The sequence below is a fragment of the Lactuca sativa genome, chromosome 4 (genome assembly GCF_002870075.4).
Source record: "Lactuca sativa cultivar Salinas chromosome 4, Lsat_Salinas_v11, whole genome shotgun sequence".
In the NCBI taxonomy this organism is placed as follows: domain Eukaryota; kingdom Viridiplantae; phylum Streptophyta; class Magnoliopsida; order Asterales; family Asteraceae; genus Lactuca; species Lactuca sativa.
The window spans coordinates 155,678,138-155,750,226 of record NC_056626.2 but is presented as its reverse complement, the minus strand read 5'-3'; the positions used below and the strand labels follow the sequence as shown (position 1 = coordinate 155,750,226).

General features: G+C 37.1%; 3 protein-coding genes across 4 annotated transcripts in view; all 3 read right to left on the bottom strand.

Annotated features, from left to right (window-relative positions):
- Positions 1 to 1,984, bottom strand: part of LOC111907436 (uncharacterized) — a 4,277-nt gene extending 2,293 nt beyond the window's left edge. Inside the window, exon 1 of the mRNA XM_023903201.3 lies at positions 1,573 to 1,984. Within this exon, the coding sequence (XP_023758969.1) occupies positions 1,591 to 1,863 (273 nt within the window). The 5' untranslated portion in view covers positions 1,864 to 1,984 and the 3' untranslated portion in view covers positions 1,573 to 1,590. The remainder of the gene's footprint in view (positions 1 to 1,572) is intronic.
- A 687-nt stretch (positions 1,985 to 2,671) lies between these two features.
- On the bottom strand, positions 2,672 to 4,958 carry LOC111907437 (uncharacterized). Of its 2 annotated transcripts, none has more exons than XM_023903204.3 (5): positions 4,266 to 4,958; positions 3,722 to 4,157; positions 3,460 to 3,611; positions 3,186 to 3,322; positions 2,672 to 2,992 (listed from the first exon to the last, which is right to left on the bottom strand). In XM_023903204.3, the coding sequence occupies exons 2-5, from the start codon at positions 3,973 to 3,975 to the stop codon at positions 2,822 to 2,824; spliced, it is 714 nt and encodes a 237-aa protein (XP_023758972.1). In that variant the 5' UTR covers positions 3,976 to 4,157; positions 4,266 to 4,958; the 3' UTR covers positions 2,672 to 2,821. The 2 variants fall into 2 exon arrangements, with proteins under 2 accessions (XP_023758972.1, XP_023758971.1); XM_023903203.3 differs by having other exon boundaries at positions 3,722 to 3,979; positions 4,266 to 4,954.
- A 29,914-nt stretch (positions 4,959 to 34,872) lies between these two features.
- On the bottom strand, positions 34,873 to 40,582 carry LOC111907438 (V-type proton ATPase catalytic subunit A). Its single transcript, XM_023903205.2, has 20 exons — positions 40,167 to 40,582; positions 38,963 to 39,089; positions 38,806 to 38,861; positions 38,668 to 38,724; positions 38,437 to 38,548; positions 38,308 to 38,345; positions 38,101 to 38,202; positions 37,938 to 37,994; positions 37,761 to 37,832; positions 37,550 to 37,651; positions 37,373 to 37,435; positions 37,138 to 37,270; positions 36,964 to 37,070; positions 36,694 to 36,888; positions 36,526 to 36,612; positions 36,333 to 36,437; positions 36,143 to 36,240; positions 35,465 to 35,543; positions 35,300 to 35,388; positions 34,873 to 35,192 (listed from the first exon to the last, which is right to left on the bottom strand). Exons 1-20 carry the CDS (start codon positions 40,242 to 40,244, stop codon positions 35,078 to 35,080), a joined length of 1,872 nt encoding a protein of 623 aa, XP_023758973.1. The 5' UTR covers positions 40,245 to 40,582; the 3' UTR covers positions 34,873 to 35,077.
- Positions 40,583 to 72,089: the final 31,507 nt, after the last annotated feature.

Here is a 72,089-nt window from a genome sequence, read left to right as displayed (position 1 = left end):
TAAGGAATAGAAAATAGCTTAATCCAAGTTCCTTTGAATCAACAATCCTTGTCCAACATAGTGAAGTCATCTCAGAGAACGCAAGGAGTAGAAAATATTTGGATATTGTGGTTATGACTTATGAGTTATGACCAGTGACTACCTTATGAATGACTTACATATTTTGAAGGGGCCAATGAAGGAACATTACTTATGGATTTCGACTACAAGTAAAAGGTTAGTCCAGTTGGGCCAGAAGACTCAAAATCCATTGCTTGATTCTTTGAATTTTGAATGTTGTGTTTTTCTGGCTAGTTTTGATTTAAGAAAATTCAACCTGTTTTAATATTGTTGTATCAAACCACGATGATGTAACGAAAGATAATCTGAGCTATAGAACTTTCTAGTTTGTATATGGGTAGCAAGACACTGAAGATGAATGCGGATGGGGTGTTACAATATGTATGTATGCATACATTACATACACACACAAAGCCTAATCCAACAAAAGAACTACACAATGAATAAACTAAGTACTAAAAGAACACATGCTCAAGCTTAAATCTATTCATGTTTTTTTTGTTTATTTGGCATTCTTGTATCAGTTGTATACATAAAACAACAAAAACTTGTTGCTTCACCTCCACCACAAAAGCATAACATCTATATTTGATTTTTATAATTCTTTAGTTAATCTCAAGTTTCATAATTTGTGAAATTCAAATCTCTCCATTTAAAGGGGCAAATTTGTCCGATTTGTATGCTTGTATTTATGACCTAGCAACTCAGGAATAAGGTCAACACCACATCCAGTGTGCAAAGCAAACTTCCTATACGTTAGCAGCAATAACTCAAACCAACTATAAATACTGACACCATATATGCAGGTACAACCTCGATAATTATAGTAAATTTATTCTTTTGTCCTCCAGCCTTATTTTGGTCCCCTCTTCCAGTAATATGTGTCATTCCAGGAAGAATATGCTTTAATCTTATTAAGGTATCGCACACTCTATTATCTTAGTACATTTACATTAATCACCACATAAAGCACAACACATACTCACATATCAAGTAAGTAGTCATCTTTCACAAGTATTGAATCTAAATCTGCTTGGGAATTTTTCAAGCATCTCATTCTATTTTTTTTAGTATCCTATATACAGCTATTGATCTTCCCATATTACATTTGGGAGGAAAAGCGCATGCTTCAAAAGCCTACCATAAGGATGTATGATAAGGAACATCTATCACTAATTTCCACAAGAACGGAACCAAACGGCATTTCATGGCAATGAATTGATGATGGCCAATCAGGGTCGTGACATGAATCAGATAAAAATCATATTTTTAAACATAATATGTAAACGGGGATCAAAGTCAACATTTGCTAGAATGTAAAGTGATCTAGACTCATTGCTACGCATCAGCAACTACCAATCCCAAACATATTTTCGGATTGAAAAAGACAAACAACAAATAGAAGTAACCTTTAATCGTTCATGTCAACATGTGTTAACCGATTTCAAAAGTGTGGTAGATCTTATTCGCGACAATTTTATAATAAAAAGCGAGCAAAGTAAAGGAATTTACCTCGACCGGATAAACAAATTAGTGGCCGCCGTGCTCTTTGGCATGTTGCTGATGCTCAAGGTGACGTCGCTCCTCAGGAAGGGCGACGAGGTAAGAGAAGATCATGCCACCAAAGCAGATATGATAGAGAGGTGCGATCGAGTCGGTCAGGATGTATTTGGCATGGTAATTATCCAATGATCTCTGAATAAAATTTCTCGCGTTGCTCGTTGTCACCATCGGCTTCACATGCGCCGGCACGTCTTTCACTTTCATTCCCTTGATCTCGCTGAAAAACTTCCTCATCGCCATTTCCAGATAGAGAGAGAGAGAGAGAAAGATAGATCGAATCTGCGAAACCCTAACCCTTAGTTTGGTTGATTGAAGAGATAATTGGGCGAGCGACTTTGTGGTACTATTGACAAATCCCCGTTTCCTTTTTTATTTTTAAGTTTTGGCATTTCCTAGTATAGGCAATTGGGTCGGGTAATACCCATTTTAGATGAAATACAGATCAGACCCAAAAGAATCAAGGGGGGTGTCCAGCATTGGTTATATTAAACAAACTTATGTTTTTTATATAAAATTAGCTTAATCGGTATTATAATATATTAAAAAACGTTTGAATTAATTTATATGATAATAAAACGCAATAAATTGATAAATCGTTACTTAGTGATTGATAAATTCTGTTTGTATATTTAAAATGACCAAAAGATACAATGGTAAAAGGGTAAAATGGCATGCATGTCGTTGGTGATAAACAAAGGAAAACGAGGTTGCGATCCATAAAGGTTTTCTAGGATTAAACAATCGAAAACGGTAAACTGATTTCCACATATACTAAACATTTTTAGTTAAGTTATAAGGCTTTAAAATAACAGATTGTTCAATAAACATCTTATGTATCCAACACTCAAAAAATAGTAATTAATAGCATCAAACTGTAAATGAAGTAATAATCTCAAACACCCTTGGGTGCCTCCTTAACCATATTCCTCTTATGTTCTTTTAGACATTTCATGTTTAAATACAACTTTTATTGAGATAATAACTAATGAACAATAATGGAAGCCCTTTGTCACAAAAAGATCATGTTTTATATGCAATAACATAAGGATTAACCACTAAATTTTGAGTTAAATTAAGAAAAATATATTACATTACATATAAATTCATACACGACTTGCAACTCTATTTACACCATGAAAACTTAATTCTTCTTACCTATTCATATATTACAACATATGATATCATCAACATTGACACATTAATACCCCAACCAGGTGGATGGTATTGGCTGGAACTTCTGCTTTGCACAACCAAGCACATCATAATATTCCTCCATTCGGCTAAAACAATCCCTAAAATCCGTAAACAGCTTCTCAAACACCTTCCACAGGACTTCATATGATCTTGAATATGGGAATGGAAGAAATGTCTGTAGATACAACCAACATCAACATAATCATATTCATAACTTGTAACTTCAATCTAATTAAAACCTTCTCCATCATGACTGCCCCATCTGGATAAGACAGGGCATGACATGAACTGACAGGACAGGACAGGACAGAACAGAACAGAACAGAAACAGGTTATAATGTGAAAGATATGTTGAGAAGACAACTTACATCTCCCTCGAGCGCAAGGCGCTTGAGCAACAGAAATGTTTTCTCACTTTCTTCCAAATTTTCAATGACTGCCAACCAAATTTTAGAAGCAAGGTCATGAGCCTTCTCCCTTGACATGCCACAAGCTATAAATTGATCTAAAGAAACAACACCAGTATAATACCATAAGCATCAACAAGTAGCTAGGAAAAGACACTGGTCAACAATTTTAATCTGAGGGGTAAATTTGGTATAAATTAATTCATCAAGTAAGTACACAAAAATGCAAGCTCACCTATTATGGTTCCATGAAGTATTCCAGATGAACACGGCATTTTTGTAATCTCAAGTTGATCTTTCAGAAACAGATAAGTATGACCTACAAGCTCATCCATTTCACCATCCAGTGAAAATAAATGTTTGCTCACATATAATGCAGCATACCTCCTGAGAAAGTAGGGTTGTTGACTTGTTGTTGAAGATGTATAGTAAAGAATCCATGTTGTTCATAATAATTCTGTTTCTATCAACTATAAGAACTTGGTTATGGCATGTACCTTTTGCTTGATCCTTGAGGAATTGGACCAGGCCACCTTTTAGCCTGGGAAACTAAAGGAAAACTTCTGATAAGAGCAGCATGCCACAGGCATTCTTCTTGAAAGAGATGGGCCCATTGCCTTGATACACAAGATACTACTCCCCACTCCATGATGGGAACTCGGATAAAGATTTCAACGAGTAGATGATCAGGGAGTTTACCAAAAGGATCATCTGAATTAGGTAAACAGACACTTCTGTTCTTATCCGCCATTACCCTGAAGAAGCATATGATCAGCCAAGCAAAGCAAGGATCGTATAAGTATCTAGTTCGGAGAGGAGATACTATCAATTTTTTTCTAGATAAAAGTTTCAAATTCGTCACAGTCAGTTAGCGCCCCTTGTTCTTCTACTTGCTTAAGATGGATTATTCTGCTTATTAAGAAAGCTAAATTTCTGGAAGGGCAAAGGAAAATATTCAAATTGTAGTATCTATTCGGCTTGTGGTTAAAAATTAAAGCACAAACATGAGGGATCGTATAATATGGAGCATAAATTCCTTACTTAGTGGCTGAAAGGAGACAGGGGAAGCATCTACAGCAGATATTCAACTGATTGTTGAAGATTCCGCATTCATCAAGGATAAAAGTCACAGAGGAGGATCGAGAAGCATATGATGAGATCAACAAACAACAGCAGCAGCAAAGGAGATGATGGATGAAGAAGATGGATCAGTAAAGGAGGAAGCGATTGATACGTGAGAGATGGAGAAGAGGAGACGGTGGTGGCTGGGATGTCATGTCTTACTTCTTACATCATTAAAGTCGGAATATATGATTTTTAAGTAAAAGTGAAAATAAAAGTCATTAGATGAGCACCATGTTTTGTTTAAGGTGTTCATTTATAACCTTTTAACCGGTTTTCAGGTAGGTTATCGGTTACTTCATACCAGTAAAGCTCTTGATTATTTAAAAAAATTTATATTTACTTGTAAGTTTTCAAAATTGTTCGAATTTATTCTTATTTTGATTAGACAAAACTACAAGATTGGTACTTGTGGTATTCAAAAACTTTGGATATGGTCCAAAAAGGTTTTCACTTGCATAGAAGGTCCAAAATCAAGGTTTTCTGTGTTTTTGGTCCAAAAAAACTTGAAAAGACGGTTATACCTTTTTACTTTTTTTTTATATTTTTTTAATACTTATTTTTATATTTTATTAATTAAAAATCAAAAAAGGTCTCTCTCTCTCTCTCTCTCTCTCTCTCTCTCTCTCTCTCTCTCTCTCTCTCTCTCTCTCTCTCTCTCTCTCTCTCTCTCTCTCTCTCTCTCTCTCTCTCTCTCTCTCTCTCTCCCGGATTCATGCTTGTCTTCTTCACCACTACATCTTTAATACACAGAGTAAAACTTTTTTATAAATCCAGTCGAGAAATATTTTATGCTTCTAAACCCAGAAAATCAAGAACCGGGCATAGCTCTCAATCGATTAACAACATCGGGTCTTCTTCTTCTTTCCGTCAAAGTGTACACGGAGAGAAAAAAAAAACAGATATATTCCTAACCTCATTTTTTTTTTTCAATCGATGCAAAATTTGGTCAACTCTGATGAATCAAAAAGAGGGAAGCAGGTGAAGCTATACGAAAATAATAATAAAAAAGAGCCCCGTTCTTGCTGCACCGCATATTGATCAAGGAGATGGGGCGGAGAAAACCTGCACGAGGGAGGGGTCTCCCATAAATCCAATTTGGGTTTGCACGAAGAACACACTGGTGATGGTGATTGAAGAGCCACCAATTCGATCGGTTTGCATCGAATTCACTGAAGCACCTCGTCTCTGAAACGATTTCTAAAAAACATTCAAGCTCTCGTATATGAAAACCGATCTATGTGTCTATGTTCATCTCGGTAAACCCATATTCTCCTCCCCATCAAAATTGATATTGATGTGTTTGTGTTCATCCTTGTAAACCCTTTGTGTGTGTATGTGTGTTCTTTCATGTAAATTGATATGTGTTCATCCCTGTAATGGGTTTTCAAATCAAACCTACAAAAAAAACCTAAATGAATCGGGTATATCTGGTGAAAGAAATGAAGGTCGATTGGCTGTTTTAGATGGAGTGATGTGTTCTTTAACCTCAGAAGTCTCATCACACGAAAAATTCCAGTAGTTTGCTGTTTTAAACATGTCGATGGGTTCAATTTCTCCAAAAAGGAATAAGATTCTTGTTTGAAAAGAAGAACTTGAACTCACCAAAAGAGACAAAAAGAGAGAGAGAGAGAGAGAGACGTGGGGTTGGGAGATAATTATTTTATTTCCTTTTTATTTTTAAATTAAAATAGTATTTGAAATTTTTTAAAAAATATATATAAAAAAGAAAGTAAAAGGGCATAACCGTCATTTCAATTTTACGGACCAAAAACGTAGAAAACCTTGATTTTTGACCTTCTATACAAGTGAGAAACTTTTTGTACCATATCCAAAGTGTTTTGAATACCATAGGGACCAATCTTTTAGTTTTGCCTTTTGATTATTATTATTATTATTATTATTATTATTATTATTATTATTATTATTATTATTATTATTGTATGTTAAATACGTTTTAGAATGTATAAAAAATATTTTTATAGATTTAAAAATATGTTTACTTGTATTTAGTATTTAAAAATATATTTACTTATATTTAGTATTTATATACATTTGAAAACCAATGTATGCCTTTAAAAACGTATTTATATATTAAAAATATATTTATTTGTATTTAGTAGGTATAAATATATATATATATATATATATATATATATATATATATATATGTATTTCGTATAAAAATATATTGTATACATATAAATATAAAAATATCTATTTATAAGGTTTATATTATATAAAGGATATAATTATATGTATATATACATATTACTAAGTATAAATATGTATTTATTATATGCATACATACATACATACATAAATATATATATATATATATATATATATATATATATGTGTGTGTGTGTGTGTGTATGTGTATATGATATGTATTTATACATATTTATATGGTAAAATACATATAAACAAAATATTTTTTAATTATTTAGGTGATTCATCAACCAAAATAAAAAAAATGGTGTTTGCTTGCTAAGTATAAATATGTATTTATTTCATATTTATATGTATATGATAGTTTTTATACAAAATAAATACATATTTATATCTATTAAATACAATCAAATAAATATATTTGTTAATGTAACATCCATAAAATTTAAGAAAAATTTAAACTTTTAAAACAATCCACAAGTCATCATTGTTTACAAAATAGCTTTCAAAACATGTTTAATATCAAAGTTTTCCCAAAAATCATAAAGCAAAGCACGAGGAGGTGTACGATCATACCTTCGCCTTCCTACGATCATCTGAGGTATCTAAAACATAACCCAAAATTGTAAGCTTAAAGCGTAGCGAGTTCCCCCCAAAGTACTAACACACAAAACAAATAACATATATACAATAACAAACAACATCCATACAGAGCCTTCAGCATGACTGGACCGCCTTACAGGCCTTCAGTCTATCTGGACCGCTTATAGGGCCTTTAGCATGACTGGTCCGCCGCATCGGGCTTTCAGCCTATCAGGACCGCCCTTTGGGCCTTTTATCTTCCTGATTAGACCGCCTTGCAGGGCCTACAGTCTATCCGGTCCGCACTAGGTGTCTTGACCTTTAGCACAAAGCAGGACCGCCTTAACTCAACCAACCATGACATGTCGACATACACATAACCAATAAACATATAACCAGACATTAGACAAACAGGCAGATTTACAGATGACTACCGCATGCTAACATCCTATCTACCAGGATAAAGATCTAACAGATCACTACAGTACACAATCATATGAAAACCTGGATAACAATCCAAAGGGTCGGCCTTGGTGCCTTCGACCCATAAGTGTAGTGAGGAAAACTCACCTCGCAAACTGAACAGAACTGATAAGCTCTAACTCCAAATCTTAGTTCTCTAACCAATACTTATTTCCATTAAATGACCAATTCCATCATAACCCAAGATACCCTCAAGGTAAAACTTGGTCAAAGTCAAAGTCCACTGGTCAAACCCACTAAGTCAAATGAGTCAACCCAACCGAGTCAACTCACAAGGCTAACCCACGCGAGTATGTGGGGTATACTCCGAGGTACGCTTAGTGTACGCGAAGCCTCGTATAAGACCATCATCGGGGTGGTTGACCGAGTACGCGAGGCATAACCTCGCAACCCCAACAACTTCATTAAGTGCTTAATGACTTAAGCACTCAAGCCCATACTTAAGATCTACGGTCCAAATGCACCTTGGAGTCATAAAGTTTCCAACTTTATGACTTTACAAGTCCACAAAGTGCTCAACACAAGGTCTTAATCCATTAATACCTTCTACAAGATGCATGAAACAATTCTAGCAATTGGGACCTCATTTTTGTTGCTTATGACCCCTCTTGGGGTCTGGAAGGACAACTCAAAACGACAATAACCAACCATGTACTGTAACGTCCAAGTCACCATGTATTTCCCTTCGATTTATTTAAGTGTTTAATACATTGTGATTTTGAGAAAAGGTCATACACGAGGCGTACATAGTGTACGCTTGGCGTACATGATTGAGGCGCAAAGCGGGGGGAAGCCTTGCATATGTTGGGCGTAACCAATCCAGTTGCAAACCCTAAATTTTAGGGTTTACACCCTATATAAAGACATTAAATCCATCCCAAACCTCATTCCCTCAGCCTCCATTGCCCCTAAAGAGTAGAAATAGAACCCTAAACCTCTTGCATGTGTTGTGAGCTAACTTGGTGCACTTTTGGGTAATTTTTGGTGGTTTTGAAGGAGAAGAAGTTAGAAGAAAGAGCAAGAACGTGAAAGGGGCTTGTAGATATAGGAGTTTGGCACCTTTTTCTGACTCATTTTAGGTATCAAGCTTCAAACTTGACCATTGCATGCTTAGTTGTAGATTTGGGGTGCTTTATGTGGCATTTTGACTCCATGGTTGAGATTTCTTGTGTTCTAGTAGTTTCAGTCCATAAGAGCTGTCCTTTTGAGTTCTTAGAAGCATTTAGAACCATAAAAATCGAGCCTTGATGGTTAAGCCACAACCATGCAAGTGTTAGATGGTCACAAAGTGTGTTTAAGGACTTAAATCATGTCTTGACCCCCATCCATGCATGTAAAGACATAAAGTTTGTAACTTTATAGTTTAGGACGTCTTAAAGGAACTAGATCTATGTTTTGGACGTTAGGACTTAATGGATTAAGTCACAAAGGAGCTCTAAGGAAATTGGCCAATACTTTGGGCGTACCCTTGGTACACTGCACGTACTGGGTCAATCTCTCCGAACTGGTCAAGACCAACGTACGTGCCAGGTACACTGCGTGTACACATGCAGAGTGGTCAAACGTGTATTTAGGCCTTGATATGTGTCAATGAGGGAACCCTCCATGTCCTCACTAGGTCTATAAAACAAAGACTCCCCTCCATGCTACAAAGACCATGTTCTCGGTAGGTCTGTAGAACAAGTATCCAAAGGACTTCTGTAGATAGCCGATGAAAATACATCGCTCACTTCGAGGTTCAAGTTTGTCGTGACTCTCTCTTCTAACGAAAGCTTGACAACCCCAAACCTTGATATCTGCCAATGAGGGAACCTTCTATGTCCATATCTCGTGAGGTTTTTTGGCAACCTTCTTCGTTGGAACTAGATTAAGAATATATGTGGCAGTCTCCAAGGCATAACCCCAAAACGATATCAGAAGCGAAGCTCGACTCATCATGGAACGAACCATGTCCAACAAGGTTCGATTATGCCTCTCAACCACACCATTAAGTTGTGGTGTCATAGGAGGTGTCAATTGTGAAACAATTCCACATTCCTTGAGGTATTCGTGGAACTCGATACTAAGATATTCACCACCCCTATTGGATCTAAGCATCTTGATTTTCCTGCCCAATTGATTTTCAACTTCATGTTTAAATTCTTTGAACTTTTCAAAGGTTTCTGACTTATGCTTGATTAAGTATATATATCCATATCTGCTATAAACATCGGTAAAAGTCACATAAAATTGATTTGCATCCCTTGTGGTGGATCTGAAGGGCCCACACACATCCGTCTGTATGAGATCCAACAATCCCTCACCTCTTTCACATGAACCCATGAAAGGTGATTTAGTCATCTTTCCAAGCAAACAAGACTCACGTATCATCTGACCTCAAGTCAAGTGATTCCAACACTTCATCCTTTTGGACTTGGGCAATGCGCTTCTTGTTGACATGTCCAAGACGACAATGCCACAAGCATCCTTTGTCTAAACCATTAAACGCATCAATTTGTAACACACTATTTCCTAAATTGTCTACTACCATCATAGTTTCATATACACCATCACAAGGTAATGCTTCAAAAAATACACCATTATAATAAGCATTAATAGAATCATTCCTTGTCATTTCTGACGAGTAGCAACAATTAGTTAAGTCTAAACTTAAACCACTACTAAGCACTAAAGAATAAATCTCAATCTTGGTAACAGGTGACGATCTCCTATTGCCCATAATCAGGTTCATCTTCCCATGCTCCACGTCCTCACTTCTTCTTAGTCCCTGCAAGTCAGAGCAAATGTGCAAACCACATCATGTATCAAGGACCAAAGAATTAGAATGTGATGAGTTTTTAGATTGAATAGTGTAAATAACTGCCGAGGTTGGCTTGATCTTGCCATCCTTTATATCTTGCAAGTACTTGGGACAGCTTCTCTTCCAATGCCCTTTTTCATGGGCTTAAAAGCAGGTAGCCTCTTTGGGATCGGAGGCGTGAGGAGCTTCAGAACTAGACTTTCCTTTAGGGCATTGCTGGATGACCCGACTTGAGACTTTCCCTTCAAGTTATGTTTAGAGGGAGCTTTCCTATTCCTCCCCTTCCCTTGCCTAATGGACAAGATGGGAGTAGCAATAACAGGAGTGGATTCAAAACCTTTTCCTTTCAATCCACTTTCAGTGGTTCTCAGCAAGCTTTAAAGTTGACTCAACGTGACTTCCTCTTTGTTTAAATGATAAGTCATTTTGAACTTATCATAACAAGAAGGCAATGAGTGCAAGACTATGTCAATATCCAATTTCTCATCAAAGCTCACATTAAGCTTCAAGAGATGATCCATATAGCGGTACATAAGTTGCAGGTGGGTCATACTCTCCGTCTGTAACGCCCGTAGATCCGAGCTAGTCAATTTAGAGACGATAAGCATCAAAAATGACTTTTTGATGGAAGATTATTTAGAAGGATTAATCTTAACCAAGTTTTAGTATATGTCACAAGGTTTCCGTGCATATAAAGAACGCCAAAATCCAAGTTATAACGAAGAAGTTATGACCTGTCGAAATTTCGCGACAGAATCGGCATGACCCAGCGCGACGTAAATAGTGAATATAAGGTAGATAGATATCTATCCTTAGTGATATAAACGAGAGTCAAAGATGTCTTTGATAGTAGTCCAACGATAAAAAGACAGACGAAAACGGAGTTCAAATGAAGGAGTTATGAATTTCGAACGGAGTTTCCTATCCCGACCTACTAAAGATAATATATAAGTAATATATTTTAAAAATAAAGCCAAAATTATCCAATGGAGTCTAAACTAGAGTTTTAGAGCATAATCTCACCTACGCGTCGATATAAAGAACGTCGAAAACAGAGTTCGTATGCGAAAGTTATGAATTTCTGAAGTTCGGGGCGCCAAACCCCAAAACTGTCAGATACCACGACGTGGCAAGCAGTGCCACGACGTGGCAAGTCTTCTGACACCTCCAGGAGTCCCCCAGATGCAACTTGAGATGACGCATGCAGTGACGACCAAGCCCACGACGTGGAGAAAGGTGTCACGACGTGGCAAGGGCAGATTTTGCCCTATAAATAGATTTGAAGGGCCAGCCGAGTTTGGTTGCTCATTCTCTCATCTCTCCCATATTACATCGTTTTACGTGCAATTTTAACCCCCCGAAGCCCCGGTATCACCCCGAGACCCGAAGCAAGTCCCGAAGCCCGAAGATCCCGAGAAGAAAAGAGTTTCCGAGCCGAAGCATCAAAAATGACTAAATTGCTTAATCATTTTAGTCATATCAATTTCTAGACCTTTTTCCCTTCTTCATGCCCCAGGCATTTGGAAAAACTTAGAAAGAGTGAATATAACACATGTAATCGATCCTATATTCGAAGCATATGGGACACGATTCATGATGTCTCACATAAAGACTAAACCAGTCTTTTGCTATAATATTTCCATTTCTATTTGCCAAGTTCTCATAATTCAGATTATGAAAAGGGATGTCGTAATCATAATCGAATTTTAGAACGCAAATAATGAACCCCTATATAGAATTTCCTTATGTTGAGCCATCCCAACATGAAATTCATATATATTCTTGACTAAATACAATTAAGACCTCAATCTAAGCTTTTAGATTTGAGATGAAGTATAATTTCCTCTCCCTTAATTATAGCAAAACAACTTTTTCAACCCCTGCAACCTCATGAATTGAAACTTTTGTTTTCTATATTTAACATTGCTAACTTGCAATACTTATCATAATTATCATGCTCCCACTAACATGATGATTATTAGCATAACACTTATGCTCCCACTAGCTTTGACATGTACCCAGAAATCAACTGAACTTGTAGAAATCAATACTTTATTGACTTTCTTACCAAAGTTCAGATTTCTGATACTAGATTGCCTTGATAAGACTTTATCAATATCATACACCTCTCTTAGATAACCCACATGTGTGTCTAAACAATTATGAAGAGGGATGTCGTAATCATAATGTTTAGACCTTTTGTCATTCCCACAATTGCTATCTACTCAAAATCTACTTAGTGAAAGAGTTTCCTTACCATCATTTTCATGAATCGAAGAGAAACCTTATGACACTTAGATTTAATGGTGTATGTGTTCTTATCCATGTGAATTGTCAAAACCATAGTCACAAGACAAGGATAATAACAAATCCAAACTCATATGGATTGAACTTGTGCAATCTTAACTTCTTGCCACCTGGCAGCTCAAGGGCCTACCATTGCTTCCAAGTAGTTATGCAAACAATTGAGAGCATGTAGAACTCAAATGTATAGCCAACTTAACTGGAATGGGCACAGAAATGTCAGCACGATAGGTTATAAACCTCTACTTGTGTGCTAGCGATGAAATACAAGTTTTATTCTTGATTACTTCTTGAAACCTTTTTCAGGATCTTTTAGACTCCCACTGTCTCCTTGACCTATACGACTTTCTTGCCAAATATTCAAGAGATAGTGTGGATTCTAATCAAGACAAACACTTAACACAATTAGCCTTAGTTGGTCTTTGTTTTATCCAAAACATCACAACTTACCAATTTCAAATGTACAAGAGTAGAAAACTTTTACTCTTACATTTGACAAGTGTTTTAAACCTTCTTTAAGACATGTCACTCAATTTACAATCTTAGAGTATAACTCTATGAATTGTTTTGGAATGAAGTATGAATCATCTTCTTGATTTAACCACTTCAACAATTCATAACTCCTCTTCTTAACTATCAGAATGTACTTAGAGGATGAATTGTGATAAGGTCTCAAAATCATTAAGATGACCTTAAAACATGATACTAAAGTACTCTCCCATCTTTTCAGATTTGAGAAACTTTTATCCTTCTGTCTAATTTGATTCTTCTTATTCGTTCTGTCATACATTGAAAATTTTCCAATGTTTCAGAATTATACTTAAGCTTGTAAGTATAATCATATTTACTAAACCTTAGTAAATCATGACGAATAGTCTTATCCATCTTTTGTGGTGGACATTGACAAGTGCACAAGAAAGTGTACTTGATCCCTTAGTCCTTCTCTTGACTCACACATCCATGTGAACAATTAGTTAGTCTTAATTTCCAATGCTCGAAAGTTCTCATTCATCATACTATACAACTTGCATGATTCCAAGTTTCGGTCCAATTGAAACTTGGGTGATGAGAATCTTTCCTTATTTAGTAAATTTAGACACTACCACAAATGAACGAATCAAATTCATATTTCCAATATTGCTATAAACATACAAACATCAAGTTTTCATGAATGCCATTGTAAGGAGATAAAAATAAAGTAAACAAATTTTTATTTATTTTAAAATGCGGAAGAAAATTTATCCTTACAATGTAACTTGAAATGAAAACTATGTTATTACTTGTTTCCTAGCAATCTATCATAACTACTAAGAGTAGCTCAAGAATCCGATCTTCAATCAAGCGATAGAAATCCATCTTCGCGATCAGATTCAACATACTCTTTCTTTAAGTTTCCTTCACTTTTCCTTTGATTCTTAAACATCAACATGTGACCCAGTCACATCTTGTAATAAGAATCTCAAAATAGAAACTTAACCGAGTTAGATAGTGGACCTTACCTGAAATAGAGTCAAACTTATTGACTTTACTAGCCTTATGATCTTTCAGGTAAAATTGACAGCTTCGCAACCAAAGCCCTCTCCTTTTGGCAATAGGACCATATGAACCCTTAGGTAATAGTACATGGGACTATCTCAGACTTAGCCTTTCTCTTTACCATTTGGTCAACCAAGTTGACTATGACTGATCCCTTTCCATTAGGAAGAGAATGCTTTTCTGGATTTCCTGTGTCACTATTGTTCCTGTCCATAAAGTTTTGAGAAGTTGATCTCCTAATCAAATTTGCTTTACTAGTACACTAAATCATTTCTGATTTAGCAGCACCAAGCAAATAGATAAGATCATTAAGGGTCTTGTCATAGTCTGTTTCATAGGAGTCCCAAGGAACTCACTATGTGACTTAGAAAGTGATTGAACCACTAACTTTCTTAAGACTTTGACACCCAACTCTCCCGGCTTGTCAGTATGTGACTTCATCTCCAAGATGTGATCACACCTAAACCTTGCCTTGCCAATAGGGCTTGAGTGACCTTGAACTTGTGGGTTAGGGAGAATAATTGGAGGAGGTGGAGGAAGTGAAGTTCCAAGATATTTGGGAAGATCATAGATGTCTGAACTAGACATCTTTTGGGAGATATTCAAGATAGTTAATTTAAAGTCCTTAATATAACACCCAATATGAAATATTAAGGCTAGGACCCAACAAACTATTTTATAACTTGGAAGAGGGATGTCGTAATCCAAGCTATAGAATATTTGAAGGTAGGTGAATGACGATTCACCAATTTCCACCATGAAAAACGAAATAATTTATTAGGTTTTAATTGGATTTGAAACTCCCAGATCTTTTGAGATTCATTGAACTTTGTTTCAATCTCGAGTGTGCCCTTCAGGTTTTGTGACTGGGATGCCGAGGATCATAAAACAAGGTGTGAAGTAACCATGCAAATTACTTGGTACCCTTAAGTGTTTACCCCTCAATCGATGTGCCGGTTAACCACACACGCTCCATCGATACTATGATAAACATTAAGTTACCCTTTGACTACCTTGTTAAATACGAGTTAGTATGCCGGTTAACCACACACGCTCCACTAACCGACTTAAACAAAGTGCAAAGTGTAATTTCATGGATTAACACCTTATTCACATTTTCCTAAGTAATTAAGATTGGGTATTTATAAAAGGTTTAGTTACTTAGTATTTATCATTAATACTTTTAATGAAGGGAGAACTATAGTCCTTGTCCTACACGTTCGGCTAACGACCCTCCACCGGTCAAGGAAGCGGTGGGTGAGAGTGGACACCCATTAAACTGCCATTTTATAGGCAGTAATCTTATATCCCCTTATAGATTGGCTTCATGAATGAGGCCTACTAACGGTAAGACTGACTTTACTCTTATATATATATATATATATATATATATATATATATATATATATATATATATATAAATATAAATATTATTAACTTATAATATTATAAAGTATAAGTGTTGAATTTTAACTTTTAAAATTCTAAGGTCTAGTTTGGAATTAAAGTATACATGGGGGGTAACTTTACAAATTCCAAAACTTGAGGACAAGTTTTGAAACCTTTCAAAACTCTTGGTTTTTTCATAACTTATGAGTTTAATTAAGGTTTAATGGAAAACAAAAAATTCAAGTTCCATAACTTGAGGACAAGTTATGGAAGACATTAAATCGTTTAATGATGACATTAAAAATAGAGACTCTTCTATTTTCATAACTTATGAGACTTAATGACACTTTAAAATGAAAAACTATTCACTTTCCATAACTTGAGGACAAGTTATGGAGTTCATAAAAACCATTAAGATCAAATATTCCAATTAACACAATAATCAAATAATTTTTCTATGATCTAGATTAAACTCATAAGTAAAGATAATTCACATCAACAATTTTCAAGAAATTAGATAATCATATAAACTAATACAAATCTTGAAACTTTGACAATTATCCTTTGAAGATTCTTGGACTTCATAACCTAAAGAGTTAATAAATGAGACATTTCACATCCATACCTTATGGAAGTTTCAAAACTCTTAAGATCATAATTTTAAAAAAAAACTTTTGAGTTCCAAAATTTTATGACAAAATTTGTAACTCCTTAAAACCACTTAGATCAAACTTTTAAAACAAATAAAATAATCATATCATTCTATCTTTTAATAAAATGACCTAATTCAACTCTTGTAGTAAGGTGACTCAAATTTTACAAATAATTAGTTTTTCATAAAATCAAGTAATTATCATAAAATTTGACAAACTTCATGTTTTTTTTTCTTTTTTTTTCCATCAACTTGAAAAAAAAATACATTTGCATCAAATATAGTAGAAAACAATCAGTATCTGATACCACTGTTAGGTTTTGGTATAATACAACATCCTATGGTGCACATACAACCCTAAATACCTTGGATCTATGTTTTCACTAATTATACATGCAAATGGTTTCCAAGGCATTAAACCTATAACTAGCATGCATTTGACATAAACCATATAATATACTAGTTAGGGAAACATACCTGTTATGTGGCTTGAAGTCTTGATGTATTTGGCCTTAAGAGCTTAACACCAATAGTATGAAATGCCTCAAATGGAATCACAACACACCTAGGACAAAGGTGGCTCTTGAGAGAGAATTCCATGCACCAAAACACCTCCATATTTCTCTAAGAAAAGAAGTGGTGATTTTGGCTATGGAGTAACCTATTTATATGTAGGATTCCAAGGGTCATGGGTATAAACCATAATCCATACCCATGGGTTTTATGATCCATGGTTCATGTGGACCAAATCTTTATGTATCCATACATAAACTTGGTCCAACATGGATCATAAGCCCAACACATATAAATATAACTAATTATCATAATTAGTCCCCATAGATTTAATTAGTCTCTTTTGATCACTAAATTAATTCCAAATTAATTCTTGATCGATACTAATTAAAACATATGATTTCATATTAATATATTATAACTAATAATATATTAATAAACCATAAATAACCTTCTCTCAAAAGTCCATCCTAACAAAGTGTCCTGATGATATGCAACCCAAATGGACCATGCTACTCTCGGGTCAAGTACATACCAATAATAGTTATGGACTTAGACATCTAATCCAACAGTAGCATCCTTCAATATGCTCATTATCCTGAACACCTTTCATTTTTTCCCCAATATTATCAATATTTGAAGTACTTGGCTTGTAGCATCCTTGAACACCTTCATTATCCATAACACATGTTGTAGCATCCTGATCAACAATCTTTTCCTTTAATTCATCAATATCATCTAAATTAAGCCTTTTGCTACAAGAACCTTCACTATTTTTGGAGTTCCTAATTCTACCCCTTCTATACTCTGGTGACAAATCATCAATTTTACTCCCAAAAAGTATCAAAGACATGTACTCACCAATAGGCTCATCATTAAATGGCTCATATTTCTCAATGGAGATTCCACATGAACTTCAGCCTCTTGATCATTATTTTCAGGTAATTCCTCAATCAAAACTTTACCTTTTGCATTTGGAGACATGAAGTAAGTCGGTAAATTTGTCTTCCCATGTTGTGTGTACATGTAACGCCCGCAGGTTCGGGCTAGTCAATTAAAAATAGAATAAGTTTTAAAAATGACATTTTATAGAAGATTATTTGAGATAAATAATCTTAACCAAAGTTATAGTCTATGTGACAAGGATTCTACACATATAAAAAACTCTAAAATCCGACTTCGTATGAAGAAGTTATGCTTCTTCGAAGTTTCACAATTAAACCGACACGGCTCTACGTATCATAAAAAGTGGATTTTTGATATATTGCTTATTAGCCTAAGTAATACAAAAAAAAGTCATAGTAGTCACAAAATCATGAAAGGGAATATAGGGAACGTCCAAATCTAACTTTGTGAGAGGAAATTTTGATTTTTCAAAGTTTCAGCGAAGTAGTATGGACATAGAAATCGAAATTCTAATCAGTTGATTGTTAGCCGAAACAATCTAAACGTGAATTAAAGATCTCGTAAATATGAACCCGTCGATATAAAAACAGCTGAGAACAGAGTTTGTATGAAGAAGTTACGAATTTCGCATGAACTTTAACAATCTAAATCGATCTAAATATGTGATTAAAATAATTAAGTGTTATGTGTGCCTATTATCTGTGATTAAGATCTTTTATGTTAGATAAAATTATATGAGTTGATTTTATTTAACCATATATGTATTTTTATACTTATAATATATGGGGTAGTAAAGGGTAAAGAGAGATGGAAATAATAATGAGAGGCCGAGACTTTTATAGTACTATCGGACTAGTAATATAGTTCCCTAGTAGGGTATTGATGATGACCATAAACTATTCTAGATAAGTCAGGTCAAACATAGACAGGCTTGCAACCTGTAGATGTTTATAAGCCATACACGAACATGTAGGTTTATACATGTATGTATCAGTCTATCATACACAGGCATGTTTACAACCTGTAGATGTTAATAAATCGTTTTGCAGGCAGGTCTACGACTTGCAGGCATTAATGAATTATATGCGGACACGTCTACGACCTGTAGGTGTTACTAAACTATACATGGGCAAGTACTCGACCTGTAAATGTTAAAGAACCACATATGGACAAGATTACGACCTGTAGGTATGAATAAAATATTCATGTGGGGATTATGTTCACCCCATGGCTATCTTATTAGCCTATATTGTTAAGGAATCCCCAAGGAAGTATTGTTCACATAGATATCCTTTAGGATAGATCCCTTGAGATCATCAGTCTAGGATCAGGGAGTGAGAATAACGGGAATGATTAACTGGGTTAATTGTTTGATGTGAATTATATAATTATAGCAAATTAATTATAATATTGTGGGTTGAAAACCTTATGTATTCACCATGTTTCCCAACCTGACACACTCAACTTCTTTGTATCACAGGTAGCGATACGAAGATATAATTCGTTGAGAGATCCGAGGAGTTTTAGGTCATTAGTTTAATTACTGTAAGGCCTGTCTGCTTATGTTTTCCGTGCCGATGATGACATACCAAGTTTTTAATAATCAATTAAAAAACATTTCTTCGAAAATACTTTTATGGAAAAATTCTGCATTTATAAATAAACCATGTTTTAAAATAAGCATAAAATAAAATAGTCTTTTCTGGCCGAGAAAATTGGGGATGTCACAATACGCCTCAATCAACTTGTTATGTGGAATACATTTAGATAGATTAATAACATTTTGATCATTTCCTAACCTCTAAGACCAAATTGAAAGTCACAATTGGTATCTTAAAATGGTAGTATATGATTAGGGAGTCTGAGACATCAACTTCATTTGTCCGTAGGTTTGGGTAACCTAAGTTAAGCATTACGGCATCAAGTTCATGTACATAGAACTCATCTATATCAACATAATCAACATAACACACTTCACCTCCAATGTACTTTATATCAGGTAACTTAGTAAACTTCCTACCTGATGTAGCTTAATAACCATGTGGGTGCACCCGCTATAACAAACAATACATGATAACAAAGTCAAAAATTTGCATTTTTTAGTCTGAAAATCGAGTTTTTAACCAAAATGGGGTTGTTGAAAAAAATATTTACCGATTTAGTATAGTTTGAAAAATATTTACCAAACTAGTGTTTTTCTTCATTTTTTATTTATTTTTTAATATTTCTTATTGTTTTTCTATTTATTTAAAATATCGGCTTTTTTACTTTTTTTAATTTCACTTTTTTTACTATTTATTGTTTTTAAATATCAGTTTATTTTTTATTTTATTTTAATTTTAATTTTATTTCAAGTTTTTTTTATTTATTTAATATACATTTAACATAAATATCTAGACAAAATTGCAAGAATGGTCCCTGTGGTTAGGTGGAAATTGCCACTTTGGGCCAAAAAGGTTTGGGCTATCATTGATGGTCCATAGGTTTGCATTTTGTTGCCACTTTGGTCCAAAACCTTAACTGTCGTCACTTTTCCCCCGTTACCATCCATTTGACTTGTCAAATGGAGGGTATTTTCATCATTCCCTATTTTACTCCCTATATTTAATTAATAAATTCCTTTTACGTATCCATCCCTTACCGCCATACGGATAAAAGCGTCGATCATACTCACATTTATAGTCTTAATTGATGGGTTTTAGCCATAAGAACTTTCCTATGTGCGCATGCAAAACCCTAATGCTCGGATCTAGGCTTTCTAATTGAACATGCTTTGAATCCAAGACTTCTAATGACTAATAAGGAATATGAACAATACTAAATCAGATCTAGAATCATACCTTTGAATCTCTTGTTTGATCTTGTTGTCTTGGAGCTCTAGAGTCACAATTGTCACTCCTCTAATGGCTTACAAACACCAAATATCAAGGAGGATGATTTGAGAGAGAGGAGAGGGGAGGAATTCGGCCAGGGGTTCTCTACTTTTGATCAAGTGTCGATTTCCCTTTGCCATAGGGTCTATTTATAGACTCCTTAAGGGTTACAGCTTAAACCCTAATTGGATAATCTTCTCTTAAAGCAATCCAAATCCATTCCTTAGATAGACTTGGACGATTTTAAGCTATCTCTAGCTTCTAGAATCCGTCCACCCCTATCCAATATGGATTTACAGTCTAAAGTTTAACTATCAAACAATTGACAGTTTATACCCTCTTATTTAATTAATCTCTTTAAGTCACCAAATCAATTCTAATTAATTCTATGACTTATATTAATCAAATAACAATATTATTATTCTTTATATTATTCCCATAATATATTAATAATATTTATTCTCTCTTAATAAATCATCCTATCAAGTTGCTATGGTGAAGGCAACCCAAAAGGACCATGCACAACCGGGTCAAATACTTGTCTAATATAGTTGCAGCCTTAGACACTATTCCAACAGTCTCCCACTTGGATAAGTCTAGTAACTATATGCACAAGTACAATTCGGTTTGCAATCGTAGCTCTCAAAGACGCCGTCAAACTCTGATCTAATCAACCTTGTCCTTTCGATAAGGGATCGTACAGTCCTCTGTTAGATATCATGCTGACAATTCTATGGAATGATTAGTCAAGCATTTAGGTTTCTCGATCTCTGATTTATTTGACATAGAACTTAATCGAACACATCAATTCAGTTCTGACCGGGCCCGGCACATAAGTCAAATCAAATCATCGAGCGGCCGAAATATCGCTTTTACCTTCTTAGATAAAAGTTACAGATAAACTTCGACTTATATGCATTTACTTATTCATTAACCAACTATACACAACAATGCGTTTTATAACACCAAGTTACTGATGCGTTTTTGCATTATCAATGTACAACCAATTAACAAATAACAAACCATATATCTAGGTTTTAAGACTATATGATATTATCGTCTTGCGATCACCCTTTTATATCATATTCCATAAGGTGATTCCAGCAAGCGCGGGTTTGTTCCAATGCTCAAAACTAGTTCATAAGCACTCATGAATGTTGCAGCAACCCTTTGCTATGTCTAACACCATTTAGACATTCTACACACCAATTCATGACAATCTTCATTCATATCTACTTCCAACATATGAACGATTGTGGACAATTTGAACAATTCTATTGTTCCTAATAATTTCAATTATTCTGGAAGTCAAAACATGCAAAGTGAAACAATAGTTAAACAATTAACATAAGACAGTAACATTACTCATAAATAAAACTCCTTTATTTAATCATCAAATGTTAATTACATTTATCTATTACACGTTTGTAATACTATCTAATCTATGCTAATATCATCCTTCAGCCCAATACTCCTAGCATGCTGCAAGTGCTTAACCCTACTCAGTCCCTTCGTAAGCGGATCTGCTGGGTTATCTTCTGATGATATCCTCTTCACTACGATGTCTAATGAAGTGATATTTTCTGTCGATATGTCTTGATCTACCATGATCCCTCGGTTCCTTGGTCAAGGCAACCGCTCCTTCGTTATCACAGAAAATCTCCATGGGCTCCTTTATGGCAGGTACTACTCCAAGATCACCGATGAAGTTCTTTAGCCATATTGCCTCCTTCGACGCTTCGCTCGCTGCAATGTACTCTGATTCGCACGTTGAATCAGCTATGGTTTCCTGCTTGGAACTTTTCCAAGTCACTGCTCCTCCATTTAGGGTAAAGACCCAGCCCGACTGCGAACGGTAGTTGTCTCTGTCGGTCTGAAAGCTGGCGTCACTATACCCTCGCACCTTCAAGTCATCACTCCCCCCGAGGACTAAGAACCATTCCTTCGTCCTCCGAAGGTACTTAAGGATATTCTTCACCGCAATCCAATGGGCTCTGTCAGGGTTCCCTTGATATCTACTAACCATGCTCAAAGCAAAGGCTACATCAGGGCGAGTACAAGTCATAGCGTACATGATTGAGCCAACTGCGGAAGCGTATGGTACTCGGCTCATTTCTGCTATTTCAGCTTCGGTAGTCGGACTTTGAGTCTTACTCAACTTGGAATTACTTTGTATCGCTAATTCTCCCTTCTTCGAGTTTTCCATACTAAAACGTTTTAGTACCTTCTCTAAGTGTAACGCCCGCAAATCTGGGCTAGTCAAATTAGAGGCAATAGGGGTCGAAAACGACTTTTCGACAAAAGATTATTTAGAATAAATAATCTTAATCAAGTTGTAGAGTATGTTACAAGGTTTTCGTACATATAAAGAACGCCGAAAACCGAGTTATAACGAAGAAGTTATGACCCGTTGAAGTTTCGCGACGGAACCGGCACGATACCGGGAAGCGTAAATAGTGAATTTACGATAGAGCGAGATTTAGCCTTAGCAATCTAAACGAAAGTCGTAGAATATGTTAAACTAAGAACATCGATAAAAAGAACGCCCAAATCTGACTTCGTATGAGGAAGTTATGATTTTTCTAAGATTTAGCATAGCAGTGCACAGCCTGAAATCTGAATTTTAGATCGGTCGATTTTTAGCCGACGGGATCTAAATGAAAGTTGTAGTACTCATAAATACCAACGCGTGGATATAAAGAACGTCGATAATAGAGCTCGTATGCAAAAGTTATGGACGAAGCTTAGTCCCTACTTTTCGAGCGCGGCGAATTCGATACAGTTTTGTAAATCCAAGATAGAATGAGAATTAGCCAACGAGGTCTAAATGAGAGTTGAAGATCTCATTAATAGGAACTCAACGGTAAAAAGACAGACAAAAACGGAACTCGTATGCGAAAGTTATGGACGAAGCTTAGTCCCTACTTTTCGAGCGCGGCGAATTTGATACAGTTTTGTAAATCCGAGATAGAATGAGAATTAGCCAACGAGGTCTAAATGAAAGTTGAAGATCTCATTAATACGAACTCAACAGTAAAAAGACAGACAAAAACGGAGCTCGTATGCAAAAGTTACGGACGAAGCTTGGAGACTACTTTACTATACACTTCCTATAAATACAAGGGTGAACTCCTCATATTTTCTTCACACCATAAGCCTTTCTTTCTCTCTCTAACTTCTCTCTAGCCTCCCTAAACCCCTCCCAAGTCTACGGAACCTCCCTAGCACGAGAAGAAAGCCCCGGAGCGCCCGACGGCTCCGAGAAGAAAAGCTTTCGGCTCGGACGCTGCTCCAGCGAAGCCTGGTTTTTAATAAAAACCCGCTGTAAGTGAGCTACGCCTATAGTATATTTAATATAGATTTTATTTAATTATAGTAACATTGTTAGGACCTTAAAATAATTATTTAGGCTATTATTATGAGTTATATTTAGTGTTATTTAACGCTTATATAATAGTAATAATAGCTAGACTATTAAATTAGTCTCGTCAAGCGTTAGACTAAACTCTAGTGGTAATGATACTAGGTTTCGTCAAGGGATAATTGTTTTAAGAGTAACGAAGTGCTGTCCGAGTGCCGACTCACCACCTTTCAGGTGAGTGCATAGTCCCTTTCATCTTACACATAGATATGAAGTATTTTATATAAACTGCGTGCTATGTGTGCACATTATCTGAATACTTGCTGTCTATGTTGGTTGAACGTTTTATACATGTTTTAAAGGACTTAAACTGTATACGTATTTTATATATACGGAAATGTTGGGTATGAGATGGGTAGATGAATGATGAGAGATAGAAGATGACGTGAGTATACATTGGCAGCTATAGACTTAGTGCCTATGGGACAAACACCGGTAGCTATGGACTTAGTACCTTTTAGACGTTGGTAGCTATGGATTTAGTGCCTATTGAGAATTGGTAGCTATGGACTTAGTACCTATTAGTTAGACGCTGGTAGCTAAGGATTTAGTACCTGTTGAACATTGGTAGCTATGGACTTAGTACCTATTAGATAAAGACTGGTAGCTATGGATTTAGTACCCGATGAATAGACTATAGCAGCTATGGAATTAGTGCTTTATGAACGAACATTGGCAGCTATGGATTTAGTGCCAGTCCTATAACCCTGGAAGTAAGGGACTTCGGAATAAACGAATGCAGGATAGACGACTCTTAGGTTAAATCCTTAAGAGTAAAGAAGATAACGGGGATGGGTAATGGGGTTAATTGTTTGATGATTAAACATAACAATTATATTATTGTGGGTTGAAAACCCTATGTACTCACCAGGTTTCCCAACCTGACCCACTCAGTTTATGTATATCACAGGTGACGAAGTGAAGTGACATTACACTGAGAGATTTAAAGAGATGTAGATCACTAGTGTAAATCATTGTAAGTTCTATTTATGCTTATGTTTCGGTATTAACGATGACATCCCAAACATTTTAAAATGAAATAAATACGTTTTCTCGAAAATGTTTTAATAACGTATTTACCATGTTTTTCTGGGAACACATTCCGCAACCTTTTTATAAAACGAAGTACTCTGATTTTCATAAAGCATAAACAAAATCGGTCTTTTCTGGCCGTGATTTTGGGGATGTCACACTAAGTAAGTGTTCTGACTAAGTCCTATTAGTCTCTTACTTCTCTCTCTTACTATCCTTATTCCCAAAATGTAAGAAGCCTCTCCAAGGTCCTTCATAGCGAAGCACTTCCCGAGCCAGGACTTAACTTCCTGCAGAGTCGGGATGTCGTTTCCTATGAGTAATATGTCATCAACATATAGAACGAGGAAGCTAACTATACTCCCACTGGCTTTGACATATACACATGATTCATCTTCGCTTCGTACAAATCCAAACTCTTTGACTTTCTCATCGAAACAAAGATTTCATCTGCGAGACGCTTGCTTAAGTCCATAAATGGACTTCTCAAGCTTACACACTCTATTCGGATGCTTCGGATCTACAAACCCCTCTGGCTGAGCCATGTAAACATCCTCAACCAACTTTCCGTTAAGGAAAGCGGTCTTGACATCCATTTGCCAAATCTCATAATCATGAAATGCGGCAATTGCTAGCATCACTCTAATAGATTTTATCTTTGCAACTGGTGAGAAGGTCTCATCATAGTCAACTTCGGGAGTTTGAGTAAAGCCCTTCGCGAACAATCGTGTTTTATATGTGTGTACGTTTCCATCCACGTCGGTCTTCTTCTTGAAGATCCATTTGCACCCAACGGTCTTACGTCTGGGCACATTATCAACCAAATTCCAAACTTGGTTATCATACATGGATTGGATCTCGCTATCCATTGCCTCTTTCCATTTTGCAGACTCCGGGCCTGCCATGGCTTCCTTATAGCTATTAGGTTCATCAAGATTTATTAGTGTACCATCACTAATATACGTATCCCCTTCGGTAGTAATATGAAAACTGTAAAACTGGGGTTGAACTCTAACTCTATCGGAACGTCTAAGCGGTAAGGACTCGTCAATCTGTTCAACCGGAGTTTCCTCCTCAGGTTGAGTGCCAACGGTAGAGGTTCCTTCATCTATTGACTCTTGAATCTCTTCAAGCTCGATTTACCTCCCACTGTCTCCTTGGCCTATGAGTTCTCGCTCTCGGAAAACTCCTCTTCTCGCAACAAAGACAACATTGTCCTTCGGTCTATAGAAGAGATATCCAAAGGATTTCTGCGGGTAGCCGATGAAAATACATCGCTCACTTCGAGGTTCGAGCTTGTCGTGAGTATCTCGTCTTACAAAAGCCTCGCAACCCCAAACCTTGATATGTGCTAACGAGGGAGCTTTCCCTGTCCACATCTCGTGAGGTGTTTTGGCAACCTTCTTAGTAGGGACTCGGTTAAGGATATGGGCGGCAGTCTCTAAGGCATACCCCCAAAAAGAGATAGGTAGTGAAGCACGACTCATCATAGAGCGAACCATATCCAATAAGGTTCGATTACGCCTTTCTGCCACACCATTCAACTGCAGTGTCCTAGGAGGCGTCAATTGTGAAACTATTCCACACTCCTTGAGATAATCGTGGAATTCAAGACTTAGGTACTCTCCTCCTCGATCAGATTGAAGCATCTTGATTTTCCTGCCCAATTGATTCTCCACTTCATTCTTGAATTCTTTGAACTTTTCAAAGGTTTCTGACTTTTGCTTGATCAAATAGATATTCCCATATCTACTATAATCATCGATGAAAGTCACGTAGAAGCGGTTCCCATCCTTTGTGGTTGATCTAAACGGTCCACATACATCGGTATGTATTAGGTCCAATAGACCTTCTCCCATTTCACACGTGCTCGTGAAGGGTGATTTAGTCATCTTTCCAAGAAAACAAGACTCGCACGTGTCATCTTCCCTAAGGTCGAATGACTCCAACACTCTATCCTTTTGGAGTTGGGCTATGTGTTTCTTGTTGACATGTCCAAGACGACAATGCCAAAAGGATGCTTTATCCATACTAGTGGAAGAATCTATGTTTAAAACATCATTTCCTAAGTTATCAACAATCATAACAGTCTCATAAATTCCATTACATGATATAGCTTCAAAGTAAAAGACACCATTTAGATAAGCCAAAATAGAACCATTCTCATTATTAAAAGAAAATCTAAAACCTTGTCTAAACAAACCATGAAATGAAATGATGTTTCTAGCCATTTCTGGCGAGTAGCAACAATTGTTCAAATCTAAACACAAATTATTCCTAAGCACTAAAGAATACACTCCAATCTTGGTCACAGGCGACGATCTTCTGTTCCCCATGATTAGATTGATCCTTCCTTGCTCCACATCCCTAATTCTTCTTAGTCCCTGCACATTAGAACAAATGTGATAACCACAACCGGTATCAAGAACCCAAGAAGTAGCATGATTAGAATCGTTAGATTTAATTGTGTATATACCTGCGAAAGATGGCTTGATCTTTCCTTCCTTGATGGCTTGCAGGTATTCTGGGCAACTTCTCTTCCAATGTCCTATCTTGTGGCAGTGGTGGCACTCTGCCTCCTTAAGGTTAGGGCAGGGCTTAGCGGGATCAACTTTGGTCCCATTTGAAGAGGCACCATCTCGGGCTTTAACCTTGCGATAGTTCTTAAACGAAGCCTTCCTCTTCTTTCCCTTTCCTTGACCAATAGCCAAGACAGAAGCAGCGGGTGGATTGGGAGTTGGTGCAACAGACTTGTCTTTGAAGTTGCTCTCAGCGACCCTCAAGAGACCTTGGAGTTTGCTTAGGGTGACCTCCTCTTTGTTCATGTGGTAGGTCATCCTAAATTGATTGTACATCGGAGGCAAAGAGTGAAGCACCATGTCGATCGCCAAGTCTTCCCCAAAGTCAACATTTAACTTGCAAAGGCGGTCGACATACCTTTGCATCTTTTGCAGGTGCACGGTAAGAGACTCTCCATGACCCATCTTAGCGGAAATCATGTTAGTGAAAATCTCATAATGCTCTTGTCTCGCGTTCTGGTGGTATCTCTCCAATAAGTCTTGATGCATCTCGTACGGGTACATGTCCTCGTAGGACTTTTGGAATTCGGAGTTCATGGTGGCTATCATGATGCAATGTACTTTCGTTGCATCGCGCTCATGAGTTTCAAAAGCGGTAATTTCAGCCGGAGTAGCGATTTCAGGGTTGATTTTCTCGAGCTTCTCATCGAGGACATACTCCTTATCCTCATAGCGAGCAATGGTGCGAATGTATCTTATCCATTCGCTAAAGTTCGTTCCATCGAAAGTGACCTTTTGGCAAAGGCTCATCAATGTGAAAGAACTAGCAACAACGTTGTTTGCGTTCGACATCTACAAATAGAAAGGACAAATATAGATTAGAATATGAATCCCTAATTATCACCCAATAAGAAAAATTAGGGCTAGGATCCAACAACAATATTTACATATTAGAAAAGGGATGCCGTAATCTAACATGCAAATAAATTGAAGGTAAGTGAATGACGATTCACTAATTCTCCACCATAAAAAAAAACTAACTATAAGTCCTAAATGTATTGAGAATTCCTAGGTTCAGAAGAGATTCATTCAAACTATTCAATGGCATGTTTAAATCTCGATATGCCCCTCTAGTTTGTGACTGGGATACCGAGGATCACAAAGCGGGTGTGAATTACCATGCAAATTCACATGGTGCCTTCATTGTAACGATCACCTATTCGATGTGCCGGTAAACCACACACGCTCCATCAAACCATGATAAACAATGAATCACCCTTTGCCACCTTTGCTTAGAACCAATTAGTGTGCCGGTAAACCACACACGCTCCACTAACTTCTTAGCAAGGGTGCAAAGTGTAATTTCATGGGATTGCATCAATTCACTTTTCCTAAAGTAACTAAGATTGGGAAATTTTAAAAAATGTGTAGTTACTTTGTATTACTTATTATACTTTTAATGAGAGGATGAGGTTGCCCTATCCTACCCGTTCGGCTAACGACCCTCCACCGATCAAGCAAGCGGTGGGTGTGAGTGTACACCCATTAAGCGCCATTTTATAGGCCGCAACCTTATACTCACCTTATAGATCGGCTTCGTGAATGAGGCCTACTAACGGTAAGACTAGCATTTTAGTTATACATACATACATATATATATATATATATATATATATATATATTATTCTTGTAATATTATATTAGTATAGGGTTGTATTTTAAACCTTTTAAAATCTTGGGTTTGAAATTTAAATTGTCTAAATTAAAACTTTTAATCACAAAATATAAATTTCAAAACTTGAGGACGAGTTTTAAACATTTAAAACATGGAGGATCAAATAACAAATAATTTTAATTAACAATTAATTTCCTAATTATCTATATTTGATTTATTCAAGATTTCTTGTAAGATAATTACCAAATTAATCAAAATAATTAATCAATTATCATATAAGGAAATTAAATATTTTATTAGTTTGATAAATATCTTTAATTAGATCAAGATTATAGTCATATATATCAAAAAATCGGATTAGGGTTGATCTAATATGATTAAGGTAAGTTTCCATAAGATAATCATGAAGAAATCCCGAATTTGGCCATTCCTGACGCTTGGACTCGTCGAGTGCACCAAGGGACTCGCCGAGTCCACTATGGAACTCGCCGAGTCCATGACTCAGAAACACAAAAATCGAATTTTGTAGTTAAGTTTCAAACAAATAAGCAACAATTTAATGAAAACCAAGCTAGGCTCTGATACCACTGATGGGTTTTAGCCATAAGAACTTTCCTATGTGCGCATGCAAAACCCTAATGCTCGGATCTAGGCTTTCTAATTAAACATGCTTTGAATCCAAGACTTCTAATGACTAATAAGGAATATGAACAATACTAAATCAGATCTAGAATCATACCTTTGAATCTCTTGTTTGATCTTGTTGTCTTGGAGCTCTAGAGTCACAATTGTCACTCCTCTAATGGATTATAAACACCAAATAGCAAGGAGGATAATTTTAGAGAGAGGAGAGGGGAGGAATTCGACCAGGGGTTCTCTACTTTTGATCAAGTGCCGATTTCCCTTTGCCATAGGGTCTATTTGTACTTGTAGACTCCTTAAGGGTTACAGCTTAAACCCTAATTGGATAATCTTCTCTTAAAGCAATCCAAATCCATTCCTTAGATAGACTTGGACGATTTTAAGCTATCTCTAGCTTCTAGAATCCGTCCACCCCTATCCAATATGGATTTACAGTCTAAAGTTTAACTATCAAACAATTGACAGTTTATACCCTCTTATTTAATTAATCTCTTTAAGTCACCAAATTAATTCTAATTAATTCTATGACTTATATTAATCAAATAACAATATTATTATTCTTTATATTATTCCCATAATATATTAATAATATTTATTCTCTCTTAATAAATCATCCTATCAAGTTGCTATGGTGAAGGCAACCCAAAAGGACCATGCACAACCGGGTCAAATACTTGCCTAATATAGTTGCAGCCTTAGACACTATTCCAACATTAATTACATAGATAGTCGTTTCCACTTCGATTTTCATTAACTGAGGATCAAGAACCCTAATCCCATTTCCAGCTTGTGTGCTTCGATCAAGTGAGTTGATCAGTTAATGCAAGTTCCAATGTGGAATGTAAGGTTGTATGAGAAAGCATTCAACGCAAGGGTGGTTTATGGTACGTAATTTTTATTTTGCTCACTAAGTTGCCTTTTTATGTGAAATCTTCTCATCTGAAACTTCTTTTTTGTTCTTGTTTTGAAGATGGATACCCTACTCTGTTTACCATCAAGCTACATCATGGGGGAGAGTTCACAAAGTTTCCAGATGTGAACTACATTGATAGAACTGTGACATATGTTGACATGGTCGATATAGAAGAGTTTTCTGTTCATGAAATGGATGTCATCATGAAAGGGTTAGGATACTCAGTTCCCCCAGTTATCTATTATCATTTTCGGTTGCCCAAAGAAGACATGCATTTTGGACTACGTGCCCTAGGAAACGATGATGATGTTCGTAATCTTGCCCAATATGTGAAGGAACATAAAGTCATAAGGATGTACACTGAACATGGTTTTACAAAATTGCTTACTTACTTTATGGCTCCTAAACTTATTAAAAAGGTCACTATTGAGCAATTAGATGAAATTAAGGAACATGAAACCACCACAACTGATAACCAAGCTAGTGATAGGAAAAGGAGTTGGACCAAGGACAAATCTTTGTCATTATCCCCTGTTTTACATAATGAAGGTGCTTTGTCAATATCCCATGTTTTACATAATAAAGGTGATTTCTCATTATCCCCTGAGTATAATAGGAAAAGGAGTTGGACCAAGGACAAATCTTTGTCATCATGCAATAAGAAATTGGCCATGGGTGATGTTAGTGAAGCTAATGTATATGGGGATAAGGATCATGCACCTAATGATTTTGATGAGGCAACTAATGAATTTGATCTTGGATTGTACCAACATATTTTAGAATCTAATTCTGAATTTGATAATGGATTCAATGAAGAGAAGGAATGGGATGAAGGGGAGGAGGTAGTTAATGAAGTTAGTGCTAATGTAGATATGAGGAATTATGAGAAAAACATATCAGAAATTTAATGGTATGGTTTATGGTATGTTTAATTTGATGTTAATTGCATACTTTACAATGTTTAAATCATACAATTGGATGTTATGGTTTATGGTATGTTTAATTTGTTGTTAATTGCATATTTTACAATGTTTAAATTTGTTGTTAATTGCATACATAAATGGAATGGTCAACATATAGATACCAAATATAATTTCCATTGACATTTTGTTGCAAAACATGTCTTACATGGATTACATTGCTTACATCTTGAACAAAATACTACTTTCATACAACTTACCAAAATATTACACTGCTTACTGCTCACAGCTTACATCTTCAACAAAAAACTACATACCCAAACTATTAAATTCTTAAGCTACTTGTAAAATAGAACATACACAAAGAAAATCCAACTGCATAACAGGTAAATTTTGAGTCTTGTGGTCTGAGCCTTCACTTTGTTTATTGTCCTCAGCAATCCAGGTATGATGGCTTTTGAACGTTCACACATTGGACCATCATACCACCCAATAAAGCGACACTTCGATCCCTTCAAAAAAAAGACAACACATGTTCTTAACATGTAATGCGACAACAATGATGCAAATACAAAATCCATTTGCTTACCTCAGTCGGGCATCCCCAGAAACGGCGACCTGGGTTTTTGTCGGTCCACGAAGTGCGAACAAGAGCCATTTTACCACAGAAACACAACACCATTGTTAATTTCTTCAGAGGGAAATTGTGAATAGTGATGTGTTAGGGCTTGTGAAGAAGACGAGAACGAGGGGATTAAAGCTTGAGGACAGCAGTATCATCGATCGATCTTATAGGAAGAGGAATTTATTAATTAAATATAGGGAGTAAAATAGGGAATGACGAAAATACCCTCCATTTGACAAGTCAAATGGATGGTAACGGGGGGAAAAGTGACGGCAGTTAAGGTTTTGGACCAAAGTGGCAACAAAATGCAAACCTATGGACCATCAATGCTAGCCCAAACCTTTTTGGCCCAAAGTGGCAATTTCCACCTAACCACAGGGACCATTCTTGCAATTTTTTCTAAATATCTAACACACAAAATAGTTTTATTATTTTGGTTCATTATATGCCTATTTGATTAATTTTTTTCTACCATTTATTATTTTATAACTTGCAGGTTTCTTACCCAACTATTCACTTTTACAACTTTGCACAAAGTAATAGTTGTGTTATCAAATTTTGTCCGTATATTTTTTTTACAATTTTGTTTTCACATGTTTTAAAATAAAAGTTCTTATTGATTTGGAAATTTGTTTTCTAAATGTTTTTTATATATTTAGTTTTATGCATGTATTTTATGATTTCTTTCGTTTTACAAATTAGATTTTTTTAAAATTTTGTTTTTTATGTTTTTACATATTTGTTTTTATGTAAAGACGTAGAAATATGTAAACTTTTGCTTTTTATATTTTATTTTCAATGTAAAGAAACTCAATTAAAAAGCATGCAAATGTTGTATAAATAAAGACACGAGAAAAAACTTCTTTCTATAAAGGATTAAGTTTTAAAAATATATGTATAAATAAACGGTAAGGAAATTAAAATAAACTCATAATCACTATATAAACAGTGGAAAAAAATTACTCAAATAGGCATATAATGAACGGAAATAATAAAGCTCTTTTGTGTGTTAGATGTTTATGTTAAAAGTATATTAAAAAAATCTGAAACGAAAATAAAATAAAAAATAAAGTGGTATTTAATAACAAAAAATAGTAAAAAACTGAAATAAAAAAAGTAAAAAATGTGATATTTTAGATAAATAGAAAAACAATAAGAAATAATGAAAAATAAATAAAAAATGAAGAAAAACATTAATTTGGTAAATATTTTTCAAATAGATTGGTAAATATTTTTTTCAACAACCTCATTTTAGTTAAAAACTCCTGAAAATCAAAGGGAAAATGATTTATAGAAAAGTTAAAGAAAACAGAGCAACTTACCATTTATGGATGATACATCCAAAGCTTCATTTTTTAGGCTGACATGCCACGTTACATACACCATTTCGACTTGAAACATATGAAAACATTTTCTCTTTGTTGCTTCGATTAGGCTTTTTGGATAAGAAATGAGGGTTTTTGCAGGTTTTAATGGAGTAGAAGAAAGAGCGAGGGAGTGAGGAGTTGACGTGTGTTTGGGATTGTAATGAGGGTTAAAATATTAAATTAGGCATTGACATTCCATCTGTGAAAATGGTCCCTAAAAGGTGAAAGACAGATATACCCTCACGTGGGAGGCACATGAGGAGTTACAGCAACAATTTAACGGGAGTTAAGTTGTGGGACCTTTTCCACATACAAACTAGGGCCAAAAGGACCACGACGCCAAAAAAAATCGGGGTTTGGACTAAAACCCGGAAAAAATACGTACTATAGGGACCATTTTTGCAATTTTGTCCTTATAAATATTTAAGAAAAAATAGACTAAAACTGCAACAAAATAAAAATTTTGGATCTATGGTGTTAATCCAAACCTATTTGGACCAAAGTGACAATTTCTAGCTAACCACAGGGACCATTCTTGGAGTTTTATCTTTTTAAAAAGCTATTTAGACTAGTTTTTTTATGAGTTTTCAATTTTTTTTTCCAAACATACCCCTTAATTAGTTATAGAAACACATTCTTTTAAATGTCATGCTATATCACTTTATATCTTTCTGCTAGCTCGACCAAACACCATTTTTTATCGGTTATTTTTTTATTTAATAGTTAGCTTTTTAGCTATTAGCTAGCTTTTGAGCTAATAGCTAGTATACAAAACATAGTCTTAACGATTTGTACCATTGATAGCATTACAAGTTAGGATTTTAGCTTTGATTAAACTCTATTCTGCCACAAGGATTAGAAGTTTGGTCGCAACGACTGTTTTCCACGTAATGAGCCATCTAATACTTTTATTCGATTCGGAAGGTGAAATGGGTAATGACGACTATTGTTGGTTATAAAGATATTTTTGAACACAAATCAAAGAGTTAAATGGCAAATGATTTACAACAAAAAAGAACAAAAATGATGGTGGATTATCTAATTGGTAAGAAAAATTATGGACCTTAAAAACTCTATATTGGATGCTTAAAGTGTTTAAAAACATAAAATGATGGGTCTTGGCTCTTGATCGTTTATTGACGATAACCCTAAGCAAAACCAATAAGTTGAAACTGATGTGGAAATCTCATATTCCCATCCCATCCAACAAAAAGCCTCGATTCTTATTCCATCAACATAAAATACAAAATAAAAATAATAATAATACTAGCAAAAGTAGTAGTAATTATACAATCGTATTCAAATTTCTACAGGTGCTCTATGCTTATTTCAACACAACTCCACTCCCATGCCGCTTTACTCTTCACATAACTTAAATTTTGTGTGTGTGTGTGTGTATGTGTCGATTTACCGGGTCTCATCCTCCAAGTTGCGGAAACCAGCAGTCAAATCCTCATATAGCTTCTTAAATTTCCCGACTAGCACATCCTCTCCTTCAGCCGGATCCTCAAACTTCTGAGACCTGTTTATTTAATATGATTAAACCCACCCACCATTAAGTTTAACAAACAAAATACTTATATTATTAAATAAACCCATTAGGAAGAGGAGGAGAAGGAGGAGACTTACACTAAACGATAAAACAAATCACCCAACCGATGCTTAATCAATGTATATGTGATCTTCTGCCCATCCATACCAGCTCCTCTCTCCACCGACTGTATTGTATATTTGTATAATATCATATATATTATGTGAAATATTTAGATATGTATTATAACACTAGTAGCATACCTGATTGGCCAGATTATAGAAATGGATTATGTTGCGCATCATCCACACAGATTTGTAGAACGGGCAGAATTTATCATATCTGTCATCACCAAAACAATCTCATTCTATAACACTTACTTTACTGTTTCATATCCAGTAACCAGAAAAAAAAAAACTATGTTTGCTTGCCACATAGGATTAGGAATCAAATCATGCATTCCTTAATCCTTCTCCAGGGCTGATTTTCATTCATTCCTTCATGGAATGGAATCATATATCATAATAAATAATAACTAGTTATTCCATTCCATGGATGTTTTTCAATTGATTTAAACCTTCAATTAAATAGTTATTTTTTTTATATATTATACTACCTCAGTTTTAAGATTTCAAAGTGTTTGCCTTTTTTTTAATAGACAACTTTTTAAAGTAGTGAATAAACTTTCTTAGGCTATTTAAAATACAGGGTATATATTTCCAACAGCATGAAATATGGCTATACAGGTATATCTTTATTTTATCAAAAGCTTATTTTTAAACAATACCAATATTTTTCTTTATTTATTAAACTAATGTCATTTTGTTTTATAACAAACAACATGTTTGAATGACTAATTACATTCCATTCCATCTTATCATACAATACCATACCAAACAAACATATAAGATGATATGATTTATGAAAGTTACAGTACTTACGGTGTAAAAGCATTCTGAGCAAGATAGTCTTCCCTCAAAAGTTTAGCAGTTTCCAATGTTATTTTATCCGTTTCAGCCAATGCATCTTTACCCACCAGCTACAACCATCATCATCATCATCATCATCATCATCATATGATATATTCATATACATATATATAATATAATAAAAGCAGCAACATAGTCATACCTGGACAATCTCATTCAGGTCATCTTCTCTCTGCAACACCTCACGAGCTTTTGTCCTAATGTTGATGAAATCCGAATCAAATTTCTCATAGAATGATTCCAGAGCCTAAACAAGAAACAGTTTTTTATTTGCAGATATAAAGACACAACTAAGCTTTAAAAAAACCAACAGTATTTGCAGATATGTTGCTTACCGTTGAGTATTTTGAATAGGAGATAAGCCAGTTAACAGAAGGAAAATGTTTCCTCTGGGCAAGTTTCTTATCAAGACCCCAGAAAACCTGACAAAATATTCAGTCACCTTAGCATTACATATTTATTTATTTATTTTAACAAAAAAAAAAAAAGGATCTAGAAAGTACCTGAACAATGCTGAGGGTGGCAGATGTAACAGGATCAGAGAAATCTCCTCCAGGAGGCGACACAGCACCAACAATTGTGACACTGCCAGTACGTTCGGGCCCACCAAGACATTTTACTTTGCCAGCACGTTCATAAAAGGATGCCAGACGTGCAGCCAGGTAAGCAGGATACCCACTGTCAGCAGGCATTTCTGCCTAAAAATAAAAACAATATTATTATTATTATTATTTCTCATAAAAATTATCATATATCATTATCTGGACACTTACCAATCGACCAGAAATTTCACGCAGTGCTTCTGCCCAACGAGAGGTAGAATCTGCCATCATACTCACATTGTAACCCATGTCTCTGAAGTATTCAGCTATGGTAATTCCTGAAAGCAACATTATCTTAATTAGAATCATAAACACCAAATTCACAACTCTAAGAATTCATTTTACCTGTATAAATTGAAGCCTCACGAGCAGCAACAGGCATGTTAGAAGTGTTGGCCACAAGTGTTGTACGTTTCATCACAGACTCTTCACGCCCATCAGGTAATGTCATTGTCAATTGAGGAAAGTCCATCAGAACCTACACAGTTTGTATAAATAATAAAAATTCTCAACATCATAAACCATATATATATACAACACTAAGAAAGAAAAATAATCATAATGGAAATGGAAATCATACTTCTGCCATTTCATTTCCTCTTTCTCCACAACCAACGTAAACAACAGTGTCTGAATTTGAGTACTGCATAACAATTAATGCTGGGAGTGAATATAATAATAATAATAATAATAATAATAATAATAATAATAGTTTCAGCATATAATATTTAGAATGAGCAATTGAAAAATAATATACCTTGGATAAAGCTTGACTGATAACAGTTTTCCCACAGCCAAAGGCACCAGGAATGGCACATGTGCCACCAAGCACTGAAGGGAAAAGGGCATCAAGGACACGCTGACATAAAAAAAAAAAAAAAAAAAAAAAAAAAAAAAAAAAAAAAAAAAATTACAAAAACATCCAACCAGGGACTAATCTGCAATAACATAAAAGATTTGAAACTTACCTGTCCAGTAAGAAGAGGGGTATCAGCAGCAAGCTTGGAAGCAACAGGCCTTGGAGTACGCACAGGCCAAGTCTGCAAATAAAAGGTGCATCAAGTATAGAAAAACAGGGCAACTGATATTTAAAAAAAAAAAAAAAAAAGAATTGTTAATCATTAGGAAAAAGAGAAATAGAAAACCTGGAGCATGGTGAATTGCTTTTTGACACCTTGGAATTCAAGCTCCAAAACAGTGTCCTGAACAAGTTATGCGTTAGTTGAAACAAGTCTCAAGATGACAACTTTATAGAATTTGGATTTTAGATGATAAATCAAATCATGTTATTTGTTGTAAAGTATAGACCTTTAATGAATAATGACCAGCTGGAGCAACATAAGTTATCTTTCCCATAGCACCAGGAGGTAAAGCAATGTGATGTTCCACTAGACTGTTCTCAAATACAGTCTGCATATAAATAAATGAGAAGAAAGTAAAAACCAAATGATTTGATTATGTATAAAATAGTAGTGTTGCATTTCTATTAACAATCAAGAATATTGAATGACTTACAGCATATAGATCGCCACCTGTCACATGGTCTCCCTCACCTAGCACCAAAACATCAAAAAATTATAACTAATAAATATCTGCATGAACATGAAGATGAAACCTCTGGGAAACTTTATAACTGTAAATTACCTATTTTCCTGGGTTGAAATTCCCAAAGGATGTCCTTGTCAAGTGCTGGGACAGATACACCACGTGGGATGTACACATCATTTGATATTTTTGCAATAGTCTTCAGGGGCCTCTGAAGAAATGAGTTGATAAAAGAGTAGAGTAAGAAGCTGTTAGAAAGATTAAAGATTTGTTGTGCAATTAGTGTAACAACTTTCAAATCATCAGAAAGAGCAAACAAATATGACAAACCTGAATACCATCAAATATGTTCCCCAAGATTCCAGGACCCAACTCCACTGACAGAGGCTGAAGGTAAGTGAAGAGATTAGTGCAGTTGATTTCCAGATTATGAACATCTTAAAGCAAGTTACAATATGCAATAAATACCTTGTGTGTCCGTAAAACAGGATCATTCACAGTCAATCCAGCTGTCTCTTCATAAACTGAAATACAATGGACACTTTATTCTCAAATGCGTAGACACTTAAAGATCCTTCATGCTGTGTGTGTGCGTGAGAGAGAGAGAGAGAGAAGACCAAAATACCTTGGATTGTAGCAGAATCTCCTTCCAAACGAATAATCTCTCCAATAAGGTTGTCATGTCCAACACGAACAAGTTCATACATAGCAGCACCAGCCATTCCATCTGCAATGACCACTGGTCCTGATACCTGTCACATTGCAACCAGCTTAAGATTAAGATTTTATCAGATACTCCTCAAAGCACATGACATGGACAATCTTTGCTCATGGTAATAGCATTGTTTTTGAAGTAAGAAGTGCTGTGCATAAAGAACATAACCATGCCCATTGCCCATTCCACACTCTTCCAAAAATCAGATATGACAAGGAAAACACAGGCAACTTGATACAACAAAGCAAGAAAAATAGGGTATCATTAATAAGGACATAAATAAGAGTAGAGCAACTATCACTGAAGAACACCAAGAGTGACAATTTAAATAAGTTTAATAATTAATAAGAGTAGAGGAAGGGGGAACAAGAAAAATGTGAAGACTTTGAATCCATGGATTTGCTCAAGGGGAGGGACAAAAAAGACATAAGTTCTTGAATTAAATGAAGCTTGTTACTGGAATACCTTATAGCCCACCAGAATGTTCCTAATTGACGGAGGGTAGCCTTGAATTGTAAAGATTTGCGGATATGTGAAACTATTTTGTTTTAGGGTATGGTAGTTCGTGTAAGCCTATGTGGATTATCTTCTGGCATACAACCAAATTAAAATACTATGTGACTACTAAACTTACTCGAGAAAGAAATAGCTTTCCAGAAAATAAGTGTTGTTTTGCATATTTTTTTTCAAAAAGTCGTGGAGAAAAATACAGACGGGCTACAGAATCCTTACTAATAAGAACCACTCGAGATAAAAGAATAATAACAGAAAAGTACTGAATTATCATGTCAGGTGAGGCAGCAGAGATCCTGAGGGATGGAGTAGACGATTAAGGGATTGTCTGAAGGTGTAGGTTTCAACATAGAAAATTAGAATTCAGATAGTGCTTGAACGCGAAATGTGAAGAAGAATCGGAGTACATATAAGCTAGCGAACAATCAAATCCACATATCCAATCCAGCAAATTAGATGGCATCAAGTAACTGAGCAGATAAAAAACGGTAAGGAAAAAAGCATGCAAATCCGATCGAAGTGGAAAAAGACTAATAAATGGTTTGACCACAATTAACTGAATGGGGAGATGGGGAAACATTACAGATCAACAAAGGCTCACCTTGCGGACGTAACCACACTCGCTCTCCTTCTCAGAATCTTCGAAGGTGGTCAAACGAGCTCCATACGCCGATGGCATCTTTGATCGTGTTGCGATCACAGATGAGGGAAACTATGATTGGTTGAATGCAGGGGTATAATCCAAATCTTTGACGACAAATCCAAACAGGTAGAAAAACGTACTAGGGTTAGAGAGAGGGGGTTCAGGTATGCGAAGCAGCAAAGAAGACGACGAACAACGTGATGAACGTGTGGTGTGATTTGTGAATGGATTATGGATATGAATCTGCTCTGTTTGCTTGGGCCTCTGAGTCTGGGGTAGTTACCATATGAGATCTGTAGCGATTAAATCGCTGCCGCATGGAGCATATTTTCGAATGACGTAATTGCTGAATCACTGATAATTAATAATCACCTCCTATAGTTTTGTAAGATCGTCTCGTTCTAACCTTATTAATATTTTAAACGGTTAAGAAACTAAAAACATGACGGGATTGGTTTGATTATTAATATATTGCCTTAATGAGTAAGGTACGGTCGCCAACGTTTTAGATTAAATCATTAAAATGTTTTTATTTGTAAAATAGAAACAAAGAAAAAATAAATTGAATATAAAAATGATATAATATGTCGACAACGTTTTTATGTTTCTCAAGGAAAATTGGTTCATTTGGTTGCAAGTAAGTTATATTTCTACGTTGGGAAAATGACTCTTGAGGATAATTAACTTTTGTGTTTGTACTCATTTGGTTACTTTCCTTTTTTTTGTATTCAATATACCATCGAACTTGTTGTTGGTGTTTACCATAGCCTTTTTGACCGGCTTTTGACCTGTGATAGCCGGTCAAAGGGTTATGGTGAACACAAACAACAAGTTCGATGGTATATTGAGTACAAAAAAAAAGGGACCAAATGAGAACAAACGCAACAGTTGGTTACCCTCCTAATTCATTTTCCTTTTACTCATTTACAACAAATCTCACATCATCTCTTACTGATATTAATGACTTTATGAGATTCATTCTTGCTTCTCTTCAAAACATAACCTACGAAAAGACATTATTCACACATGTACAACTTTGTAATGCACTTGAATATTTATTAGGGGAATCTTGACTAAGCAGACACATTTCATGACTATATTTACATTTCCAATCAAATGATTTATCGTATCATGGATTCTAGACAAGTCTACAAACGAGTGGAATCACAAGTGCTGTGATTTTTTAGTTTACTTAGCTTTAAGATCGAACTCATGGGATAAGATACAATATCAATATGTACAATATTATGGTGATGTGTCTACAAAAGCAGCATGATATTGTACATATTGATGTTGTATCTTATCCCATGAGTTCGATCTTAAAGCTAAGTAAACTCAAAAATCACAGCACTTGTGATTCCACTCGTTTGTAGACTTGTCTAGAATCCATGATACGATAAATCATTTGATTGGAAATGTAAATGTAGTCATGAAATGCGCCTGCTTAGTCAAGATTCCCCTAATAAATATTCAAGTGCATTACAAAGTTGTACATGTATGAATAATGTCATTTTGTAGGTTATGTTTTGAAGAGAAGCAAGAATGAATCTCATAAAGTCATTAATATCAGTAGGAGATGATGTGGGATTTGTTGTAAATGAGTAAAAGGAAAATGAATTAGGAGGGTAACCAACTGTTGCGTTTGTTCTCATTTGGTCACTTTCCTTTTTTTTTTGTACTCAATATACCATCGAACTTGTTGTTTGTGTTCACCATAACCCTTTGACCGGCTATCACATGTCAAAAGTCGGTCAAAAGGGCTATGGTAAACAACAACAACAAGTTCGATGGTATATTGAATACAAAAAAAAAAGTGACCAAATAAGTACAAACGCAAAAGTTAATTACCCTCAAGAGTCATTTTCCCTTCTACTTTTGAAAGTTTTATACTTATAATCAAGATTTTGAAAACGGATCATAGACCGAATCGGCCATCTTACCAGTTCGGATGGTTCAAATTGGTCCAACCGGTTGGACCGGTCTAAAAACCGGATGATGACATAATTGGTCCCACTACTACTTCTAAAACTGTAAAGAAACTAAATCAACAAAGTAAACAGGAAATTAATAATAAGACATAGACGTGGAGACTTCAATGCATAGAGATCGGATACATAAAGGTGTTGTACTTTCAATGCTCATTCATCATAAACTCGAAAAATGGATTAACAACCCAGGAAAATCAATTACTAATTCATGGAGACTAAATGAGAAACACATCTCCTCCTTCAGATTAAAACCCCATCTCATGCTTTTGTTTGCAAGCTTAAAACCTTTCTCCTTGTGATTGTTGGTTTTGTATACAATTTGTTTAATAGTATGGTGAAGGTTGCTTGACACATATACAATATGGTTTTTTCTTCATCTGGGTTTCGAGTTGCATGTATGCCACGTGCAAGTTGATGTTGATGCTTCATCTATTCTGAATTCAGTTTTTATAAGGGTTTGTCTTTTTGATCTAGATTTTTTTTTCTTTTGATTTGTAGGTTGATTAAGAAGTAAGAGGTAAAGAAAAAAAGGATATATATATACATACATATATATATATATATATATATATATATATATGCTTAAGGAATATGTGACTATTATGTATCTAATATTAGGTATAGAACCATCAAAAACTATGTAGTTTTAACAAAATGCAATCAAATCTCTCTACCATATTTCTTGTATCCTCTATTAGACTAGATAATAGGCTTTGTACATATTTTTATGGAGTTTTAAATATTTAATTTTGCACTATAAACCATGTATAAGAATACATTATCAACTACCAATAAGTATTCATATTCAAATTTAATATAGAAAACTATAGTGAAAGATTGAAATTGTTCATTAAAAACTCATATAATTTTTTCCCATAACACATCAAAAAGATTCATGCAAGTATATATATCGTAGGTGTCAAAGAAAGTTACGAAGCCTACTAGAGGTCTAATAGAAACGACACATTCGAAATATAAGATGTTGGGGATAAATTATGAAATCAATAATTTATATGAGCTCAAAAGCAATAGGAAGAAGCTAACAATGAAATAAATGTGTTTTTTTTAATCAAAATGACATCATTTTTTATGGTTCTATACCTAATATTACATACATGACAACCACATATTCACTTTTTCATATATATATATATATATATATATATATATATATATATATATATATATATATATATATATATATATATATATATCCTACCTAATACATCAATGATCATTTTGTCATGTGTCATTTTCTCCTTCATTTGGACACATGTCAATTGTAAGCATTTTTTATCTAATGTATTTTCCACATGTAAATTTCCGATTTGTTCCAACATATTTTAATTGACAACTCATTGAATTATTTATGGAAAATCAATCTCAATATAAATCAGAATAAATGTCATAAATAATGTCTCGATAATTGCTTTCTTTCTAATGGTAAATCCATAAATTCAGTCTATATCGACAATATTCAAAGTCATTCATAAAGTTTTCAAAGATGTCAATTTTCATTTCTCATAATTATGTTCTTCACACATTATGATAATACATTATGATATTGTATCAATCATTCAAAAAACAATTTCTCATATAATATAATCATTTCCAAAATTATGTAGACATGTGTTACTATTTAATGCATTTTTCTTTAATTGTTAGTATTACTTGTCCTTATTTTGAAGTCATTTTTTCTGTATAATCATCATCGTCGACGCCACCATGTTGTTTGCTTTTATTGTTTATGTGTTTATTTTCTTTCTGATGCTTAATTTTGTTCTTGGTTGCAGAATTTTAAGATTCTGTGACATTCTTCAGAATTTACATTGCGATGATCTTAATGAAACGATATGCTAACTCGAATCACTGTTTTTTTACTTCATATTATGATTTTTTTTGTTCATTCATAAGAAATAAAGAGTTTTAATACCAATAGAATTATCTCTAATAAAGTGCAACATCCCAAAAATACAGGCCAAAAAATTTCATTTTTAAATACGTCATTATAAAACCAACAGTGTAATAAAACATCCGTAATATCATGTCATGTCAAAACCAAAGTAGAAATAATCAAACGTGTTATCATAAAATAATATCAAAGTGTAATCCCAAAGATCTCATGTGCGGAAAACCAAAGTGTGATGCGCTGCGATCAAGCCGACTCCTTTCCTTTAAACACGAAGTACCTAAAACCAAAACTGAAAACCGTAAGCACGAAGCTTAGTGAGTTCCCCCATCATACCGCATACCATACAATAACATAACATACAAATATTGTCAGGCATTTATGGGGGCCCGACCTACCCCTTCGGTCCTCTCGACCGGATACTGACCAGTATATCTGGGAGCTTGCCTCCCCTTCGGTCCTCTCAACCGGACACTGACTAGCATATTTGGGTGTTGGTCTCCCCTTCGGTCCTCTCGACTAGATACTGACCAGTATATCTGGGAGTTTGCCTCCCCTTCGGTCCTCTCGACCGGATACTGACTAGCATATCTGGGTGCTGGTCTCCCCTTCGGTCCTCTCAACCGGATACTGACTAGTATATCTGGGAGCTTGCCTCCCCTTCAGTCCTCTCGACCGGATACTGACTAGCATATATGGGTGCTGGTCTCCCCTTCGGTCCTCTCGATCGGATATTGGGGAATATTTCACCCCTTACCACTACCACATAACACATATATCTCATAAACTATCTAGCATGGCTGGGCATAACAGCCCCTTCGACCCTATCGACCGATGTTCTGGGGACTATCTCCCCCTATTGCCACTCGCACATAGCATCATATCATACTAGCACAATAACATATCACAGGTAGTAGCAAACCTAGATGAATATCACAGAGACAAACATCTATCATACAATCCTACTGGTGGGCCGACATTGTGGCCGTAGACCCACTGCTACTGGAAGGTAACTCACCTGACACTGCTGAAGTGTCATAGACACAATTCCACAATTGCTGAAGTCTCGCAGATTCGACCCCAGCTACTGGCAGACAGATTCCCGAACTGTCAACACCAAAATAACACCCAATTAATAATTGGGTCCCAATATATAACCATAAACACTTACTTTGGATAATTACATTACCCCAAGCTTGGCTTATTCAAGCCCAAGGCCCAATCCGTAGGCCCAAAGTCAACTAGGAATCAAAGCCCAACACATGGCCCAATTTTCCAAATTGGGCCTAGGCCTATACATGGTCTCATTCTGAGGCCCAACATCATATAATCATTAAAGCTCAAACTATGGCCCAATTTTCCAAATTGGGCCCTAGCCCCTTACATGGGCCTTACCCTAGGCCCATTAAATTACTCTAGACCATTTGCTTGATCTTGGATAGCCCATTTAATAACCCAATCATCAAGGCCCAATAGAAAGGCCCAACAATAAACCCAAGTGAAATTAGGGTTTCACATAAAATGATGATTAGGGTTAAGTTTCCTACTTAACCCATTAAGGACTTAATCCATTAAGCCCAATATTGCTTAGATTAATCTTCGCCAATGATTATTATTTAATATCTCAAGTTATTAAATAATTCTCGTGTGTGTGACCCGATTAATTCTTAAAGTCAGGTTTTCATTGGCATTAGGGTGTTCCAATCCAAATATTAGCCCATTTATCAATTTGTTGGCCTTTTATGACAATTAGGGTATTATTGGGCCTAATAAGCCCACTAAAATCTTATTAAGCCCATATCGGTTTTATTGGGTCCATTAGAGTCCATTAAGCTTCATTGGGCCCATTAGAGCTCCTATGAGCCCATTAGGGTTTCTAGCACCCCAAATGAATCTATCACAAGAGGCAAAGCGCAACGCCACCCGACACGGCGGCCGATGGTGGCAGGAGGCCGCAGCCACCACCCTACGGTGGTGGTTTGAGATTTCTATTATTCCTTTTTTTTGTTACAATTTACAATGCGAATCCGATTGACACATGCACACACACTAATCTAATTAAAAACACACACATACACAACTACCTAATGGTGGCCACTTGTAACATCTAAAAAATACAGGCCAAAAAATTTCATTTTTAAATACGTCATTATAAAACCAACAGTGTAATAAAACATCTGTAATATCATGTCATGTCAAAACCAAAGTAGAAATAATCAAACGTGTTATCATAAAATAATATCAAAGTGTAATCCCAAAGATCTCATGTGCGGAAAACCATAGTGTGATGCGCTGCGATCAAGCCGGCTCCTTTCCTTTAAACACGAAGTACCTAAAACCAAAACTGAAAACCGTAAGCACGAAGCTTAGTGAGTTCCCCCATCATACCGCATACCATAAAATCACATAACATACAAATATTGTCAGACATATCTGGGTGCCCGACCTACCCCTTCGGTCCTCTCGACCGGATACTGACCAGTATATTTGGGAGCTTGCCTCCCCTTCGGTCCTCTCGACCGGACACTGACTAGCATATATAGGTGTTGGTCTCCCCTTCGGTCCTCTCGACCGGATGCTGACCAGTATATCTGGGAGCTTGCCTCCCCTTCGATCCTCTCGACCGAATACTGACTAGCATATCTGGGTGTTGGTCTCCCCTTCGGTCCTCTCGACCGGATACTGACCAGTATATCTGGGAGCTTGCCTACCCTTCGGTCCTCTCGACCGGATACTGACTAGCATATATGGTTGCTGGTCTCCCCTTCGGTCCTCTCGATCGGATATTGGGGAATATTTCACCCCTTACCACTACCACATAACACATATATCTCATAAACTATCTAGCATGGCTGGGCATAATAGCCCCTTCGGCCCTATCGACCGGTGTTCTGGGGGACTATCTCCCCTATTGTCACTCGCACATAACATCATATCATACTAGCACAATAACATATCACAGGTAGTAGCAAACCTAGATGAATATCACAGAGACAAACATCTATCATACAATCCTACTGGTGGGCCGACATTGTGGCCGTAGACCCACCGCTACTGGAAGGTAACTCACCTGACACTGCTGAAGTGTCGTAGACACAATTCCACACTTGCTGAAGTCTCGCAGATTCGACCCCAGCTACTGGCAGACAGATTCCCGAACTGTCAACACCAAAATAACACCCAATTAATAATTGGGTCCCAATATATAACCATAAACACTTACTTTGGATAATTACATTACCCCAAGCTTGGCTTATTCAAGCCGAAGGCCCAATCCTTAGGCCCAAAGTCAACTAGGAATCAAAGCCCAACACATGGCCCAATTTTCCAAATTGGGCCTAGGGCTATACATGGTCTCATTCTGAGGCCCAACATCATATAATCACTAAGGCTCAAACTATGGCTCAATTTTCCAAATTGGGCCCTAGCCCCTTACATGGGCCTTACCTTAGGCCCATTAAATTACTCTAGACCATTTGCTTGATCTTGGATAGCCCATTTAATAACCCAATCATCAAGGCCCAATAGAAAGGCCCAACAATAAACCCAAGTGAAATTAGGGTTTCACATAAAATGATGATTAGGGTTAAGTTTCCTACTTAACCCATTAAGGACTTAATCCATTAAGGACTTAATCCATTAAGCCCAGTATTGCTTAGATTAATCTTCGCCAATGATTATTATTTAATATCTCAAGTTATTAAATAATTCTCGTGTGTGTGACCCGATTAATTCTTAAAGTCAGGTTTTCATTGGCATTAGGGTGTTCCAATCCAAATATTAGCCCATTTATCAATTTGTTGGCCTTTTATGACAATTAGGGCTTTATTCGGCCTAATAAGCCCACTAAAATCTTATTAAGCCCATATGGGTTTTATTGGGTCCATTAGAGTCCATTAAGCTTCATTGGGCCCATTAGAGCTCCTTTGAGCCCATTAGGGTTTCTAGCACCCCAAATGAATCTATCACAAGAGGCAAAGCGCAACGCCACCCGACACGGTGGCCGGTGGTGGCAGGAGGCGGCAGCCACCACCCTACGGTGGTGGTTTGAGATTTCTATTATTCCTTTTTTTTGTTACAATTTACAATGCGAATCCGATTGACACACGCACACACACTAATCTAATTAAAAACACACACATACACAACTACCTAATGGTGGCCACTTGTAACATCCAAAAAATACAGGCCAAATAATTTCATTTTTAAATACGTCGTTATAAAACCAACAGTGTAATAAAACACATGTAATATCATGTCATGTCAAAACCAAAGTAGAAATAATCAAACGTGTTATCATAAAATAATATCAAAGTGTAATCCCAAAGATCTCATGTGCGGAAAACCATAGTGTGATGCGCTGCGATCAAGCCGGCTCCTTTCCTTTAAACACGAAGTACCTAAAACCAAAACTGAAAACCGTAAGCACGAAGCTTAGTGAGTTCCCCCATCATACCGCATACCATACAATCACATAACATACAAATATTGCCAGACATATCTGGGTGCCCGACCTACCCCTTCGGTCCTCTCGACCGGATACTGACCAGTATATTTGGGAGCTTGCCTCCCCTTCGGTCCTCTCGACCGGACACTGACTAGCATATATGGGTGCTGGTCTCCCCTTCGGTCCTCTCGACCGGATACTGACCAGTATATCTGGGAGCTTGCCTCCCCTTCGATCCTCTCGACCGAATACTGACTAGCATATCTGGGTGTTGGTCTCCCCTTCGGTCCTCTCGACCGGATACTGACCAGTATATCTGGGAGTTTGCCTCCCCTTCGGTCCTCTCGACCGGATACTGACTAGCATATATGGGTGATGGTCTCCCCTTCGGTCCTCTCGACCGGATACTGGGGACTATTTCACCCCTACCACTACCACATAACACATATATCTCATAAACTATCTAGCATGGCTGGGCATAATAGCCCCTTCGGCCCTATCGACCGGTGTTCTGGGGGACTATCTCCCCTATTGCCACTCGCACATAGCATCATATCATACTAGCACAATAACATATCACAGGTAGTAGCAAACCTAGATGAATATCACAGAGACAAACATCTATCATACAATCCTACTGGTGGGCCGACATTGTGGCCGTAGACCCACCGCTACTGGAAGGTAACTCACCTGACACTGCTGAAGTGTCGTAGACACAATTCCACACTTGCTGAAGTCTCGCAGATTCGACTCCATCTACTGGCAGACAGATTCCCGAACTGTCAACACCAAAATAACACCCAATTAATAATTGGGTCCCAATATATAACCATAAACACTTACTTTGGATAATTACATTACCCCAAGCTTGGCTTATTCAAGCCCAAGGCCCAATCCTTAGGCCCAAAGTCAAGTAGGAATCAAAGCCCAACACATGGCCCAATTTTCCAAATTGGGCCTAGGCCTATACATGGTCTCATTCTGAGGCCCAACATCATATAATCATTAAGGCTCAAACTATGGCCCATCTATGGCCCAATTTTCCAAATTGGGCCCTAGCCCCTTACATGGGCCTTACCCTAGGCCCATTAAATTACTCTAGACCATTTGCTTGATCTTGGATAGCCCATTTAATAACCCAATCATCAAGGCCCAATAGAAAGGCCCAACAATAAACCCAAGTGAAATTAAGGTTTCACATAAAATGATGATTAGGGTTAAGTTTCCTACTTAACCCATTAAGGACTTAATCCATTAAGCCCAATATTTCTTAGATTAATCTTCGCCAATGATTATTATTTAATATCTCAAGTTATTAAATAATTCTCGTGTGTGTGACCCGATTAATTCTTAAAGTCAGGTTTTCATTGGCATTAGGGTGTTCCAATCCAAATATTAGCCCATTTATCAATTTGTTGGCCTTTTATGACAATTAGGGTATTATTGGGCCTAATAAGCCCACTAAAATCTTATTAAGCCCATATCGGTTTTATTGGGTCCATTAGAGTCCATTAAGCTTCATTGGGCCCATTAGAGCTCCTATGAGCCCATTAGGGTTTCTAGCACCCCAAATGAATCTATCACAAGAGGCAAAGCGCAACGCCACCCGACACGGCGGCCGGTGGTGGCAGGAGGCCGCAGCCACCACCCTACGGTGGTGGTTTGAGATTTCTATTATTCCTTTTTTTTGTTACAATTTACAATGCGAATCCGATTGACACATGCACACACACTAATCTAATTAAAAACACACACATACACAACTACCTAATGGTGGCCACTTGTAACATCTAAAAAATACAGGCCAAAAAATTTCATTTTTAAATACGTCATTATAAAACCAACAGTGTAATAAAACATCTGTAATATCATGTCATGTCAAAACCAAAGTAGAAATAATCAAACGTGTTATCATAAAATAATATCAAAGTGTAATCCCAAAGATCTCATGTGCGGAAAACCATAGTGTGATGTGCTGCGATCAAGCCGGCTCCTTTCCTTTAAACACGAAGTACCTAAAACCAAAACTGAAAACCGTAAGCACGAAGCTTAGTGAGTTCCCCCATCATACCGCATACCATAAAATCACATAACATACAAATATTGTCAGACATATCTGGGTGCCCGACCTACCCCTTCGGTCCTCTCGACCGGATACTGACCAGTATATTTGGGAGCTTGCCTCCCCTTCGGTCCTCTCGACCGGACACTGACTAGCATATATGGGTGCTGGTCTCCCCTTCGGTCCTCTCGACCGGATACTGACCAGTATATCTGGGAGCTTGCCTCCCCTTCGATCCTCTCGACCGAATACTGACTAGCATATCTGGGTGTTGGACTCTCCTTCGGTCCTCTCAACCGGATACTGACCAGTATATCTGGGAGCTTGCCTCCCCTTCGGTCCTCTCGACCGGATACTGACTAGCATATATGGTTGCTGGTCTCCCCTTCGGTCCTCTCGATCGGATATTGGGGACTATTTCACCCCTACCACTACCACATAACACATATATCTCATAAACTATCTAGCATGGCTGGGCATAATAGCCCCTTCGGCCCTATCGACCGGTGTTCTGGGGGACTATCTCCCCTATTGCCACTCGCACATAGCATCATATCATACTAGCACAATAACATATCACAGGTAGTAGCAAACCTAGATGAATATCACAGAGACAAACATCTATCATACAATCCTACTGGTGGGCCGACATTGTGGCCGTAGACCCACCGCTACTGGAAGGTAACTCACCTGACACTGCTGAAGTGTCGTAGACACAATTCCACACTTGCTGAAGTCTCGCAGATTCGACCCCAGCTACTGGCAGACAGATTCCCGAACTGTCAACACCAAAATAACACCCAATTAATAATTGGGTCCCAATATATAACCATAAACACTTACTTTGGATAATTACATTACCCCAAGCTTGGCTTATTCAAGCCCAAGGCCCAATCCTTAGGCCCAAAGTCAACTAGGAATCAAAGCCCAACACATGGCCCAATTTTCCAAATTGGGCCTAGGGCTATACATGGTCTCATTCTGAGGCCCAACATCATATAATCATTAAGGCTCAAACTATGGCCCAATTTTCCAAATTGGGCCCTAGCCCCTTACATGGGCCTTACCCTAGGCCCATTAAATTACTCTAGACTATTTGCTTGATCTTGGATAGCCCATTTAATAACCCAATCATCAAGGCCCAATAGAAAGGCCCAACAATAAACCCAAGTGAAATTAGGGTTTCACATAAAATGATGATTAGGGTTAAGTTTCCTACTTAACCCATTAAGGACTTAATCCATTAAGGACTTAATCCATTAAGCCCAGTATTGCTTAGATTAATCTTCGCCAATGATTATTATTTAATATCTCAAGTTATTAAATAATTCTCGTGTGTGTGACCCGATTAATTCTTAAAGTCAGGTTTTCATTGGCATTAGGGTGTTCCAATCCAAATATTAGCCCATTTATCAATTTGTTGGCCTTTTATGACAATTAGGGCTTTATTCGGCCTAATAAGCCCACTAAAATCTTATTAAGCCCATATGGGTTTTATTGGGTCCATTAGAGTCCATTAAGCTTCATTGGGCCCATTAGAGCTCCTTTGAGCCCATTAGGGTTTCTAGCACCCCAAATGAATCTATCACAAGAGGCAAAGCGCAACGCCACCCGACACGGCGGCCGGTGGTGGCAGGAGGCGGCAGCCACCACCCTACGGTGGTGGTTTGAGATTTCTATTATTCCTTTTTTTTGTTACAATTTACAATGCGAATCCGATTGAAACACGCACACACACTAATCTAATTAAAAACACACACATACACAACTACCTAATGGTGGCCACTTGTAACATCCAAAAAATACAGGCCAAAAAATTTCATTTTTAAATACCTCATTATAAAACCAACAGTGTAATAAAACACCTGTAATATCATGTCATGTCAAAACCAAAGTAGAAATAATCAAACGTGTTATCATAAAATAATATCAAAGTGTAATCCCAAAGATCTCCTGTGCGGAAAACCATAGTGTGATGCGCTGCGATCAAGCCGGCTCCTTTCCTTTAAACACGAAGTACCTAAAACCAAAACTGAAAACCGTAAGCACGAAGCTTAGTGAGTTCCCCCATCATACCGCATACCATACAATCACATAACATACAAATATTGTCAGACATATCTGGGTGCCCGACCTACCCCTTCGGTCCTCTCGACCGGATACTGACCAGTATATTTGGGAGCTTGCCTCCCCTTCGGTCCTCTCGACCGGACACTGACTAGCATATATAGGTGCTGGTCTCCCCTTCGGTCCTCTCGACCGGATACTGACCAGTATATCTGGGAGCTTGCCTCCCCTTCGATCCTCTCGACCGAATACTGACTAGCATATCTGGGTGTTGGTCTCCCCTTCGGTCCTCTCGACCGGATACTGACCAGTATATCTGGGAGCTTGCCTCCCCTTCGGTCCTCTCGACCGGATACTGACTAGCATATATGGTTGCTGGTCTCCCCTTCGGTCCTCTCGATCGGATATTGGGGAATATTTCACCCCTTACCACTACCACATAACACATATATCTCATAAACTATCTAGCATGGCTGGGCATAATAGCCCCTTCGGCCCTATCGACCGGTGTTCTGGGGGACTATCTCCCCTATTGTCACTCGCACATAGCATCATATTATACTAGCATAATAACATATCACATGTAGTAGTAAACCTAGATGAATATCACACAGACAAACATCTATCATACAATCCTACTGGTGGGCCGGCATTGTGGTCGTAGACCCACCGCTACTGGAAGGTAAGTCACCTCACACTGCTGAAGTCCCGTAGACACAATCCCACACTTGCTGAAGTCTCGCAGACTCGACCCCAGCTACTGGCTGACAGATTCCCGAACTGTCAACACCAAAATAACACCCAATTAATAATTGGGTCCCAATACATAACCATAAACACTTACTTTGGATAATTACATTACCCCAAGCTTGGCTTATTCAAGCCCAAGGCCCAATCCGTAGACCCAAATTCAACTAGGAATCAAAGCCCAACACATGGCCCAATTTTCCAAATTGGTCCTAGGCCTATACATGGTCTCATTCTGAGGCCCAACATCATATAATCATTAAGGCCCAAACTACGTCCCATCTATGGCCCAATTTTCCAAATTGGGTCCAAGTCCCTTACATGGGCCTTACCCTAGGCCCATTAAATTACTCTAGACCATTTGCTTGATCTTGGATAGCCCATTTAATAACCCAATCATCAAGGCCCAATAGAAAGGCCCAACAATAAACCCAAGTGAAATTAGGGTTTCACATAAAATGATGATTAGGGTTAAGTTTCCTACTTAACCCATTAAGGACTTAATCCATTAAGTCCAATATTGCTTAGATTAATCTTCGCCAATGATTATTATTTAATATCTCAAGTTATTAAATAATTCTCGTGTGTGTGACCCGATTAATTCTTAAAGTTAGGTTTTCATTGGCATTAGGGTGTTCCAATCCAAATATTAGTCCATTTATCAATTTGTTGGCCTTTTATGACAATTAGGGCTTTATTGGGCCTAATAAGCCCACTAAAATCTTATTAAGCCCATATGGGTTTTATTGGGTCCATTAGAGTCCATTCAGCTTTATTGGGCCCATTAGAGCTCCTTTGAGCCCATTAGGGTTTCTAGCACCCCAAATGAATCTATCACAAGAGGCAAAGCGCACCGTCACCCGACACGGCGGCCGGTGGTGGCAGGAGGCGGCAGCCACCACCCTACGGTGGTGGTTTAAGGTTTCTATTATTCCTTTTTTTGTTACAATTTACAATGCCAATCCGATTGACACACGCATACACACTAATCTAATAAAAAACACACACATACACAACTACCAAATGGTGGCCGGCGGTGGCGCATGGCGGTAGCCACCACCTCACGGCGGTGGTGGTGGCTGTTCGAGAATTTCGGCCAAAGAATCGTACATACAACATCTTACCCACAAAACCCATACAAACTCTCCCACTCATACAAAACACACACACCCAACCACCCATACACGGTGGTTAAGGGTGGCAGAAAAGAAAATAGCGGCGACAACCACCATGGTTGGCAGCCATGGTGGTTTTTCTCGGGTTTGTTGGCCAAACGAGAATCCATCTACACTTCATAGCTAAGTAGTAACCCGCATCACACGAGTTCATCGCGAAGAACGCACCCACCTCAGTCACTTCAGGTGGCAGGCGACATCCAGAGCACAAAAAGGCAGCCGCTCGGAGCTGTGACGGCGGTGGTCGTTGAATTGAGGGCGGCGGCTAGAGAAAAGCACAAGGTGGCGGCTGTATAGTCTTTTAGGGTTAGGGTAATGTAATAGGGAAGAAGAAGCTATCGGGTTTAAATCCCACATCAAACAAACCTTTGCCCGTTTTTACATGATCGGTCCCTCCCCCTTGGGATCTTTTCAAATCAACTCCAATAATTACAAATCTGCCCCTGCTCTACAAATTTGTTCTCAATAAAGTCCCAAAATTCACAAGTTAGTCCCTGAGTCTCCAAGATCTCTTCAGTGAAGTCCCAAAAGTTACCATATAGCCCCTTCCTTCAAAAATATATACAAAACTAATCCATAATTTACAAAACCACCCCTTGATTGACAATTTCTTTTCAATTAAGGTCCAATGCTCAAACTTAAGCCATGTTAACAGTTTTAGTCCCTGCCTTCTAACATTGTAGCCTTTGGTTCCCGAAAACCAACACCTTGCCATAGAATTATTTATTTTAGGGCTACTAATTGTTCCTTATTTTATTTATTGATTTAATAAATAAACGGGGCTTTACAACTCTCCCCCACTTAAATTAGATTTCGTCCTCGAAATCATTCCTTACCAATCCTTACATACCAAGCCACTCTAGTAATATAGTCATCTTCCTGGGCACACCCTAGCCTTCCCAGGGTAGCCGTGACCAATCTTCGTAAAGCCCTACAATATGTAGGTGAACGAATTCCTTGCAACCAGACCACATGTAATCTATCAGAAATCTGCTATCTCGAGATGGTCTGAATCCCTGATAGGCCACTCATACTAAATCATTACCAATGGAACCAGCCCGCTTATCACTCAACTGACTACTTAACTTCTGATAGCATGTGGTTCCCACCATAAACCTGGGTTACAAACCCAATTACCTCTACAGACCACTTATTCTTGGCCCAGGCTCAGCTAATCCCGGTGTGGGTGACTTGCCACTCCCCAATAAACCAGCTATTTGTGCGCATATGCACTAAAACACACATACTATCACTGCCCAAATGTTGAAACTGTCCGAACCCTGAACTTCCAAAAGAAGTATACGCTGCTACATAGCTGCTTATCAAAAGCTACCGAGACCTCCTGGGTCTCGATTCGCTTGCCAATCCTATGAAATACTGGGTTTCCACCCGGATGCAATGCCAAAGGACTTCCTACTTAGTCGCCTCACACGACTTTCGAACAAAATCCTTCTCTGGAACTAGTTGTCACTAGTTATCCTGCCACTGTGGCTCTAACGACTTTTTGATCTAACCGATCGGGTCTATGCATCGCATCCTGTCATCATCTAATCCAAGAATAAAAGTGATCGATACCTAACCAATGGTAGCCTTACATCACCAACGCCCTTACGCAGTCCATTACTTCCCTGATCTCATAACTGTAGTGGCGTTCCTACAGTCTTATCACTAGCTCAACCAGATCTAATCCGTCTGGGTAATACCGAGATCCAATACGTGGATTTCCATATCCTCACTGCTCCACCCAAACTGGTGGGTACTACTGTTCCTTCCGCATTCTAACAACACGCTCATGCCATCTATCAACCTAGTGAATGCTACGGCTACACTCGCAGACTTACAACACTCTATCACTATCTAGCTGCTAGTGAATGCCACGGCTACACCCGCAGACTTATGACACTCTAATACTATATGCCAACCTGGTGAATGTTACGACTACACCCGCAGACTTACAACACCCCTCACACTATCTGCTGCTGGTGAATGCTACGGCTACACCCGCAGACTTACAACACTCTAACACTATCTGATCTCTAGTGAATGCTACGACTACCCCCGTAGTCTTATAACACTTCCCATGATAACTGACTGCTAGTGAATGCTACGGCTACCCCCGTAGTCTTACAACACTTTCCATACTAACTGACATCTAGTGAATGCTACGGCTACCCCCTAAGTCTTACAACACTTTCCAACCCGGGTCGAACACGCACTCGACCTAACCCTCAACTGAACTCGAGTCCTAACCGGAACTCTAACCTGGTTCCCGAAGCCTGCTATCACGTGACCCCATTGTATCAGTACCGTACCCATGCCCATGATCAAAGCATCGCCGTAAACCACAAAATCATCTACACCCTCTGGCAGGGTGAGAATCAGTGCCTCGCACAACCGCTGTCTAAGAGTCTCGAAGGCTGCCTGCTGCTCAGGACCCCAATGAAAGGCTACCGACTTCTTGGTCAGTCGGTTCAAAGGAACCTCAATCTCGAATAAGTCCCGTTAAATCTCCGGTAATAACCCACTATACCCAGGGAATTCCGAATCTCAGATGGAGACCTCGGAATCTCCCACTGCATCATGGCCTCTATCTTGGTCGAATCAACTAGAATACCCTTCTGGTTGACAAGGTGGCCTAGAGATTGCACCTTGCGCAACCAGAACTCACAGTTGGAGAACTTTATAAAAAGTCTCTCCCCCACTTAGATTCGACTAAGTCTTCACATTACTTGAGAATTGAAGGATTCCCAATCCTTCTCGCTTTCTAATATCCCACTGATGACAACATGTGCTTGCAAATGCTTATGTTTAATCGCCGATTAAACCTTGAGATCGCCCATCCTCAGAAGTATCGATGAGTACCCTTGAAATCTGATCCAGTCTGACACCTCAATCCATTTAACATGCTATCAATTGAAGACCTTAATCTTCACTCTAGCTGACGAATCCTCGTTCCCACTGCCAATCTTGCAGTACCACTGAACTCTACCCGAACACAACCCATGCGAAAACACAATTCTCTTGAACATCCAGTGACCAACCACTTATGCATCTAACACCCGCGACTGACACTACCCTCTTCCTGTCACCAGTTCTATCCTCGCCACCGTAGTGCCTTGAACTCCAAGGTTCATCCATAAACAATTACCGACCATACCTAAACAATGATAGAACCTCTGAACGCTGACTTCATTGGGGAACAATCACTCTAACCCTGATCGAGTATCCTCTAAATAATACTCCTGCATAGATCCCAACAAAGATCCGAAATGATAATGGTATGCGCGGAAGCCACTCCTCAAGATGTGTCCCTCTTTGGGTTCATCAAGGACTTTTCGGCATGCAGGATGGCATATATGATCCTTGGTAACCCAAACACTAGCAAAAAAACCGACCCGAGGTCTGACTTATCCAAACTCACTCACAATTCCAACGCGATACGTATCCCCAACATCCATCTAGTAGCAATAGAAGATGACATACTCGCAACGTCTGGGAAAATACTGGTCACCTTCTGCTGATATGACCAATCCTGCTACCCTGTAGCAGCCTAAACCCTTGGAGTGACAAACTCCCTTGTGTACTTTCTCATACGCGCTGCACTGACTCAGACCTTGTTGGCCTCTCATCTGATGTTCAGAAGTCATGGGTCTCTTCCCGGAACCCTCTGCTATACGCACTTGGCACGCACCTCTCTTTCCAGGGTGCTCCAAATCAATCTCGCGTCTGCAACTCTTGGATATCATATCCTTCAGGGTCTGACACCCTGTCACGTGCACTAGCTCGCTTGCCAATGGCTAAGCTGCAACAACTGAACATCCTCTGTCCTCAAATTAGGTCACAAACTCTTCCTTGAAGCTTCTTAGATTCTCCAAGACTCTCACTGATTCGAGTATGGATCCTGTGCTTTCAGTAGTACGGGCCCAATACTACCTTCCACACCTATCCATACTTTCCTCAGCAATCCTACCGGATCCTCCAAGTCACTTCCTCAACGGGTACACCCAAGTCTAACTGAGCCTCACTACTAACTCACTAAAATATATCCTAGGCTTCCCTAGGTTCCCGAACTCACCCAGTCCTCAGCTGCCGAAAGATTCCCAGTAATGTCAACTAGCTACCTCATGAATATAGCCACATGCAACAGAGATCAGATAATCCTTCAAGTAACAGACTCATCCCTATAACGGTTAGACTCAAACGAGAGCTGTGTAATAGGGTCAATTCTATCACTCTGAGATTATCCAGCCTGTGCCACATGTGACTTAGCATATTCACTTAATAGCTAACTCACATTACTAAGAGTCCCACAAAGCACAAAGCAAGCAACATTCAGACAATGGAAAATCTAACCATCATATTCCAATCAAATCATTTTATCCTCTAATCAGGAATCTGTACATGCAATTAAAAGGCTCATACAATCAGGCATAACCTAAACAGGCTATCCTATCACTGACTGATTTGTACTAGCATGCAAGTCTACAAGCACATATAATAAGCATATAAGGCATCCTCCTAGATCCTTAGCCCTAATCTAGCATGCAATTCTCATAATCATATCGTAACATAACATATCATAGCATGTATGGGTATCTTGGGGAAAACTTACTTGAGCTCGGCTGATTGCACGCATCACACACTTTGTTCTTCTCAAAGTTCCTTTCTCTTTTCAGATTCCTTTCAAAGTCCTTTTTATAAAATGGTTTTACTTTTGAAAATTTTCATACCAATCCCTTAGTTTGAGTTCAGACACACCCGAGAGTATGTCCGAATCCCTCAAACCAAAGCTCTGATACCAACTTGTAACATCCCAAAAATACAGGCCAAAAAAATTATATTTTTAAATACGTCATTATAAAACCAACAGAGTAATAAAACATCCGTAATATCATGTCATGTCAAAACCAAAGAAGAAATAATCAAACGTGTTATCATAAAATAATATCAGAGTGTAATCCCAAAGATCTCATGTGCGGAAAACCATAGTGTGATGCGCTGCGATCAAGCCGACTCCTTTCCTTTAAACACGAAGTACCTGAAACCAAAACTGAAAATCGTTAGCAAGAAGCTTAGTGAGTTCCCCCATCATACCACATACCATACAATCACATAACATACAAATATTGTCAGGCATATCTGGGTGCCTGACCTACACCTTCGGTCCTCTCGACCGGATACTGACCAGTATATATGGTAGCTTGCCTCCCCTTTGGTCCTCTCGACCGGACACTGACTAGCATATCTGGGTGTTGGTCTCCCCTTCGGTCCTCTCGACCGGATACTGACCAGTATATCTGGGAGCTTGCCTCCCCTTCGATCCTCTCGACCGGATACTGACTAGCATATCTGGGTGCTGGTCTCCCCTTCGGTCCTCTCGACTGGATACTGACCAGTATATCTGGGAGCTTGCCTCCCCTTCGGTCCTCTCGATCGGATACTGACTAGCATATATGGGTGCTGGTCTCCCCTTCGGTCCTCTCGACCGGATGCTGGGGACTATTTCACCCCCTACCACTACCACATAACACATATATCTCATAAACTATCTAGCATGGTTGGGCATAACTGCCCCTTCGGCCCTATCAACCGGTGTTGTGGGGGACTATCTCCCCCTACTGCCACTCGCACATAGCATCATATCATACTAGCACAATAACATATCACATGTAGTAGCAAACCTAGATGAATATCACAGAGACAGACATCTATCATACAATCCTACTGGTGGGCCGGCATTGTGGCCGTAGACCCACCGCTACTGGAAGGTAACTCACCTCACACTTCTGAAGTCCCGTAGACACAATCCCACACTTGCTGAAGTCTCGCAGACTCGACCCTAGCTACTGGCTGACAGATTTCCGAACTGTCAACACCAAAATAACACCCAATTAATAATTGGGTCCCAATACATAACCATAAACACTTACTTTGGATAATTACATTATCCCAAGCTTGGCTTATTCAAGCCCAAGGCCCAATCCGTAGGCCCAAAGTCAACTAGGAATCAAAGCCCACCACATGGCCCAATTTTCCAAATTGGGCCTAGGCCTATATATGGTCTCATTCTGAGGCCCAACATCATATAATCATTAAGGCCCAAACTATGGCCCATATATGGCCCAATTTTCCAAATTGGGCCCAAGCCCCTTACATGGGCCTTACCCTAGGCCCATTAAATTACTCTAGACCATTTGCTTGATCTTGGATAGCCCATTTAATAGCCCAATCATCAAGGCCTAATAGAGAGGCCCAACAATAAACCCAAGTGAAATTAGGGTTTCACATAAAATGATGATTAGGGTTAAGTTTCCTACTTAACCCATTATGGACTTAATCCATTAAGTCCAATATTGCTTAGATTAATCTTCGCCAATGATTATTATTTAATATCTCAAGTTATTAAATAATTCTCGTGTGTGTGACCCGATTAATTCTTAAAGTTAGGTTTTCATTGGCATTAGGGTGTTCCAATCCAAATATTAGCCCATTTATCAATTTGTTGGCCTTTTATGACAATTAGGGCTTTATTGGGCCTAATAAGCCCACTAAAATCTTATTAAGCCCATATGGGTTTTATTGGGTACATTAGAGTCCATTAAGCTTCATTGGGGCCATTAGGGATCCTTTGAGCCCATTAGGGTTTCTAGCACCCCAAATGAATCTATCACAAGAGGCAAAGCGCACCGTCACCCGACACGGCGGCCGGTGGTGGTTTGTGGTTTCTATTATTCCTTTTTTTGTTACAATTTACAATGTCAATCCGATAGACACACGCACACACACTAATCTAATTAAAAACACACACATACACAACTACCTAATGGTGGCCGGCGGTGGCGCATGGCGGTAGACACCACCTCACGGCGGTGGTGGTGGCTATTCGAGAATTCCGGCCAAGGAATCGTACATACAACATCTTACCCACAAAACCCATACAAACTCTATCACTCATATAAAACACACACACCCAGCCACCCATACACGGTGGTTAAGGGTGGCAGAAAAGAAAATAGCGGCGGCAGCCACCATGGTTGGCAGCCATGGTGGTTTTTCTCGGGTTTGCTGGCCAAACGAGAATCCATCTACACTTCATAGCTAAGTAGTAACCCGCAGCACACGAGTTCATCGCGAAGAACACACCCACCTCGGTCACTTCAGGTGGCAGGCGACATCCGGAGCACGAAAAGGCAGCCACTCGGAGCTGTGACGACGGCGGTCGTTGAAGTGAGGGCGACGACTAGAGAAAAGCACAAGGTTGTGGCTGTATAGTCTTTTAGGGTTAGGGTAGTGTAACAGGGAAGAAGCAGCTGTCGGGTTTAAATCCCGCATCAAACAAACCTTTGCCCGTTTTTATATGATCGGTCCCTCCCCCTTGGGATCTTTTCAAATCAACTCCAATAATTACAAATCTGCCCCTGCTCTACAAATTTGTTCTCAATAAAGTCCCAAAATTCACATGTTAGTCCCTAAGTCTCCAAGATCTCTTCAATGAAGTCCCAAAAGTTACCATATAGCCCCTTCCTTCAAAAATATATACAAAACTAATCCATAATTTACAAACCACCCCTTGATTGACAATTTCTTTTCAATTAAGGTCCAATGCTCAAACTTAAGCCATGTTAACATTTTTAGTCCCTGCCTTCTAACATTGTAGCCTTTGGTTCCCGAAAACCAACACCTTGCCAATTATTTATTTTAGGGCTACTAATCGTTCATTATTTTATTTATTGATTTAATAAATAAACGGGGCTTTACATAAAGATTATGTTTATCTAGGTTGTACGTAACCATTGAATCCCCATTTCATCATATTATATTCATTTGGGTTGCCAATTGTTTGACAAATTGTAGCACTAGAAATAGTTCCTTGATAGGTCGATCCTTTGATTGCATAACTTATGCTACAAAAGGCATTTCCAGTTTCCATTCTTATAATGAATAAAATTAATTACTTAAAACTTTGTATTTGATTCGTATAAGTCACATATACCACTATATTCTTAAGATAATATGACCTAATATATATATATATATATATATATATATATATATATATATATATATATATATATATATATATATATGTGTGTGTGTGTGTGGGGGGGGGGTGTGTGTCTGTGTGTGTGTGTGTTTACAACTTGCATCTACCACCATATTCTTTACATTAGTTGATATTACATAATAATAATAATAATAATAATAATAATAATAATAATATTATTATTATTATTATTATTATTATTATGCAACAGAGAAGATTTTAAGAGGACAAGATTTGAGTAATTTGATCAGTACGGGAGTTAGACATGGTGAGGGGATTCTAAAATATTTAATTTGGTGGGTAGATGTTGTCTCTTTTTTTATCTACCTCAACCTTCTCTTACCATCTATTTTGTTAGACTAATGGTGAAACACAATAGATTATTGTTGTCGTTCTCACCTTGCATTGAACATATACAACATGCTTCTAAAACACTCACTTTAAATTTCACAGGTATGCTCCTTTCAATGTATACAAATCTAAATTTTTTCACTTCATCTTATAAACCTTGAACACAATTTAAGGCATGAATGTTAGAAAAGCAATGACATGATAGTCATCAATTTTTTGGAACACCTACCGATACTACTACACTCTCTGATCACTTTTTGGCATACTATTTTGTCAATGATGAATTCTTATCATATCTTAATGCTCTAATATCTTAAAGGTTTGGGACTATTTAATTTTGAGGATGCATATAACGCAAAAATTTTAGGTGCAAACTTCATCAGGAGTCATGCAATTGTGAAGTGACGACCCCCATTTTTTAAGCTTACATAATATACGAAAGACTCCAACCGTAATGTTTTTATAACAAGGAGGAAAGCTGTAATTTTTAAGTATATTAATGACAATACTGACATGGTTAATGGATTCATGTTATTGATGTAGCTCATGAAATGATGCTTGGATGTTTTGTTTTTTCTTACTTTTTTCCTGTTTCCTATTATTGAAACGAAGAAGATTTGCTTTGGGTTGTTCTCATGGAGGATAAAAATGTAATTTAACATGATACTCTAACCTTCCCCCTAATGTTGAAGAAGGGGATCTGTCAAGTTTAAGCTCACATGTGGTTGGATTATGAGTTATGACTGGTTCTCGATGTTCAAATATAGCTTCCACGCCATCATATACTTCATTTGCATTTGTTGCATGCCACGTCATCAAAGAAGGGAAAAATGTCTGGTTTTGAAGAGCAACTTGGTGAGTTTTTTTGCAACTGATTGATCAATTAATTTTTGACTAAACTGCACAAATGGTCCCTGTGGTTTACTCAAAATTGTCACTTTGGTCCAAAAAAGTTTGCACTGGCACTACAGGTCCAAAGTTTTCATTTTGTTGCGAGTTTGGTCCAATTTGCTTTGAACTTTTTCATAATGACGATTTTGCCGTTACTTTTTCTTTTTTTAGTTTTATATTTATTTAAATACTTTTATGTTTAAAAGAAAAATTAAAAAATTTGTTTTTGCTATTTTACTTTAATAATTTTTTATAAAGAAATAAATAAATAAAATACTCTCTCTCTCTCTCTCTCTGGCTTCATACCATTACACCCTAATCTCAATTGCTCGTCACCACTAATTGGACACCATACCCCTGTTTTTCACCAGATCTTCATTGGAGATGAATGAATCAGAGATGAATGTGATGAAGGCCACCGCCCACAACAATTCTTTTAAGATAATTTCCTTCTTCAAATTTCCTTTTTTGAAATGGAAAATCCCATAGTTCTTTCTGCCAACAAGAGTTGAAGAAGAAGTAGTTTCTTTAAATGTCTGGAATTCGAGTTTGGTCATAAATATCTCTTGCCCCCACATAAGAAGCGACGACATGTCTCTTCTTTCTTTTTGTTGAACTGTAGAGAACAATACATGGAATAAGGGGTCAAAAGGGGTCACCGATTAATCAGCCCCATCAAACAAAATCGAATCACAGGAGAACAAAAACATATAAGAGGTTTGCCATGGTCTTTCGATTTTTGATTAGAGCCACATATTGCTCTTCAAAAGAAGTTAGCCAAGCCCCTCAAAATTTATTTCATATATTTCATTAAAAAACATCAGCCGAAAAAGAAAATAGGTTTAACACCAAACCAAAAATCAAAAACGAATTGATCTTTAGATTCAAAACAGAAGAAGAAAACCATGTGATTCATCAATTCCAGAAATCAAAATTCCTGTATCGATTGGAAGGGGTAGCCCGATAAAGAAAACTGGACTTACCAAATCAGAGAAGGAGCAGTAGTTGGTACTGTCGATCAGAGGTCTGGAGCGGAGATCGGAGATCGGAGAAGGGGCGCCGATATGGAGATGGTTTCCAGAGAAGTAAGAGAGAGAGAGAGAGAGAGGTGGGGTGGGGTTTGGTGGATTATTAGCTGTATATTTATTTTTAAATTTTAGTTTTATTTTTATTTTTAATCTGAAAATCAGAAAAGCAAATAAGAAAAAAAAAATCATATTAGCAGGGGTAAATCCACATTTTGAAAAAAGACATAATAGATTGGAGCAAAAACGCAACAAAGTGAAAGTTTTGGACCTTTGGTGCTAGTCCAAACTTTTTTAGACCAAAGTGGCAATTTTGAGCAAACCACAGGGACCATTTGTGCAGTTTAGTCTTGATTTTTTTGTATACTACTTCTTTAATTTTTTTTTGTTTGAAGGGATAGGAAAGGGGAAGAAAAGAAGACAAAAGATAAGGGACAAAATGATCTATTTACGACTGGTGTTAGTTAACCTGAAGGTGTTGTATAGAGCTTTTAAATATGCATTTGTGTATGATCGGATAAATTAATATGATTACATACCCTCTATTTTGAGGGGTTCAAAACTTCTCAATAGACCATAATATGCTTTTCAATAGGATCGGTCAGAAAGAATATGTTAAAGACATCAAGAAGAAGATTAACAATGTCTATGAAAAAGTTAATAACATTATGGTTGTAGGCAGTCTTTCTAGCCTTTTCAATTCTTCTACTAAAGGGTAAAATTATGAAAATACAAGTTTATGAAGTAGCCAGAACATGGAAATTTGGTATGATAAGACAAAGATGATTGTTGAGTTTTTAAGAGCATGTTTTTTGACATTTCATCTTTTAGTTGAAAAAAATTACAAGGAAATGGTACACATGTAAATTCCATATGGAAATTTGAATTTAACACTTTAAAGTTTATTTTCTTTAACATTATGAACTTTTATCTGAAATGTAACGGACTTTTATTTGAAATGTTGGACTTTGGAGGGGATTTTCCCTTAAAAAGGAATGTTACATGTTTTGGATCTAAAATCAGAATCACTCTTACAAATTTATGTTTGTTTTTCTACACTTTGTCCGCTTTTATTGCTTGTTAAAAGTATGTATAATTGTGCTTCCTAATTGATGAGAATAATAGGTTAAAATAGATCTCTCTATATATTGAGATAAATATTAAACTTACGTAATTCTCATAGCTTATTTACTCTGGTTTTCTTAAACTTAACTTTCATGTTTGAGAAGTAGACGTTTATAAGCCTCAATTTAACAATACTATATGGTTAGGAATACATTTATTATTTATTATTTCTCGAACTTGAGGAATTTGGGTATTTGTAATCAAAGATTGATGCTTTCAAATTCCTGATAATGTGATTTCGATTTATTTTTCTAATACCACAATGCATTGTTTGATCATATCAGAAACATATGAAGCATTTGATACATTAGAGGTATTGGAACCAAAAAATAACTCAAAGTATTCATTGTCTTGATTGATGATCATTGGTGGATCCTCAATAAAAAAACATGGAAATGTGACTTTGTTTTAAAAACTAAAGAATTGCCACTATAAAGGTGTGGAAATGAGATCTCTTAAAGTGAAATGTATTTATGAAGTTTTCCTTTAATATCCAAGTTGTTGCTAGAATTTTTGAAAATCTTGGTATATATGTTGATCATTGAAAGTTTTTAGCTATGTTTATGGCTCATGGATGGTTGTTGGTGAATTCTGAAAAATTTATAGGTCATGGTGGTTGTTTTGTTGTCATATTTATTAATATCCGTGTGATTTGTTGGGGCTAGGCTGTTATACTATTAGGAGTTAGCATGGTGGCTTGAATTCATCATAAGTTGCTTCAACAAGTGGTGTGAGTTCCTTGAGTTTTAGTTGTACAAAAATTTCCCCCTTTCGTTGCAATGTGTTGAAGGATATAAAAGTCATTATGATCAAGTAATGACTTTTGAATATAAATATTTTGTCAAGCGTATAGATTGAATTAATTACTTATCCATTATTTTGTTTGTATTTATTTCAAAATTTTACTTTAAAAATGATTATTATATACCCCTTGATATTTAACTTCTTTCAGTCAACTCGTGTACTACAGGGGTCTCACACTTAGTGTATGTATGTATATATATATATATATATATATATATATATATATATATATATATATCTGTATATATATATATATATATATATATATATATATATAGAGAGAGAGAGAGAGAGAGAGTCAAAGAAAAGAAAAATAAGGAGAGGGAATGGAGGCGGGGGAGGGGGTACGGTGGAGAGGGGTGGGGTGGTATTTTAGTTTTTATTTTTTTATATGTATATAAATACTAAAAATTTTTTAAAAAATAAAAAAAACAATAAGGTTAAAACAATCTTTTTAGGTTTTTTAGGACCAAAATCATGATAATTTTTTAATTTTTGGTCTTTCATGCAAAAAAAAATGGTGATATCCATAATTTTTTACAAATCATGAGGATCAATTTTACAGTTTTGTCTATAAATTTATACTTACCGGGTGTATCATACGTGGACACATTCACATCACATATATATGTTGGATTAGTGTCTAAGTCCATAATTATTTTGGTATGTACTTGACCCGATTATGAACATGGTCCTTTTGGGTTGCCTTCACCATAGCAACATGTAGGATGAATTAAGGAGAGAAAAGTTTAATTATGATTTATTAATATATTATGAGAATAATATATTAAAGGATAAATCATATTGTTTAATTAATATTAGTCAAGAATTAATTAAGAATTAATTTTGTGGCTAAAAGAGATTAATTAAACTTAGGGGACTGGAATGTAATTATAAGATAATTGCAATTGGGCTATGGATCACCTTGGAAAAAATAGGTTGGACAAATTCTATGGGGAAGCCCATTAGAAATCATCTAAGGCATGTTCCAGAAGGGGTCCATGGGCTGCTTAAGGCTTAAGCAGTCAAATTAGGGTTTCCTTGTTTGATAACCCTAATAGCTTAAGTATATAAGGAACCCTTGGGCACCAAAAACGTAGTTAACACTTGGATTAGGTTTTCCAACCGTTTTTGGTGCCTCCTCTCTCCTCCCTCTTCATCTATGTTGCTTAGTGGTGTTTGTGACTCCATTAGAGGTGCAACACTTGAGGCACTAAGCTTTCTGAAGCCAAGGATTGATTGTTATTGCTATATAACAATCAAAGGTTAGATCTAAACCCTATTTTATGTTAATATGATTAATTGTATGCTAGATCTAGGGTTTATAGTTTTGGATATTCAATTGCATGTTCATTAGACAAACTAGATCCAAATGCTATTAGGTTTGCATGTACACCATATGAATGATGTAGTGTTCATAACCCATCAGTGGTATCAGAGCCTAGGGTGTTTTTTTCTAATGTATTTGATGCAAAGGTTAAATTTTCGAAGCTGAAAAAAAATCGTTTTTTGGACTCTGACCAGGCTCACGACGTGAGCACGGCTGTTTGCTGGATTTCAAATTTTCTGCCTTATTTTGTTTAGGATAATTGCCATAAATTATTTTTTCAAATTAAAATCAGATTTCTCTGTTATGGTAATTGTTATCCCAAATCAAATAAATGGATAATTGTCAATTTTAGATAATTATTTGATTTATAAGATAAATATTAATTATTTGTGAATTGATTTGAATTATCTTCTAAGAAAATAAAGTAGGTTAAATTTTGGGATAAATATTATTTATATGATAATTAATTAGTTTTTAAATTTAATCTACAAGATATTTTAAAAGTTTCAAAACTTGCCCTCAAGTTTTGGAATTTAAAAAATGATTAAAAAGTTTAATTTTGAAATGTTAAATTCTAAAACCCTAGTATTTTGAAAAGTTCAAATTACACCCTTATGGTTTTATTAATTAGTTAAGGTGTGTAATTAAAAAAGATTTAATAAAGCATTTAGGTCATTTTTGGTCACTTAACTTTTGGTTTTGTGCTCATTTGGTCACTTAACTCTTTTTAATTTTTAAAAGGTCATCAATCTTTTGACTTTGTGCTCATTTAGTCCCTTAACTTTTGGTTTGGTCACTTAACTTTTAGATTTGTGCTCATTTAGTCACCTAACTTTTAAAATTGAACTCATTTGGTCACTAAACTTTTGAAAAAAATTAAAATTTTAGTGACTAAATGAGCACAATTTTAAAAGTTAAGTGACTAAATGTGACCAAACTAAAAGTTAAGTGACTAAATGAGCACAAGGCCAAAAGTTAGACGGCCTTTTAAAACTAAAAAAGAGTTAAGTGACCAAATTAGCACAAAACCAAAAGTTAAGTGACCAAAAATTACCTAAACCCTTTAATAAACCCATAAAGTTTTGGTTTACATTTAATTAAATTAAAAGTATAATTTATTAAATTAAACCACCTAGTATTTTAAAAGTGTAAAATACACCCTATAGTGTATATAACATTAAAAGTCTAATATTATATATATATATATATATATATATATATATGTGTGTGTGTGTGTGTGTGTGTGTGTGTGTGAGTAAAACAGTCAGTCTTACCGTTAGTAGGCCTCATTCATGAAGTTGGTCTATAAGGGGTGTTTAAGGAAATTGCCTATAAAATGGCGATTGAATGGATATCCACTCTTACCCACCGCACTCTTGACTAGTGGAGGGTCGTTAGCCGAACGGGTAGGATAGGTCAGAAACCTTCCATTATAAGTATAATGAAGTACAAAGTAACTAAATGTTTTTTCAGATTCCCAAATCATAGTTACTTCAGGCAAAATGTGAAATTGTATGCTAATCCATGGAACGACACTTTGTACATTTACCGAGACGTTAGTGGAGCGTGTGTGGTTAACCGGCACACTACTTTGGGTTTGGCATTGGTAGTGAAGGGTGACTTGATGTTTATAATAGATCAATGGAGCGTATGTGTCTAACCGGCACATTGATTAGGTGATAGTAGCATTGAGTGCACGACGTGATTCTGTAACAGCCCAAAATCTCAAGTATTGTTAAGTTGCATTTTGGGGGTGTTTTAAAGGGGAGACTCGACGAGTTGGAGCCAGACTCGCCGAGTAGGGTCGCAGATTTGGTCGCGGGTTCACGACTGGACTCGACAAGTCCAGATATGGACTCGGCGAGTCGACGCTGTTCAGCGGAAACCCTAGCCGTTCAATATTGGGTCGTATATAAGGGTTATTATGTCGTCATTTCACGACTTTTGATCGATTGGGAAGAACCCTAGGCGACTGGGGCGGCTAGAGCAAGCTTGAAGGCCATTGGTGACCTTGAAGGAATTGTTGTGCAAGGAGGAGAAGGGTTTTAGCTAAAGGAACTGCAGGGAGTTCGAGTTCTGAAGTTTGGGGACATGGAAGGTACATCATTCAGGTAATAATTCGGATTACATTCTCCTGTGATTGATGTGTATATAGATTTAGGGTTTATGGAACCCATTTGGAGTCTAGATGGATTGTTGTGTTGTTATTCAACGTTTATAACCTTGTATTAGGACCCTTAGAGGTCCAGAAGGTCGCATGTTTGTATATTCGAGAATATATGTATCTCAGGAAGCAGTTCGATCGACTGCATGGCGTAGACTCGCCGAGTCGGATGATCAGACTCGGCGAGTAGCTTGAAGATTTACTGGGACTCGCCGAGTTTGTTCTTTAGGCTCGGCGAGTAGAGTCGGGGTGGCCCCGCGATTCTTCCACGAGGACCTCGTCGAGTCAAGAGGGATACTCGACGAGTAGAAAAGGATCATGCAGGAATTGGTGAGGACGACTAGACTCGCCGAGTCGCCAGGGTACTCGCCGAGTCCAGTCGAGATGGCCGTTGACCAGAGTTGACCTGTGTGTAACGTTTTAGGGTCAGTTAACGTGGAAGATAGAAGTATTAAAAAGAGATATATGATGAGACAGGGAGCTTGTAGCTCGGAGGATCAAGTGCAAGAGATTTCAGGAGTTGCTATCTTCCAGTGGCCGCGAGGTGAGTCTTCTCACTATACTGTACCCGGAAGGGTTTGACTGTGTGACCGGAAGGTCGGATATGATATGTGATATGTATGCTATATGTGGTAAGTTATTTGTTATGTGTGCTATGTATGTTATGGGCCGGAAGGCGATTATATTATGGGCCGGAAGGCAATATGTTATGGGCCGGAAGGCGATATGATGTGTGATGGACCGGAAGGTCGGCGTGGGTAAGGCCGGAAGGTTTACCCAGCAGGGACGGAAGTCCCCTGAGACACATGGACCGGAAGGTCGGGCCTGGAAAGGCGTAATTGTGTAAGGTGTATATTGGGGAACTCACTAAGCTTCGTGCTTACAGTATTTATGTTATGTTGTTTCAGGTTCTTTCAGTAACGCGGAATGGCATCGGCTCGATTGTACACACCGAGGAAAGAGTTGTATTTTGGAGGATCCTGGTTGTCTATTCAAATGAAAATGGAACTATGTTTTGTAATTCGAATATGAATAAGATTTTAAACAAGTGTTTTTAATATTAAATTGATTATTTAAATGAAAAATTTTGCTTTGAAAATCACGGTGTTACAGATTCACATGGTTATTCACACCTTGTTTATGATCCTTGACATCCCAGTCGCAAATAGTAGGGCGTAATCGAGATTAAACATGCCATTGAAAAGTTCAATGAATCTCAAAAGATCTAGGAGTTTCAATTCATTTAAAATTTAAATTTCTTTTTTTTTCGTTTTTCATGGTGGAAATTGGTAAATCGTCATTTACCTACCTTCAAATATTCTGCAACTAGATTACGGAATCCCTCTTCTAGGTTGTAGAATATTGTGTTGGATCCTGTCCTTGATGTTTCATTTGGGTGTTACATCAAGGATTCTTATCAACTAAATTGAATTTCTCCCGTTTTGTAGATGTGTGAATCTAACAATGGTCTTCCTAAATCCCATGGAACAAGTTTTCCAAATGAAAATGATATTCCACGATATAATCGAGGAACCAGAGATCATGCTTCACTTCCTCCACCTCCTCCAATTATTCTCCCTGACCCACAAGTTCGAAGGCTTGATAAGTTCAAGATAACTCAAGCCCTTTTGGCAAGTAAACACGAAGATGGGAAACCTGTGTGTGCACACGTCTTAGAGATGAATTCACACATTGATAGGTTAATGATGATGGGTGTCGATATCTCAAAGATGTTGGCTGTTGACTGGGTTC

Excerpts from the sequence above, each read along its gene's own strand:
- LOC111907437 (XM_023903204.3), bottom strand. The coding sequence starts at position 3,975 with ATGGCGGATAAGAACAGAAGTGTCTGTTTACCTAATTCAGATGATCCT. Across the intron at positions 3,612-3,721 it reads CCTCAAGGATCAAGCAAAAG|GAGGTATGCTGCATTATATG; the intron begins GTACATGCCATA and ends CTACTTTCTCAG. Across the intron at positions 2,993-3,185 it reads GCCTTGCGCTCGAGGGAGAT|ACATTTCTTCCATTCCCATA; the intron begins GTAAGTTGTCTT and ends TTGTATCTACAG.
- LOC111907438 (XM_023903205.2), bottom strand. The coding sequence starts at position 40,244 with ATGCCATCGGCGTATGGAGCTCGTTTGACCACCTTCGAAGATTCTGAG. Across the intron at positions 36,889-36,963 it reads GTGAAATTTCTGGTCGATTG|GCAGAAATGCCTGCTGACAG; the intron begins GTAAGTGTCCAG and ends TTTTATTTTTAG. Across the intron at positions 35,544-36,142 it reads GCTCAGAATGCTTTTACACC|ATATGATAAATTCTGCCCGT; the intron begins GTAAGTACTGTA and ends TGGTGATGACAG.